Source organism: Thermobia domestica, chromosome 3 (genome assembly GCF_964235325.1).
Source record: "Thermobia domestica chromosome 3, izTheDome1.hap1.1, whole genome shotgun sequence".
NCBI classification, from domain to species: Eukaryota; Metazoa; Arthropoda; class Insecta; order Zygentoma; family Lepismatidae; genus Thermobia; species Thermobia domestica.
Window position 1 is genome coordinate 65866245 of NC_137456.1, and position 60948 is coordinate 65927192.

Below are 60948 nucleotides of genomic sequence, written 5' to 3' on the forward strand. Positions count from 1 at the left end.
AGTACATATTTTCATGGATAGCCAGCCTTAAATTCGCCGTTACCCGTGACGATCGTTAACAGATTGACCCCAATTAAAAAACAAGGTCAAGATAAAATTCAAAAATTCGCTTTCGTTCAAGCTATCATGTGTTGTAACGGACGGACGTCCTAATATTACAATGTTATAAGGTCCACCAGTATGTTCCGAATAAATAAATTACTACATCATGCTGTACAAGTGCTTCAAAGGATAAGAAAGGACACAGATTAAGGAACTCCAGGTGATAAAAAGAATGGTAAATTTATTTATCCTCCTGTTTCCTTGGCCTATCCAAAGGTATGTTATCCGTAGACTAGAACTATACACACACTCTGTGTGAGCTGATATGATCGAACGGCCTATTCTGGTTAGGCTGGAGATCGCAAGACTTTTCTTTCATGGGTTCGAAACTCCTTCAGGGCATAGGTGTTATGATATCAGGGGCGGATGCAGGGGGAGTGATTGGGGCGATTGCCCCCCAGAAGGGGAAACTTTCTTATTTTATACATAAATAAAACCCATCTCAGAGTTTAGAGCTCTTAAAAGTAGCTCTAAGTAGCAGTATTACAACCCCTCCCCCCTCCCAGAAGTCCGTCCTGGATCCGCCCCTGTATAATATTCTCCTTTTCAATAAGTATTTCATTATCAATATTTACCTAGGTATTGGGATTAAGCAATGACACTTAAAAGATTGCACTGTTAGTTCGTCCGTCAGATACTCCACATGATGATAACATTTGAACGAAAGTTTTTTTTTTTTTTTTTTTTTTTTTTGCAATATACAGCTAGAGCCGTTATCTCGCCCGATTTTGTTAATGGAGTCAATCCGTTAACATCTTCACAGTTAACGGTGCTACCTACATCCTGTTTAAAACCCTAGCTTTTATGCAACCTGCATAGTAGCTAAGAAATGTTGGTTGCCTATAACGAAAGGATACCTAATATAGGATACCTAATATAGTTTTTTTTTTTTTTTTATAACTTTACTTACTCCAAAATGCCCCTGCGAATATACTAGACATGGAATTGCATATCTCTTTACTGTCTTTAAACAGGGTTTATTTTTTTTTTATTTTTTTTACATTGTTTCCTTTAACCTAAAGGAGGCCCGGGACATTCAGGCTCTTAGTAGAAACATTAAAATTAATGGATATATCCTCAGGATTTTCCTTGGATTTCAATGGAAAATGTCTGTCACGTGCAAAAAATATTTGATTGTTCAGAAGTCGCCCTGCTATGATCAACTCCCCAAAAACCTCAAAAATGTGCTCAGTAATCCAGTAGCTGCTCCCGTTTTTGGGACAAAAACGGACACTTGGATTTTCATGGGACGTCTATGACGCGTAAATTGGGTTAAATGGGACGTCGGTCATGGGCATCCTGATATCCCTGACTAGCCTCAATTGGACGTTCAAGGGATTGTCTTTGTAGTATATGGGATGGTGAGTGTACGTGATTCCGGAGCGGGAGAGTCAGTTTCGATTCGAATCTGCTTCGGATCTCACGTCCTCGGTGTTCAAAGCGACGTTAAAACTCAAAATCGACAAGCAAAAGTAGAATTCAAACATTCTTACCAATGTCAGTGACTTGTTCCGTCCACCTTAAATATTTTGATTTCACTATCTATATAGTCGGTATCAGTGACGTATGCGGAATTTTCGTTATGAAAACTTACAAACACTCAATCTCAAAGCAAGGATGCTCGTATTTAGGCATTTTACACCCCTAGGTCCAAATTAAATTGTATGTCCATACCCCCTTATTTGTTTGTATTCAGTTATATATAAACAAAAATTAAAAAGTTGACAACAGACGAAACATTGTAGTGTGTCTCAAGGATTTTTTTTTTTTTTTAATGAAGTAAAATCATCTTCGTTAAATTTCTCTCTCATAGAGAGCTTCCTCCCTGTCCCCGAGCCTCTGTGATCCGTGCATAAATACGAACCGCCTTTCAAGACAGGCATTATTATTATTATTATTATTATTATTATTATTATTATTATTATTATTATTATTATTATTATTATTATTATTATTATTATTATTATTATTATTTTATATAGGGCGACGTAATATAGTAAAGGCTCATTTTTCCATATCCTGCTCAAGGTGGGGAGGTTAAAACCCGGAAATCTCCCCTTTCCTACGCTACTGGTCAGTATTCTGTACCTATTGTAAAGTTCAGCGCTCACCTACCCTTTTGTACATCTTACTTTGTCCCTAACATTTTTCTCGAAATTATCTGCGTGTGATGGACGTTCACAAACTTTTACATTCACACAATAGTTAGGGAAATTTATGCATTATAAATAATAATAATAATAATAATAATAATAATAATAATAATAATAATAATAATAATAATAATAATAATAATAATAATAATAATAATAATAATAATAAAGAGAGAACGAAAGTATAAATAATACTAATGAATTGAAGTATTTAAAAGTTTGATTTACTCAGTTGTGTCGATCTAGCCACTTTAGCAGTTCTTTGTTTTGTTGTTTTCATCAGACAAGGTTACGAATTGTCAACTAGGAGAATGATTTCAGGTTTCTCTGACAAGTTAGAGGTGTAGAGGAAGAGGAGGAAGAATTTCCACTGATATACGTAGATTTCAAGTTTTTTATTAGTACATTACTGCTAATACACATACACTCCCCGATCTGACCCGAAAACTATGGTTTCGACACTAATTTCGATATTTTTGATATCTCAAGTTTCACCATTAAAGTGAAATGATAAAAAAACAGGGAAAGAAAGAAATTACTTTGTCGTATCTTCTAATTGACGCCCCTGTTCACAACTAATGCACAGCAGCGAAATTAGGTGGTTAGAAGTCATTAAATTAAGTTTTAACTATTAATAGTGTGTATGCTTACAGTGGTTCACAAGCAGACAAAATACTTTATTTGTATACAGGGCCAGGGGAGTCATTTAGAGGAGGCCGGGAGGGGCATTTCCCCCCCCTGAGTTTGAGATGTATATAGATTTTATCAATAGAATAGTAGTAAATCAGTGAAAAACGCTAAATTTTACTTATATAAAGGGGTCTTGCCCACCCCAAGCAAAATCTGAAGTGACGCTCCTGTACAGGGCCGTCCCGAGGATGGAGTGGTAATTCCAAGCCCCATGCTATACATGGAAAGAGATACGCGCTTCGGAAGTGCACACTTATAGTGGAATATCACTATTTAATGTTCGCCCGGAGTTGGCGAATCACTGCCGCATCGCCTCGCCCCGGAGCTAAGATAAATACAATTATTGCAATTATATGTCACTTTTGTGCAAGGAACGTCCTTTAACAGCATTCTAGTGCTGCCCCCTCTCATTTTGATTTTGCACATCCAAACAAAATTTTTCTCGACGAAATAAAAGGTTGTTACTATAATTTATATGAAGAAGTCTTTTTTTTTTTTTAACTCGCCACGATTATGCTCTGAGGCTGAGAGAGACGATGATGAAATCAACGAAATTAGTGGAATAAAGAAAGAGGAAGGAAACGGGAGAACTCCAAGAAGACCAACGCATACGTTGTTTGTCCACTAGAAAGTCCATCAAAAAAATGAAATCTTTCAGTTTAACGTCCCACGTTTTATGCCCTTTAGGCTAAAGGAAACGAAGATTAAGGCTAGTTTTAGACGGAAGCATTTCTCGTAGCAAAAATCGTATCATCGATATCCTACCGTGTAAAGTAGCAAATGCTATAGCATTTCCCATGCCATGACATATCCTATGGCATTTCTTGTCGATAGAACCTGCTCTATTTCGTAGCATTTCCCCCAGCATTTCTGGTCCGATTGCAGCGCCGCGGTGTGTTAAAAGGAAGCGAAAGATTTTGTGCCAAATATCCATGATCTTTGTTTTGTGTGGGAAATTGAATTGTAGCAAAGAAAAATGAGTTGGAGTAGGGATGCTCTTTGCCCATATATTTCTTTGTGGTATTCGTTTTTTAATATAACCGACGAGAATTGTTGCTACAACCACTATAGCTTTAGCTACCTCACGCTTTAGTTTTGGAGCCATAGTTGCGCTCTTCTCCAGTGATTTGTTTGCTGCGTTACGACAAGACGCTTATCAAAATGCTACCGTGTAAAGCACCACGTACTTTTGATGCCATAGAATATTATACGAGATATTTGGCAGCACATCTGCTACGAGAAATGCTACGATAAATGCTTCCGTCTAAAACTAGCCTAAAGCAAGTGAATAATGATGAAACACTTGATGGAAAGATAAAGTGGGAAGGAAACAGGACTACCCTGAGAAAAACTCGCGGACACGATGTTATCCACCACAAAGTTACTTGGCCGGAATTGAACCAGGAACCTCACGAACCAGAGGTAAGCACTCTACCACTGAGCCATCGTCGACCCAGGGATTCCATGCACTCGAAGTGAGGGCTCTATCACTGAGCCACTACTACCCCCCCCCCTAAAAAGTTGGCGCAAAATAATCATACAGTATTGCATATGAAATTCTTACCTACAAGCACATCATTGGTCCCGTGAATCGACAGGACGACCCTTTTAACATGACACCAAAAGTTTGTTTTGTGAAAATCAAATGAAATGAAATCTTTGAGTTTTACGTCTCACGGTTATGCCAGTTAGGCTAAAGGAGACGGTGATGATGAATAATGAGTGAAATGCTGGAATGAATAAAGTGGAAGGAAACGGGAGAACCCCGAGAAAACCCACGCACACGGTGTTTGTCCACCACAAAGTTCACTTGTCAGGAGCTGGGATTGTACCCGGGAAAAGTTTGTTTTGTATATACAATCGAAATAAGTAAACACCGCTGTGCTTCGACAACGTAAATACTAAATAATGAGTAAGGTATTTTGTAAATTTCTGTATTTTGTAACTTACATAATCTTTTTATCTGCAAAATCTAAACATTGACCCAGAAACTAAAGTTGAAACTCTCTCGTTCAAGTTTGTCCCCCGACAACGCTAACTCTCCTAATGTTCCCATTGGTGAAATTAATCATATCGTTCGTCGATCAACTTTTTTTTTTTTTTTTCTGCTTCGTTATTCAGATTAACTTCAATGGAACTGGCAACGATGAAATGAAGTTTACGAAGCATCAACAATTTTTTCTCCTTTGCCCCCTTGTACTTCTTGCGTTGCGTACGTGTTGCGCGTGCGCATACGATGTTGAAGTTGGGAAGTTGATGTCATATCAGATCGCTAGCCAACCAACTACGTATAATAGCCATAGCCAATACAATATTCCGCTTTCCATACTTCATGTTCAGCGCGAGTCTTCTAAATCCAGTTTTGTGTCTTCGTAACAAGCAAAATCTTGTAGTAGTTTGAGTGAACTGAGGGTGAGAGTATGTTATTTTTTGGCGCTGGTCGCTAACCTCTCACTCAATAAACATTGTAAGGACTTTTTTTGTAGTAAATATTTAGTTGTGGAAGTTAGTGGAAGAAGAATTGTTCCAAAGAGGAAAGTGAAGGCAAGAGTCAATATGTTTTATTCAAGTGGAGAAATTACAAGAGAATCGGTGAGTAGACTTTATTTTTTTTCCTTTTTATACTTCACCTAACTTCTTAAGATTCTTATTTATGTCAGTATGTAGAAATAGTGGGTAAGAGAATGCTTATTGTGGCTATGACTTATCAAACAGTATATATCAGTACATAGAATTTGGTAATCAAAGTACTGTTTCGTTTGGTCAGAAATTTTCAATATCCTAACCCAAAAGTACTGAAATGCGTATTTGCAAACGATATACGTATATACTTTATTTTTAATATTAAAAATTAATACATGTAGATAAATATGCTTATCATAAAATGTAAAGCAATTTAAAACATAGTCAGTTTTCCTTAAACTGCACGTAAGAAAAATATTTTGAGAGAAACGAAAAGCGGGTCAGCGCCATGTTTGTTCCTGTGCGCGCAGTAAAGAGAGAAGTGGATGGATGTCTTTCTACAAAATATCTTGATAATTCTTCTGTAAGTTAATTGTAATCCTTATTGGCTATTGTAAAAGAAGGATATAATAACATATGTGAAGTTTTTAATGGTGTACTTTGTAGGAAATGCGTATTTACGTCAAATTATTTTGTTTGACCTAATCTCTTTTGAGCGTGACAAACTTCTTATCCCACTCCCATCGGTTAGAAAGAAGCAACAGGTGATTAGCCAGCGCGCAACAGATTGCGTTGCAGTTGTTCTTGTGATAAAGAGTAATATCGTTAAGTTTTGTAAAAGACGCGTAATTTTAATTTTTAAATATAAATTATGTGCCTATTAAAATAGTGAGATATGTGTCCTGTACACACACAAGCGCTGTTTCAAATGATTCGTGTGTTAGAGCTGCTCTTTTAAATAACTTTTTTTTTTTTTTTTTGTATTGGAAGAGTTTGGAAAGAGCCAAAATATTAATTACAAGACCTTAATAAGTTGAACAGCGCCGCCGTCCAGCCAACCCTCCATGGGCTAAGCTAGGTCCTTTTTATCTTAGTGTATGGGTTCAGAATTTAAAAAAAAAAAAACAAAAAAAAACGCTTATTTCTACTAAGGTTAGGTTAGGTTAGATTTTGTAACGTTATGTTACGTCTAAGTACTTGCATCATCCTTTTCTCCTGTAAATTTTATGTTTCTTACGTGCTCCTAACCCCTTCTGCTAAACGCAGCCCCACTTGGATTCTTTACAAGTAAAGAACGGAAGTTCGTTTATGTATTTAATTTACACTTTCAGATATAAATATTTTATTATTTTATTAAACCCACTTGTTCAGTTGAAACGTATGGGTTTAAGAAAATGTTTACGATTAATTTCGTTGGTTGATGGAGTACGTTAACAGGTAAACAGCATGTACTGTAGTTCTGTAAATGAAATATAACTTTCGTAGATAAACAAATCTCATTTCACTAGCTTTACCGACAGTTAAGTTACTCAGAAACGCACACACGTACTTTTGGGTATAGATAATTGTATTTCAAAAGAAATCTGTGAAGGTACATTCAACAGAAAATACAATCAAAATGAAGATTCAGTTAAAAAATAGCTGTCAAAATAAATGTGCAAGTACAGACTCGCACATGCGTGTAAGAGACAGTGGTTAATAAAATAGTGTCTCATGTGACACACTTTTTGTGAAGAATGTGATTGCACAATGTGTTTTAACTGTTGCACTTTTTGGTGTTTTTTTTCTTCTTTCTTTTTTTGGGTCATCTTCACCACTGTGTGGAAGCGGTGAGCGATAACCAAAATCTGTAAAATTAACTAATAAATTTTTCGTTCTTTTACTTTTCTCACCAATATATTTGCATTAAGTTAGTAAAATTACATTCAAATGATGGTCAACATGTCGTACAATCCTTGTGAAATTACAACGAATCTTCGACTAATATGCTGCTGTATATTGTTAAATTACAATGAATCTTTGGCTGATACCAGTATGCCTGTATAATTATTATTAAATTATAGATATGCATAAGTGTAATGCACATAATAGTATTTGTATTTAAATATTAAACATTAATAATACAGTCGTATCTTCAACGTTTTAATATGAATTGTATTGCTTATATATTACTGTACGTCGAAATTGCACCATGCTTAGCAATCAGTTGTTGTAGTTTCACCGAAAAGTCATCTAGTGTCGATATAGCAAATACGTAGAAATGTTTTCTAAAACTGTTATACCAGTTTCGTACGCAAAGGCGCGGGGACGGGTCAGGGTTTTATCCCCACTTTGAACAAGATATGAAAAGTAAACATTAACCAGAGTGTAAAATTTCAAAATCAGACGCACTCACCATTCAAAAAATGATGGCCGCCAGTACCTCCCACGGCCTTTGGTTTGACAAAGAAAGAGATTACATCAAGGCATAACATTTTAAAAACAGACAATTAGATTCAGAATAATCACTGTTAAAAAAATATCTTACCTTAAGACTTCACGTGAAAAAGGAGGGACGTATTACAACGTTGTGAAGACTGCACGTTCCATATTTTCTCTCACTCAGTTACAATTATTTTTGTGCAAAATCAAACTGCGCAGCCCTGTGAATTTAGGCAGAAACCATTCCTACTGAACACTGGTCGCTAGCTCTAAATTTCTAATCACCAATGGCGACCTGGCGACCGGAAATTTTGCGCCCTATCATTAACCATATGAAGGTAAATATACAAGAATCTGGAAACATTATGAACATCAAACCTGAACTTCCCTACCCTGGATGAAATTCCGCTGTGTATATTTAATTATTATAACGAACGTAATAATGAAGTGAGTTTCCATTGTTCAGAAAGTATCTTTTCAGAAACATTTAAAATTGAAGGAAACTGTCAATACTAAAATATTGAAGCAGTAGGCAGATCTTCCAGTTACGCATGAAACTAAATCTGTGTTATGCATGCGTTATACAATACTAGCAAAAGTTATCGCATTATTTTCTTTATAGACGCTGGCTCATACAAAAACAGTGAAAAACATCTCTGAACCGAGAAACGAACCCGTGTCTCTGGCTTACCGTACCGATTCATAATTATAACTCTACTCAGTGTACTCCCTATAACAGATAAAATGAGTGACTGTTCAGAGAACTGATGTAATGGCGTACTAGGTAACGCACCATCACGGTAGGTCGGAAACGCAGGTTCGATTCTCGTTCCAGTAGTGATTTTTCTTTTTCTTTTTTTCGCTGTTTGTATATCTTTATGAAACTGTTGATAAAAGAACATGTATAATTAGTACCGTAGTTGTACAGTGGCCAGCTCCCACTCGACCTCTGGCTTCTTTTTGCTAATAATTTCGGAATGGATTGAAATGTGAAAACGATTTTTTTAACCAATGTGTGTGGAGAATTACATTCTTTTGCATGTCAAGAAAACTGAATATAAGTTGACCCAAGTATCTCAAAACTCTTCAAACTTATTCCCCCCCGTTTCGTTTCTATACATGAGAGAAAGAAGATGAACATACAGGGTGGCCCAAAAGTAGGTATACAGTACCGCACTGATCAGCTTATTGCATTTTATATAATTTCTTATTGCTATCCATCAGGTAGACTTAGTGTTTTTACTTACATCTTAAGCTCGGAAGAGAAGAAGCAAATAAACCCATAAACTAGAATGTTATACGTGATCAATGCAGGGGTGTATACCTACTTTTGGGCCACCCTGTATGTTTGTGGCATGCACACATTTTTACGAAACAAGTATACTAGATATAAGTATAAATATTAATTGAAATTAAATTACAATGGGAATTACTCAACCTTTAACATATAATTTTTTTTTTCTTGTAAAGCTGAAACTATTAGGTGATGCAATTTTCATGTGTCTCTATATTTCCTTGATAAAATTTAACTGAATATCCTTTGAGTTAAAGGAGACTGATGATAAATGACAATAAATGTTAATGAAATAGGCTGATGATAAATGACAATAAATGTTAATGAAATAGGCTGATGATAAATGACAATAAATGTTAATGAAATAGGCTGATGATAAATGTTAATGAAATAGGCTGATGATAAATGACAATAAATGTTAATGAAATAGGCTGATGATAAATGACAATAAATGTTAATGAAATAAGGTAATTGGGAGAATGAAAATGGGAGGGAACTTTAGAAGTCAGAAAACCTACGGACAAGTTGTCCATCACAAACTTAACTAGAATCGAACCATGGATCCCTCGTAGCAGAGGTAAGCGCACTTTACCACAAAACTACTGTACTCCCCAATTAAAATGCCAATAACGGTCAAAGTGTATTACCATTATTGCAGCATTAAATAGCTATTAGGAAGCCACAAGCTCAAATCGTGATTTTATTTTCCAAACGCCAAAAACACACGAAAATAAGTTATCTTTGCTATTTATTACGTGATATCTACCATCGTAAAAGTTAGTTCAAATTAGCTTCTAGTTTATACATGAATGAAGTACCAACAATGAATAAAATAGCTGCATTTTACTGTCGCTATTCTACAGAGTGAAAGTTAACGGTGCCAGTCTTGAAAGCTGTAAGAAGGAACGAGGTAACAGTTGCAGAATACTGATATAAGCGAAAGCCATGTGATGATTATCATCACTTAATATAATCAATTAATATGCTTTAATTAGTAAATTATAAATCTAAAAATAATATTAAGTTCTTGTGGAAAAATTCTTAAGAAACATGTTACCGGTACTTGTATATAGTATAATGTAATAGGTGTTGCATTTCTGTTGACCTTGTTTCAATTATTTTATCAGTGAATGATTACTAAAGTGGTACACAGACATGAACTAAAGCCAACATGCAGACAGTATTTCGAGCTCTTTTCTCCGTGCAGCTGTATGGCATAATTAATGTTTTCTGATGCTAAAAGCTTGTATGTTCAGTTTTATCTCGTTGTGACCATAGTAAAATATTTCACCATGAGATATTCATATTGAATGTGTAGTACGTACCTCTAAGAAACCCATCTCTTACCTCCCTTTTTTTTCAGTCCCACGTTACTCCGTGTAGGTTAAACAACAAGTCAGTACTTATAGAGTAATTAGTGGAATGAGAATATAGGAGGAAACGGGCGAACTTCAGAAAAAAAAACTCACGGACACGATATTGTCCACAACCACAAATTCTCATAGCCTGAGATTGAACCGAGATCCGTCGCACCAGAGATAGCTATTGTGAGCCGTGAATATGTTAAGAATACGCTAAGAGCATCGTTGACCACTTCTGTCATATTTTCAGTGATTAACAGGTGTGTTTACTGTAATTTCTGAAATTTCGCATAACGACACGCCACTGGAGTACATAAAATATGTGAAATGTTCGTATAACTTCAAATAAAATAGGGCTATGTAAAATGTTCCTATAACTTTAAGTAAAGCTTGTGAAATGTTCGTATAACTTCTTTTTTAAAAAAAAAGCCCATATTTTTTCCTGGTAGGTTAGTAGTTGACTTTTCAAGTCATTAAGTACTACTTACTTTTTTAATAAGTTCGTTAAATTAGGTTATAAATAGAAGCTTTTAGAATTATTTGCATAAGTAAAGCAGTTAACTGCTTAAAAATAATTACTATAACAACCTTGTTAATGTGAAAAAAAAAGTATAAAATGTGTTGAGATATTTTACACGTTAATTGATGAGAGAAAGATGGATCACAAGATACACACTAATTCCTGAGAGCATCAAGCAGGGTTCTTCATGGAAGGCTGCCTCTTCTCAGCCTAAGCTTATCATTAATTAAGACCAAAATAAGACTTGCTCTCCTTCGCCAACAGCTTTACTTAACAATGTTTAGTAAAGCTATTGAGAACGTGCTGTATACTATAAGTCAATATATAGCAAAAAATTCACGTTCAGAAAAAGAGGTAAAGAATATTTTTTCCCCCATTATTTTTGTTAAACACAGTACTCAGGATTGCTACTAATATTGTTTCAGAAGCGAAATTGAACATATGGTTTGACTTGTGGACATTTTCTTCGTCATTATTATTTGCTTATCCTGCCTCACTTGTAAAAATGTACCAGTAGGCTGATTCAAGTTTCACAACACTTTTGAAGAAAAGAAATGACAGTGTAATTTCAATTATTATACAGAGAAACAGGAAGGACGGATAGGATTGAAAATATCTTCACCAAGTTTTCGTCCAAGTTGGTAATGTTATAACCAGTTTAATTGTGTGTGTGTTTGTGAACATTAAGACATCGAATCTGCAATTTTTTATGTGATTCGGAGGGAGATTTTTTTTAACTGGCCATATATAATTGTACTATCTCGGTATTCGTCTGGTGAAACTCGGAACAAAACTTAAATGAAAAGTCAGGAGGCCACGGTGGCTCAGTGGTAGAGCGCTCACCTCTGGTGCGTGGGGTCCCTGGTTCGATCCCAGCTGGCTGTTGTGGACAAACACCGTGTTCTCCCGTTTCCTCCCACTTTATTCATTCCACCATTTCATTCATTTCTCATCATCACCGGGACGTAAAACAAAAGATTTCATTTCATGAAAAGTCAGATCGATCGTGAGATTCAAATCTGGGAAAGCTATCTGGGTTTCTAGCGAGAATGCAACGAACCTAGCCCAGGGACTAAATGAGACGAGACGAGACAATTTTTCGTGACTTTCATGACATATTTTTCGAATCTAGATAACTTCTAACTCATGTAATTTATTGTAGAGAATAAAAATAATATAAATAGTAAATATTTTAACATCGTAGTGCAACCAGTGAATCCAAATTGAGCTTATGTTTTCTGTCCGATATAGAAAAGTGTTTTTAGGCTTGAATTTGGTAAGGAAAGGGAAAAAATATATTACATGAGTGAATTCTTATTCTGCTTTTGTACCATACACTGTGAAATTAAATTATGGAAACCAGTATTACTTTTTATAAAACTTATTTATTTCTTTCCAACGCTACAGTACATTGCATGATGATATATCATATTCAAACAGCAGTATTTTGATGCAAAACATAGAATCTATTAATTTTTCTCGGGGTTCTTCCGTATTCCCTCCCGTCACTTTGTTTATTATAGTTTACTATTTAGCGTCTTAAGCCTAAAGCGCATAATCATGTAACGTTAAGTACCCAATCAAATGAAATGTGAGTAAATATCACAACACTTCTTTATTATTCACCAGTATTCAGTTTACAGAACCGACTTATATTTTAATAATGAACCTAGACAAGGTGAAAGAAACGTTACTACTTACAAGATTAAGCCCAGAGCCCACCCAAGTAGTAAGGCTATTATGTGCTCTCTCCACCCCCCAGAAAAAGAATTAAACAAGACATGACGTTCTATTTTTGAGCCATGAAAATTGTATTGTTTTGAAAGTTAAATTAAAAACATTGAAGCAATGGCAAGGACAAGGTAAGATGTTGAAACTTTACCGTACTTCACTGCATGTCTTGTGTCTACACACACCGTTCACTACAGTGTTGCCAACCAAAATAATATAAATAATAATATATATTGTAGTGGATCGGCAAGTTACAAGAAGATGGTATAACCGACATCCTAGTCAAAGGATCAAGTACAATGTGCTTTCTAATGTACTGTTCATAAACAATATACAGTAAAATGTGTTGTCAAAACTGGTGGCGTGGTCTTGTAATGCAGGTTTCTTGGCAGGCTGGTATGTTCAGGAAACAGTCTTTAATATGAGGGTTGATCTTGCCTAATGATAGGTGCACCGAATTCAGATGGTTCGGAGCCCATATAAAATAGTAGGTTCCGTTCTTCTTAACCTCGCTCTTGTCCTACGTATGTAAAATATTTTGACGCAATTTGTAATTTCCATGTTATCTTTCACTGAGTTGAGTTGATTTTGAGTTTAACGTCCCCGTCAGCAGCAAGGCTATATGAGACATGGACCTTACTGATTAACGTGGAATCCGAACCACATGAGCTCTCCTCGAGAATGGAACCCGGGTCTCCCACGCCAAAGGTGTGTACGGTAACCGCTTAGCCACGAAGCTCTCATCTTTCACAGAATTGTATACGTACAAAAATTGGACATCGCCAGGTGAGCTTTGTGATGGACAAATTATACATATTTTGTGTGGGTTTTTTCGGGGTTCTCTAGTTTCCTCCCATCTTCATTCCAAAATTTCATTCGTTATCGTAATCGCACGCAGTCTTCCGTAGCCTCGGTAGGACGTTACACTAAAGAAGTGAAATAAAACTGGATATTTTCATTTTTAAACATGACTAATTCAGTTCAAAAATTAAATGTTATCAATGATTTTTAAAAAAAAATATTAAGAACGAGCCATTGTCATACTGTTAGTGAATAGTAGTTTATGTTTCGATTCTGTAAAAACTAAATCTGTTGGCAACACTGCTTTTCTGGAATTGTTCTGCTGACCTCCTTTGTATGTAGTGGGGAAGTAACTGGGCTTTTGGTTTGGTTTGTCGTTGACCTTCTGACGTCAATAGTATAAAAAAATGCCTACCAAGAAGATAGGTAGAGTTGTGGGGAGGGAGTAAAAGAATGCCGTGATGTGTCTCCTTCCTTCCATCAGTCGACCCCAAAAGTGAAAGTCTAGACGTGAATAGGATTGATGGTGGAAGTCTCCCTATATATATTGTATATTTAATTATATCAGGATCAGCATTTTTTTTTTTTCTTTTCTTTCCGCAGGGGGTTGCGTTGTTCACGAGTGGGAAGTATATTTAATGTATTATGTGAGATCTTTCGAGGTTGGGAAAATCCCTTTCCGCTCGTTGAGTGACGCATATTATGCGTCATAAATTTGAGGAAGTGAGTCGTTAAAAAATGAAGAAATATGAAAAAATGCTTTCAGGTTGAAGCTAAACGATGTTATCTCTTGTGTTGTGCATTTGAAACTTTCCCTTCAACTTTTTTTTTTTTTTTAACTTTAAAAAAAGTTAAGGGATGTAATCTAGAGTATCATTATTTATTTATCTTTGTTTCTTTGAAAAGAAAAACAACTTGGTTCTATCATGTGGAAATAAAAGTTCAGAAAGGAGTGATGTAATACCTTTTTGGAATAATCAGCGGCGGATCTTTGGGGAAGTTACCATATTATCATCGTAGGTATTCTGCCATTATTGACGTGTCACTTGCCGCAAGTGAGGAATCTTCCTAGTTCCACTGTATTTGTGCTAACCTCTTCGTCTTCACGTACTATTTTTCTATTTTAATAATGTCCATTAATTGTAATCTTGTTTGCCTCTTCCCTTTCTTTCCTGCCACCATATCTTCTAGCACGTTCCTCATGATACAGTTCCTTCTTAGCCAATGTCCCAGCCAGTTTATCTACCTCTTCTTTTGATAGAGAATCAAAATTTTATAGTTCCAAGAATTATCTTATGTACACTCATGTCCAAAATGACTGTCGCGTATCTATAACTGTCTTCTTGTAAGAATATAATTTGATAGTGATTTTGCAGGGTACTTTTAATACTGATACTATGTATGTAATCCGGAAATGTATATTTGTGGTAAATTTCATAATAAAAGAATTATAAATACGAAAATTAGAGTGAGTAAAACATAATGTTGCTAAATGCGCAAGAAAGTTTTATTTTCGTTTTATTGTTCTTATTTACTGATCTTTTGACATGAAATTTGCCTCATACATGTTTGCCGATTATACACATACTACCATTAGAAGAAATGCCCGGCGAATTCTTTATCAAATTATATTCCTGTCAAATTATAGACATGCGACAAGAATTTTGGACATGGGTGTACGTCTGTAGTTCTTGTATACAGCTTTCTGAAACAAAGAAACTGTCTTTCCTTAACTCGTAGCGGCAAAATTTAATTTAAATTATTATCGACGTAACTTCTCTCAAGAGCTGCCACTGGGAATAACTAAAATTGTATTTAATTGTAAATACACTGTTAATGTGGTTATTTTCAATCTATGATTGGCTCTTGCTGGCCTGATAGCACACGTTTAGTTAAGTGATATTTAATATCAGTGCGACATCCCTTTAATAGTATTATTTATGACTTTCTTGATCTGTAGTTCGCCCTTTGTTTATTGGGTTAACTCCCACAGTTGTCTCACAACGAAAATCGTGTGTTCCCAACAGAAAAGCCAATACTCAATTTCAGTGATTAAGCGTGAGCCCGCTTTGGATTATGCGCACCAAGAGTGCGTAAAGTAAAATTACGTATACTTATACGGACATAACGCGCTAACCATTCGCGCTAAAGTTTGCAGAGTGTAATTTTACATTTTGGGGAGAGATGAAGAATGGCATTTCCCTCCGAACAATCATTCGATATTCTATTGGTCGTATAAAGGATATTTTCAATCTTTGAAGCTTCGTAGTAAATTTATCGTAATATTTACTTTCAAGTGATACGCGTTGATAGTTTAAATACTGCTCTCGTCTTTGGTGCAAGCGGTCCCGGGTTCGATTTCCGGTGGGGACACTCGTCGAAAAAGTTTAAAAGCTTTTTCAGGCCAGCCATTCCGAGTGAGTTTTTCCTGCGTTTTCCTCATTCACATCAAGCAAACGCCGGGATGGTACCTAACATAAAGGTCCCAGGCCGCTTCATTCCTTCCCTTTCCTCGGATAATGTGAGCACCGAAAGAAGTCATCCCTCATACGTGACGGGATAATATGGCTGTAGATGCCGAAAGCCCAGAATTCTATTTCTTAATCCTAATTTTGCAAATAAATGTTCTTTTCATAATGCACATCTAATCCAATAAATAATTATGTACGTCGTGTATTATGAAAACTGTTAATCTCATGTTAAAAGAAGTGGTAGAAACTGGGGAGAGAAACTAATTTTTAGAGGAACATGTGCAGGCAGTGACTATTCATGTTTCAGAAATCAGCTTTATTATTTATTTATGAATAGCATGTGTCTTCTTTCTTTCTTTAAATGCGAATGCACTAGTAATTGGTAATAATAACTATTAGTACTGTAAACATGATTTGTTAAGTACTGTAACTGCCAATTTTGTTTTTGAATCCAGAAGATCTAATTCAACGAATAACTTTTTTTTTTTTTTTTTTTTTTTAGAGGGTTGCGCATAAGAAATTTATTATTTTGGGTATAGAAGATCAGTGTACATTCAGTGTTGCAAGCAACAAGTAGGAGGTGGGGGAGTTGCAAGGATGTTGTTGATGTGCAACAAAAATGACAGTGAGTGGTATAGTTGATTTTTTTTCCCCTTAGTATAGAGACGAACCGGTTTGCAGGTTGTTGACTTCACACAACTGAACTTACTCTCACCCAACATACGACAGGTTTCCGATTGGATATTTAAAAAAAAAAAAAAAAAAAAAAAAAAAAAATTGTAGAACCTCCATGGAGGAGATATTTGCAACGAAGGAGGCTTTTGCTGTTAAAGAGAGATGATGGAAGAATACGGCGAAGATCGCGTGATGCCTCGAAGGGCGTGGTTAACAACTTGTGTTTGGCCTCTTCTGATTGGTTGGTCATGGTTGTCATCAGAAAAGGCTCCATTTTGCAAGAGATAAATGGCGCCCCTTTGATCTTTTGCGAATCATTTTTAAAAAAATGATCTACTCTAAAGCGTGAAATATTTAGCTGGGAAGCTAGAGAAACGTGATACATATCTATTGATGAATCGATAAGTAAATTGGTATTAAAGCTATTCATTTTTTAAAAGTGTAGTAGTTTGTGTTTAATTGCTTTACAATTGGTCGTGTGTATAATATTGTGTTTGATTTGTTCACCTAAATAATTTATTTCCATGTAAATTTAAGAGAGGCCAATGCCTTATTCTTGAAATATAATTACTTATTATACTAATAGTCTGTGGAGACTGGTACGTCAGTGATGTGGGCATTTACTTGGTTATTACTGTTTCTCGTAAATGTTAACTATTTTAGGTAGTATTTTAAGGTAGTGAAAATTGTGTAGTAAATTTTTAGTTTATATAGCTGTAAAGGGAACGGGTAATTACTGAATTTGAAATAATTGGGGAATAAAGTGTGGAAGGAAATGGGAGAACCCCGAGAAAACCTACAGACACGTTATTGTCTACCACCAGTGATACCAACCTTAAACATTATAAAATCCCATCTTGGGAGGCAGAAATTCCTACTTTGCTCTTGAATTTCCCACGTTATACCAATCACAAAATTAATAAAAATAACAAGAGTTGTATACCACACATTTTCTTCAATATACGAGTACACTACCCCTAAATTTCGATTTTTTACGTTTATCAAATAGTTGATAAATAATTGTTTCCTCAATTGAAAGAGAGAGTTGGAAATGTTGGCGAAAACAAATACATTTTATCATGGGGATGTAGTATTTACGTTATTCCTTTGTGTCATCATATTGTAAGAGCGTAAGGATACTCGAAGAACTTTATTCTCCGGTGTTTTGTGTAGAACGTTTTCGAACTTAGTTGTTTCTCATTTTGCATTTTACTTTTTCTTAGCAGAGCACGATTTACATTTCTTGGTGCTTATTTTTAAAGAATCATGAGTTACCTCTGCACTACCATGCATTTTCTTGTAACAAAATTTGTCACTTAACATTGATTTCAGCAATATTGAGGAGTCGTTGGTCTACATTCCATCCATAGAGAATTTTCTTGCTGTCAATGAAAAATCCCATATTTGCTCGCAGTCGCGACGAAAATTCGCTTTATTCCATTTCGAGAAATTAATAATAAAAAGTCCCACAAAATTGGATTTTCCCATAAACGCATCAATGTCTACCACAAAACTCAAGTGGTCTGTAATCGAGTCATTGATTCCGCATACCAATGGTAAACGATCTACCACTTCTTCGTAATTCTTCCCAATCACGAGATTTATCTCCATCGTCTTCTAAACAAACTTATTTACTTTTGTGCTTGATCCACTACGACAGGGACACGAACGCAGGACATTTAAAAATGCCCGTGTTCTTCGGAGGGATTCTACCTCCCCCCCTTTTCCCAATGGGTTTCGCCTCACGGCCGTCAGCATAACGCGTCACATCGCTCAATTACATTACACCGGATACCATTGAGCCATTTGTCGCCCCCCCCTTCCCCACGTTAATACTTGGATTTTTGATTGTTGGTGTTACTGTATTTTTCCTATCATTTAAATGGTAAAAAGTAGCACGAAGGTATCACACATGTATAGTAAAAGAAAAAAACTTACGGAGTCTGATCTTCGTTGGTCACTTCTAGTACTTGAGTTGCATCCTCAAAACCCGCGTTCGTACTCTGTAATCCAACACACACCCTCTTCAGGAAAATATGTTTATTTAGATTTTCCACACGACGTATATAGTCGCGCCTTTCATCGTATCCGGGTATTAAATTTCCCAACGCCTTTAAGCTATCGACAGCCCGAACAACGCTAGTCAATCTCGGAATAGGCAATAAGTATGGGTATAGCGGACAGTGCCCCAAAAAAAGCAACAACTGTAGTATACATATTTTTTTCTTTGACTATATATATATATGTATGTATGTGTGTATTTAAAAGAAATGTTCTGTGCCCTAAACATGTACACCACAGGAGAATATTGCCACTTATACATCAAAAGGTCAGTAGGGTTAAACTCGAAAGTGCATACCAATTATTCAGTAAGGTGACGTTTCTTTATAACCCAACCTGTTTTATGAGCTGATGTTGAAGTTAGTTAATGCAACAACGAGGGGCAGCGAACATTAAAAGATGGCGTTGCAAATTTTAAAATTAATCCTTATGGTCATTTTTACGTGTGGAATAATAATTAGAAAGAGAGAAATATCGAACTCGCATTTGTTTGTGGCTAACTTAGAATATAAACGAAACGTTAAAAAAGTTTGTGATCTCCTACTACTGTCAACGTTACTGGTTTTATAGTACAGTCTTCAGTTAACCCATTTAGGTAAAGTAGATTTTTAAAGATATATATGGCGAATGTTTATTGTATATTTGACAAGGTGACCCCGTTAATCGTCTGTTAGAAATTGATGTCTGTAAGGTGCAGTTTTCTTTTTAATTTCTAGGTTTCAAGATTCCTAAACCGGTACTTTTTTATTTTATTTTATTTTATTTTATTTTTTTTTTAATGAGAGTGACTGTAATATAAAGGGTATAATCGTAGCTGGATTAGGAAAGACTCATTCATAAGAAAAAAAATATATTATGGTCTAAGTGCAGGATATTTCAAATACAAAGATCCTTGCTTAATGCAGTCAAAGCTATGCAAGGAACTTCATTGAATCTATTTCGCTAAAGGCTTCGGTGTTTGAAAAATTTTAGTTGTTTTATTAATTCCTCATATGTTCATGTATAATAGTAATTCATTTAGAAACTGCAGATGTAACAAAAGTCTTTAGTTTATGGCAGTATAAGAACAGATAGATTGAGACATGTAAAAAGGATTGCAAAATGCGTTTGTCTGGTACAATTGTAACTTGAAACTTTTTTTTTCAGCTTCACCGGAAATGCGTCCGAGTTCGTTATGCAGTTTTGTTATGCATACGCATATGCACACACATGTTTTAATGCGTTTCTCTTCTTTTCTTATCATCCACAGATGCCGCAGACAGTACCATCTGCAGGATTTAGCCCTCAGACAGACTACAGTTCCTTCGCAGATAGTTTTGATCTGTCCTTGTTGCCAGACAGTGAAGTTCCGTCACCATCCAATATCCAGATGGCACTTTATGATACAAGTTCACCGCCTATGTTTCATTCGTCACCGCCTCATGATAGTCCATATTATGACTTGAAAGTAACAGCAACAACAATCAATCAAAATTCAGTACCTTCACCATATGGTAAATCATCATCATCAGTTACCACATCTCCATATCCCGCTCTCAGCATTACACCACCTACTCCAATCAAGGAGGAGCATTCAATGATCAGCAGGCAGTGTCTTGGTTACCAAACGCCATCACCTTCCAGCATGTCTGTGTCATCACCAGGTTCAGCGTATCAATGCCCGTCACCACTTTTTCAAGTCAAACAAGAGAAGCAACAGTACGAGAAAACGGTAAACCTTCACGAAATCCTTCAGGAATCACACTTTTTGCAAGAGACTGTCAAAAGAGAAATGTCTGGCAACACGAGTTCCAGTACTACTACTACTACAACAACAACTACAGAGCCACAAAACAATCCTTTGATATGTGGAAGTACAACAATGCCAACAATCCAACAGAACCACCACCATCAACAACAATCACAGCAGTCAGCATCAACGCAGCATGTCGACAGGAAGCCGTGTACTGCTGCCAATTCTAATAATACTAACAAAACTAAGGACCATCAGCTCTTGAGGGAGGTCTTGAGTGACACGAGTTTTCGAGAAAAGTACAATCTCAAGCCGATCAACTTTGATATCACGACTGGTTTCGTGACACCTTGTATTAAAGACGAAGTATCAGATCAAGATGCGTTGAATTCTTGTCAGGAGTTGACGAGGGAGAAGATTGAGCCCGTTCTGTCGCTTGCCATTGAACACATGAGGAAGGAAGTGGACAACACATGCAATGTGCTGGGAATCTCTCGGGGTGAGTAGCAGATTTTTGTTCTGTTGCCTAGTGTAGCTTCGTGAATCTAAGTTCAGTACTTTGCATGGGTATGTAGGATTATGTGGTACTGTTTGCAACAGAAGAAAGTAACATATTTATGGGAAAAAAGCTATTTTCTTTTGTTGCTGACAGTAATATGCCTTCTCTCTTTTAAAATTTTTATGCATTAGTACTTAACAAGTGTAGTACAAACTTGGATCTTCTTGTATAACTAGTAATAACGTATTGGGGTTGCGAATTCTTACTTAGGCCTAAGTGCATGTTATCTTGACAGTGTTTTCAGCTGTACCAGAAGAATATTAGACACCACCCTATAATTGCAGGAACATGTCGCATCCCAGCATGGGAATAGTTTACGAATGCTGCAGCCTTCTGGAATTCTCAGTATTTGTGTGAAGAAGGGGGGGTCCATTAAAGAACCATTCGGGTTGAAGGATTCATGTATTTTTTTTTAAATTTTAATGCACCAGTGCTATACCCCAGGTATCTGTAATAGTCTTGTAATACAATATAAGTATTCTTACAGGCGAGATAGTGTGGTAGGGAAGAGCCTACTCTGTGCTGCGCAATCTTACATCTCTCCAATGTACCGAAAGAGCCCACTTAATAATTGTTTAGTGTAGCAAACGAATACTTCTAAGCTTTAACTACTATCCAATTTTGTGACTAATTAAAATAAGAAAAACTGCAGTTATTATTCGTTTTCGGATTGGCATAGGTTATAATTGTATTAGCCGTAAAAAGAAAATACACATCAGTGTTTAGATATCCTTGTACGAAAGTATATAACACCAAAAATGTGTGTTCAAACTTCAGCGGTTGTCGTGCAAAACAGAAGACCTTTGGGTGAAAATCAAGAAAACAAGCAGTGGAGTGGAGGAGAGGAGTATTTGCAAAATATATTCTGTTCATGAAAGAAAGAAAAAAAAAGTCAAGGTTGTTTAGTAATTACCCTGAAACTTGCCCGACCATGCGTACTTGTGCATCATGTGGAACGCATTAAAATCTCGTTGAGATTTGTAGTTGACATATCAGCTTCAACTAACAACAGCGTAAATTTCAGGTTGCCAAACAACTTGATTTTTTTTTTTTTTTTTTTTTTTAAAGTTTGTTCTTTCTTTGTTAAAATGTGAGACACACATCAGCCATTTAAATGCTTATTGCCTAGAACAAGGTTATTTTTATCATGTAGAAATTTTGTACCGCCCATAAAGTGTAAGTTCTTGTTTGGACTTGGCTGCTCACTAGCATTGTATAATTCATTGGTAATTTAATCAACAACTTATTGCTAATTTAAACATTGCTTTAAAATAGCAAGCACAGAACAAAGTTTACATAAATGATTAACATATTTTTGGACTAATTAAACGTTCTCACGATTTTAATATTTACCAAGAAAATTATAAATTCCGTTTCAAATCAACCACATTTGTGCTCATGTAAGAGGAGTGTTGTTTAAGTACTGAAGCAATAGGGCGTGAAGTGTACATTGTTTTAATCCAAAGAGCTGAGATGGTATCGTCTTCTATATAGACTATCAATCGTAAGAAAAACTCGATAAAAATGCTTATCTTACCGGTACTAAGAGAATTACGGGAGCTAACTCTCATTTCGTACTTTCACGTTTACTTGTTAATATTAAAAGAATGAGTATTCTGCGGGTTTAAGTTTCCTAATGGTGTTCTTATTTTAATTTCGTTTGCATTGTTATGTTCTTGGAGCCAATCCAATAATTACAGGAACATGATAACCGTTCGTAGCTATCTTTATAGTACAAAAAAAGAACTAAGAACACGCTTCAGTTCATAAATTCTTATTATTTTACGGTTAATGGGAGACTGAGACTGTATTCTGAAGATAAAATGTATGTTACTACTATTTTTATATTGTGCTTATATTATAAACTTATTTTCTTAGTAAGACTTTACAAAGTGGTTGTTGGCAGGAATAGGTAATTAGAAGTACATTTTACGGTAGTTTTCATGTGACAAAGCACTTATGTCAATCTGACTGTCGTTAAGTGAATAGTGCCACTTTATTAAAGTGCTGATTAAAATTTTTAGTGTACGCGTAAAACAAGTAACAGTAACCGGTCTTTTAGTAGCTTCTTCGTACATACTCGTTTGACAGGGTGCGAAAAAAAAAAAAAAAAGATGAGTTTTGGGGTCTTGATGGAAACGAAACAACTTGCAGAGTAGATTTCTATCCTCGGTGTAACACTGCAACTTTTCATGATTGTAAAGAGCGTTTTGGTATGTTGAAGAAACTGATAGTTTACGGTTTTGAACTAGAGACACTACCTTTGAAATATATATAGGATGAAGTAATATTTTTATTTGTTTTAAATTGATATTTTATTAGTTCTTTGTAAAAAGGAGAAATTGGTCTACGTCATCGAGTTTATAAGCTTTATCTTCTTTTTGTTTTCTTATTCCACTATTGTCATTCACATATATGTAGCATCTGTTTTTCTTTTATCCTATAACGTACAACCGCTTTCGGACATTAAACTTAGTTCTGTTTAGTTAGAGTTGTAAAGATACATTTAACTAAAATCGTGGCCAATCCCATCTTCATTAGATCCCATTTCTTACAGTCTCGGTACCGAAAAGAACGTGTTAATCATCATCAGTCAATCAAGCATAGAAACATTTTGTCAGCAGAGACCCACAGTTAGCAGCAAACGTTAAAGAAAGTATACCATATAAATTATATATATCACCACTATCTAGCGTAGTCTATACTAACAAAATGTAAAGATCTTTCTGAAGTTAACGTTTTGCTACGTTATGTGGAAATTCACGAAATTAAGAGGGCGAGAGGTTAATTTAATTTTGGATTGTAAACACATCTAAGTTGCTTTCTGTCAAGAACTGTATCATGAATATAGATAGCTGAATCGAGTTGGCGAGCACTAAAATAATGTTAAATGATGGCCATATACCGTACTTATAAATTTAATAACTCACTGGAGCAGTACTTCACCATGTTCCCATCGATGTCACTGACCACGAATTCATACATTTTGTTTATAGCAGTATGAAGGATTGTTCAAGGAATAATATTGTATACTTAAAGAACTCCTAATTGAAGAACTGATGTAAATAGTATGTACGTGACGAACTAATATATATATTTGCCATATTTGAAGTAGGACAGAGCTTCGAGGAAAATATTAACATGCTCTGTTTCCTTCCTTTTATGTTTGAAAGAAGAAAAACAGATATTAAATCGCAGGTTGCGTGTGTGCGTGCGCCTATCGGGGTCTTTTTTGATGTGCGTGCTTTGTATTGGCGCATGTGTTGCTAACAGATTGGATTACGAGTATTATATATAGTCCAATCATAAGGACTGAAAACCTATCTGGATCAGTTGTTTTTTTTTTTCTTCTTCTTCTTTCTTTCTTTCTTGAATAAATACGTGTAAGAAAATCATGTATTGTAGCTCAAATTGTATTATACTCAACCAGAGGATTTGAAAGTGTACATCGCAATTGCATCTTTATTTACTTTTTTAATTACGTAAATTAACCATGTCGGATTTAAATCATCCGCATTTCTGGTCATTTCGTGATATTCTATGAATTCTGTAAGAACTGTATTCATTATACACAATATATGTATGTAGTGTATTGCTTTAAATTCATATTTTCAGTTGAGTAAGTTCTCTATACTATTATTTTGACTTGAACGTGACATATGAACTTGCCAACGCGGTTGGCCATGATGGTTACAAATGAAGATGGCAAAGTATCACAAATGTTGTGCGCGTAAATCCTACGCTCCAAACACAGCGTACGTGACGAGATATTTAAAATAATTTAAATGCGTATATTTTCTCTAGTATTTGAGCAAATTGTGTCAAGTAAACGAGTCCAGGTTACCATGAAAAACGTGAAATTTTCAACCACATTTGAATGAGCTGCCTGCAGTTTCGAAATTCGGTACGTTAGTAACGTTTCGTATTTCACGCAGTTAAATTGTTTCTTTTGCAGAGATCGCATTATACCACTGAATTTATCAAAATTTTATTAGACTAGAATTCTATATTGGGTAATTTCTCATATAAATGAGATAATTTATCTGTCATGCTAAATGAATGATTTCCACATTGCAATGAAAAACTCCCTCGCAGGAATAGTGTGTGTAACTTGCCATCGAAAAATGCTGAAGGTCATAGTTGGAATAGAATTTTATACACATCAAAAGCAAATGATTGGTACAGAGTTTATCAGTGCCTTCGTTATATACAGCGGAGATGAAAAAAAAAAGTTTTATTTCATTTTATCCTCTGTGTTTGAAACCATAACCTTGCACAAATCAGGATTCTACCTTCTACGGACAAATAAAATAAATAAATAAACCTGAAGAGAAAGATTTTATTTAAAAGATTGAAAATAAAACTCCGACAATAAAGATTAATTTCAACAACAGTTTCAAGGCATACTTGGTTCTTCATCACTGTAACTGATTTAAATTTCGCTGCTTGAATTGATTTCGTATTATGCGAAGACGATGTGAGTATGCCGTGAAACTGTTTTTGAAACTAGACTTAATTAATATTTTAGGTAGTCTATTTGAATCCGACCATGGAAATTAAAGTAGAATATGGAGACATGTCAATATTAGATAATTACAGCGTACAGTTACCAGCAAATATACCTCTCTACACACGCCCTGCAGGGGTGCCCACAAGGGGGGGCTATGACGCAAACTGCGTCATTGAAATATTTGGGGGGGGTAAAAATCTATATAAATATGTTTGAGGGGGTGTAAAAATTAATCGAAAAGATTTTTTTCATGGAAGGACACCTATGGATAGACAGTTGGGGGGGGGTGCGTCATGGACATAAGGGTGGGTGGGCACCACTGCCCTGTATGTTCTTTTGCCAATAACATCTTAATGAGTCAACTATGATGGTGATAGAATGATATAGCTTTCTTCAGAGTACTACAAAATTACTATTCAGTTGGCGTATTTGTTTAAAAATTGTCGATCGAAAAGGACGTAGTGTGTGTGTGTGTGTGTGTACCTTCCTTTTTTTTTTTTTTTTTATGATCACTGTGTACAGTGTACATGAAAGCTGGAACCACTGAATATCTAACAGTCAGTTTTATGGAACAGCTTCAGTATGAATTATAATTCTAAAATTTACATTACATAGATCATGCAGACATAAAGGATAAATGAATTAGGATACAAAATGTTCTATACAAAGTTAACACTTTGTTTCCAGCATCGAGGATATACATGTGAGACGTGAACCTATAGCAGCATTTCCCAACCTTTTTCAACTTGCGGCACACTACGGGTGATACTTGGATTCTCGCGGCACACTTATAAATAATATTTGTAAATATAAAACACAGTGGTATTTTTTCTGTGATTATTGATCTCCTTCTTACAAAGAAGAAAGCTCTATCGCTGGTTTTTCCCTGTGGTAAATCATTATGCTTATTTTTCATTCTAATTTAAAAATAGAAAACGATTGCAATGAAGTATTGGACTCAAGTTTTTAAAAATAAGCTTTCTTTTTAAAACCTATATCCAACCATTTACTAAGAAGAAAGATCACTAAATAACGAACGAAGAAACAAATCTCTTTTACTGTTAAAACACAAATGTAGGTAATTTGTCGAAAGGATTGAATGTTATTTTAAATTTTCAAGTTACAAAATAGTCTGCAACAATAAAGAAGCAATAATGGTCATAACAATGACAATAATTTTTTCAACATTAGAAATGTACAGAAGAGTAGCACGATATGAAACTTAAAATTGTAGATTCATAGTAGAGGTTCATAGTAATGTGAAATACAAATACACTTTTTCCCTACGCTTTACAATTTGATTGCTATAAAATTAATAATTTTGTTTCGATTCCTCGCGGCACACCAGCGGTTCATTGACGGCACACTAGTGTGCCGCGGCACACCGGTTGGGAAACGCTGACCTATAGTATAACGGTGGATCCGTACAACGAATCTCCCACTTGGAATCGAACCGAAGTCACATAAGGCAACTATATATATATATAGGCGTGAGCTAGTATTTTCAAAGTTTTACGCGTGGGGGAGGATTTAATAAATTGCGTGTTCAAATAATTGTCGTGTTGGAAGTCAGTTTTAATGAAAAATAGGTAAAAAAAAAAAGTTTTCTCAAATATATACACATATTAAAATCTTGTAGCGTGCTACTATTTTTTTTAAATGGAAATAATAACCTTGATGAAGGAGAATTGTGCTGAGACATGATACTTGGCAACGCACTCCGATTTACGATGTGACGTCTTCTCAAAAATAAAGTACTCATCATGCATGTTACATTCACACACATGTATATTTTCACGTGCACGCATATAAAAGGTATGTTGATGATGTCTTCTTAGTTCCACCTGGTTTCACGTCGACAATAGAGAAATAGGTATATAGTATTTATTTTTCAAAAAAAAAAAAAAAAAAAAAAGTAATTCCCACTTCCTGTCACAAAGAATATATGAAAAATGTATTACCTAGTAAAATATTCTGCTACTGAATTTAAGTTCAGAAATTGTCATAAATTTGTTGTAGCGAGGTTTCACGAAGGTCGTTCCACAATATATGATATGATAGTTGCGTATATATCTAAAAATTTTCACTGTGTAATATACATACATTACACAATATTCTCGTTTCTTACGATACGTAGTAAACTTCCGTGGGTATTTTAATTTCCATTTTTAATGCCCTACTTGTTTTCTTAAATCTTGTATCCTAGGAACGGATTTGAAAAAAAAACAAAAAAAAAAAAAAAAAACATGGTAAATTATGTAGAATAAATAGTTTCCATTAAAAAAATAGCTTTCTCAGGTGCTCCTAAGGATTCTTCACACGCATTTTTTAATTATAAACTTTATTATGTAAAATGCAGTTTAATTTGCTTACAAATCACTGGATCTTCAGTCGTGTGTTATGAATATATTTGTTTCAAAATAATAACAGTTGTTCCGCCGCAGTGAGTTCTTAAATATATTCAGTTTTACCCAGTTATCCCAATTATTTCTGTCACAGATGGAGATAGCATCAAAGCAAACTTTACTTTTAAGTAGGGTTACCATATCTTACGTTTTTCCCGTAACTTTTATTTTATTTATTTATTTATTTAATTAATTTTGGAAGGGGGGGCACGTTTTATAACGAATGTCATCATTGTCGTCGTCATCGTCATCTCAGATCAGCAATGTGTCGTTTGGTTTGATGCATCTTTTCCACCCTTCTTTATCTTGGGTCAGACTTTTTATTTCTTTGTAACTTTTGTTCCCTATATCTTGTATTTTTTTGATCGTTACATTTCCGTCGTGGCTTTCCTGTTAAGTATTTTTTTCTTCTGAATATCACATGTCACTAACAGTCTTCCTTTATTTTCCTCTGAAAAATATGAATACTCTAATTTGAACTCGTCGAAAACAATGTGTTAATTTTACTTGCATCAAACATTCATGGAACATACTTTGTAAATGTACTATACATACTTAGATCTCTCTTTCTCTTCGTTGTGGAATGATTTAGAAAGAAAGAAAAAACTTTGTTTGAAGTTGCAAATCTTGTTTGATCTGGAATAGCTATTAACGGCAGAGAAGCAGAGATGGCCTTCGACTGTCTAGATCTTTTTTTTTTTTTTCCCTCATCTGTCTCAGAGGAAAACAAGAATAAAGAATTGCCACATTCCGTCCGTTGCTAACGGAGAAAAATCGGAAAATTTTATTTTTCGTACATACATTTAAAATTAAATTTTGTTGTAAAAGAATATTCTGTAGTGTCTTTTTTCATAGTCCCATTTCTCTTGTATAAAACTGTAGGAGCTGTGTGCACTATAATTAATAACCACACAATGTGAAATTGCTACATACATTTCTAAGGATTTAAAAAAAAAAAAAAAAGTAAAAAAGAGAACGTATTGCTCTTAATAAGCTTCAAATTGGTATAGATCGTTCAAGAAATAATATTAAACGTCAGAGTTTCAAAGTTAGCTGGTAGGCAGGTAAGAAACATTCCCTACAATCCTAGCATTTAATTTTATTGTAACCACTGTAAACTATTGAACTTTTGTTAGCTTAAATCATGAAGAAATCTGGTTTCTAATTGAACACTACCCGTATATCGAAATTAAGTGAATATTTTTATAATAGATTGAGAAAAATAATATTAGCGTTCTTCCTATGGTTTTTGACGACAGCAGGTTTTTTTTTTTTTTTTTTAAATACCTAAAGTCAGGCGACAATATTGTGAAGAATGGCAATGAAAACCTATGTGCTGACGACAAATCAGCCAACTCAGTTCTTTTCAGATGTGTCGAAACTCACAAATTGGGCTCTGGCTCAACAGTTGAGCGCGAGCCCTATAAGTGGATACTGAACTAGAGTCCCAGTGAGGTTAGTAAACGCGAACCTAATATGGTTAGTGAACGCAAAGGATAAGCGCATGTGAGCCCCATTGAAGACAGAGAACCCGAGTCTAGTGAACGTGAACAGGGGCCAATATGAGCTGTATTGATGATACTGAGCCCGAGTTCTAAGTGAACGCGAACTTAATGAGATTAGTGAGCGCAAACCAAGTGGCATTAATGGACGTGAACGTAAGCAAGTGTGAGCCTCCATTAAAGATAGTGAGCTCAAACCCTTAGCGAGCGCGAACACAGGGAAGTTAGTGAATGCGCGATCGACAGAGCATGAGCTTTATTGAAGATAGCGAGCTCGAGCGAGTGCGAAACTAAGATAGCCTAGGTCTGTGAGAGCAAGATAATGTAGTCATCTGTTTTAATTGTTTGTTTTGTGTTATTTCGCTCTTTGTAGTTTAGACACTGAGAATTAATATAAACGAGATGTTTCCATTTAAGTGTTACCGTGCATAAGTCTATGAAAAGGGAGAATATACTTAAACACACACACATCAATCATGTGCGCTTTCTCAAGATGTTTGTATATGAGCTGTAATTATTCGTCGATGAGCATTTTGTATGAATACCGACAATGCCGTTAGGACTTTCACCATTGTTTGCATTTCAGGTGACGTCAGAGATTCCATTAGGATACTTTTTGTAACAGTCTTGACTTGGAGTGAAATATGTGTGTAGCAGTTAATAGTGTCTAATCCTCTACAATTTATTATAGAAAATTTAATACACGTTTGATTTAAAAAATGTTTCGGAGAAAAGATTAGATCTAATGTAGACTTACATGACCAGGTTTTGTTAGTTTTAAACTTATAATGGAGGAATATAGAAGTAAATTAAATGGATCAGTGCTCGAAAAAAGTTTTAAAAAGGAAAAATTATCCTTCTTGTTGAAGCAGCTGTTGTGAGATTTCACAGTCGAATCAATAAACGAATTAATCGCGTGAAATTGAAAGAACTAAGGTATCATCATTTGAATATCAAGGAAATGACAAAAAAAGGCTGATAAAGTAGCGAAAAGATAAACAGAAAATTATGTTGGAAAGTATGCCTAATGAAAAAGTTCGAAAAAGTACCAAAATTCAACTCGAAGATACGTAATAATTTGGGAATCACTCCAGAATAAGATTTGGTATATAAGTGGGGAAGAAAGGAGGCATTAAAAAAAATGAAAGAAGAAGAAAGGAGTATGAATTATTTGTGAAGCCAAGGAAGGTTGAAAAGTATAGTCACAATATAAGCGGAAACTAGTAATTGGAAACCAGTGTAGAATAAAGGAGTGAATCGAAGTATAGAAATGTGACAAATCATTATTAAAATTTTAGTGTAAGGATTATGTATATGTATTTAAGGATGAAGAATTATCTGATAAATTAAAAGAAGGTACAATGTGTGTGCATTGTTATGTAGTCCACATGTCATACTCGTGGCTCCACCTGCAACGGCGCCACAGTTTCAGGGTTAAGCTGTGGACGTCCTTCAAATTTGGGTGTGGTCACTAGCTCTTGTGGAATGTAGATCGAACTGCATAACAACTAGATGTATAGCGAATTAAGAGCAGATTGTATACTGGAAGTACATGCATACAAGATAAAATTTCGTTTTGAATAATAAGTTCAAAGTATAGCTGAGATGAGCTAGATTAAATTTTCAGATACATTATATATTCCCTCACGTGTCTACTGTTTAATTTTAACCAACGATGTGAGTTTTCAAAATTTAAAGCAATGCTTTTGTTTGAATCATTTACGTGTATTTATATATATAAAGTTTTGAGTTTTTAGGTTTTACGTCAAGCCCCGAACCACGTCCGAGATTGTTTGAATCTGGTGCAGTTGATGAGTGTACATGCAAGTCATGTAGGATTAACCCTCGCAATGTAGGTTAGGCCGTTCCCCACAATACTATTTCGCTTTCAAGGGGCTCGATTTAAAAAAAGATCAATGATTAGTACCAAGATTTGGTACTTAAAGACGGTGATTCCCAACCTTTTTTGACTGACGACTTACTTTATTAGGCCCACGACTTTGCGACACACTTCTTTGACTTTTCATTTCATTAAGAGGCCTAATCACTGCAAAATTAAAATACCGCTAATTTTACAGTAATTATGTAATATCTTCAAATAGATAAAAAAAAATCGAAATGTGGAATAAGAGCGCACTAGACAATATTTTCTTTGAGGTACCGTTTTCACGAGTCACCTAGTAGCTTTCCGTTTGCAGTCGTTTAAAAACATAAAAATAAATGCCGATTTTTTAAATGACTGGAAATCGAAAGCAGGTAAGTGAGTCGTGATAAAAAGAATATTGTCCAGCGAGCTCTTGTTCCACTTATCTTTTATCTATTTGAAGATATAATTACTGTAAAATTAGTGGTATTTTAATTTCGCTGTGATGGGACCTCTTTAATATACATTATAATAGTGTAAGTTAATAAATTTCTACGAAGTAGTAAATCTGTGTAATACTGAGTACTGTTGCTGCCGCTGAAGGTTTTTGGTAATCAGAATTGATTTTAATTAAATATTTGTTAACTACATTATTTTTTTAAGTTCTAAAATTTTGCTACACTCTGTGTAGAACTGTACAACACATCAGTTAACAACCACTCCTTTAAAAAGATATACGTATATGGATGTCAGTTTTTCATAGGCTATGTAAAGAAAGATAGAAACGTAGGAGCATAATTCGTTATTTTAGTCCGTCTTTTTAAGATATATTTAAAGAGTATTCCAATGCTAGTTGCGTTATTAAAAAAAAAAACTATATCGTTTATGTATATTTAAAATAATTTACACGAATTACATATTAAGTAAAAGGTATACCCGCACGATAGAGATTGCTACAATTAAACTTGAAATTTATTTTTCATTTCATTGCCGTATGTATATTCTCGTAATATTTGCAGTAGATATAAATTGCCAGGAAAAACAGAAACGGACAGTTGGCAATGGAGCTTTTTTAAAATAATGGCATGAATGTTCTAAGAGAGACAGACGTGACAAAAAAAAAAAAAAAAAAAATGTATGCAAATGTAAAGAATTGAATTTGTTTGGCGGTCAATGTCTTTTAGCTCTTCAAGTCTAGCTGAAAGCCTCATTTGATTCTTTATCTTCGTCTTCGAGAGTTCATTCTGGTCAAATGGTTAGAGTGGGTCAAATGGTCTGACCCACGTGGCACATAGACAGCAGAAATAAGATTGAAATGTGCAACTTAAAAGAACCAACTACAGTGCATGGTAATGAGTCGTGACCGTATTTGGTTGCTGTAAATGTAACATTGCTGTGTTAGAGGCGTGGTTGCATCACCACTGAAAGATGCCGCGTTCTTTTAGGATATAGAAGAGTTAGTTTGTGGTGTTACTAGGCTGCTATCTGTGGCGAAGAACCAAGTAGATCTTCTCGTATTAAAATTAAAAAAAAAAAAAAAACGCGTGGGTGTTCCGTAGAGACGACCTTGCTAACTGAATACAGACAGAGAATTTCAAGGAGATAATACGGATTAAGAATTCATGACGGAGATAAAGATTATGGAGGGTTTTCCGTACTTTGATGACATAAAGGGTGTGTGTGTGTGTTTCGTATGTAACATAGGCGGACGACATATCTATTAATTACAAAAGAACACGGTTCTTGGCTGTCAAGAGCGGAAGCTAGAACTGTAAAAATTTGAAGCTTGAAAAACTCATTATTGCTTATGACAGTAATATCATTCCAAGTTTTACGATGGCGAAAAATGTTTTATGTGTTATGCTTTAGTTACGCTCTATGAGAACTTACGCACACATATAATATATATATATATATGTTCTACTTAAAAGTTTTTTTTTCTTTCTTTTGTTAATTGTTCTCTTTGGTGGAAGAGTGGGTTTTCCCCATGCGTTACGTTTCTTTGCCAGCTTGTCCAGATCACGGGAGGTCGGGCATTTGAAGGTGACTTCACGGAAGAGATTATAGAGACTGGTTTCGTTTTCATCTGTCCTTTCGTAGTATTTATTTATTTGTGTTATGTTAATTTCTTTTTCGTAATATACTTCATCAGCATCGCAGAATACTGCTATGTTTTCCGTAGGCTAATACACAAATAAAAGTGGATTCTAATCGTTTGCTCAGTAGTAGGGAACATACTAGTCGCAGCACTTGCTGCGTCATGTTAAGTTTTTTGGTTAAATGGGGTATGTGAGGGAAATAATAAGAAACGTATGAATTCACTGTCTTACTAACTAAAGTGGTACGTCCCGAAAAACAATTACTTAAGATCACAATTCTCATCAGAAACGTTTCGGCAAAAGAGTATTACCATCCTCAGCACTTATCCTCTCAGACAACTAATGTTGCTAGACGAATTATTACATCACTTGATTAACGTACTACTCTGTATACAATAACTTAACGTGCTTCCGTTATTAATGTTTCAAAGAAATTCACCTTGTACCTCAGTAGCTTCTATTTCTACAAGACGCAGGTTAGTGCACAAGAATAGAAGCTATACAGGTATGTACAAGAATATCATTGATACATTACTACTGGAAATGCAAAAGTTCCTGTATACAGAAAAGGTACTGTTGGAATTTTTCAACAATAATGTAATTTGCCTAACAACGTTAGTTTTGTGAAAGGTTCCGTGCTAAGGATGGCACGTGCATGGTGAAATGTGCTCCTGGTAAGTACAACTTTAGTTAGTAATATGCATCCTGTCAAATCATTTAGCAATCCCGTCTTAACTTTTATGTCGCCTTGCTTTGTGTGACCATAAATTTCTTACGAATTTGGTACTACGTGAATTATAATTCGTTAGTAATTTTATTTATTTATTTTAACGAAAAAGGGATATTTTTTTAAAACTATGTACAAGAAATATAATATGACCTTAAAATCAGTTTCCTTTTCAACCAAGTAACGGAGCGTTGCTAAGCGGTTAGCGTATGTGTCTTTGGCGTGGGAGACCCGGGTTCGATTCCTGGCAGGAGCTCATGTGGTTCGGATCCACGTTAATCAGTAGGTCCACATCTCATATCCTCGCTGTTGAAACTAACTCAACCAAGTAACGATAACTCCTTTCCCATATTAATCACTTGTGTCCAGTGTACAGCCGTAAGTGTGCGTGTTCACTATTTCTATTATCATTTCTATTGGTAAAAAAATGTGAAGAGCTTCTTGCAGTCCTTATCATTGTTGATGTAATGAACAAAATTAACAATTTCTGCCGTGCATTTAGATATGAGGAAAATTAATATTATACATAATAATAAGTAGCTATCATAAAAGTATTCTTGAGTTATAAGAAAGTTATTTAACAATAACAAATTTGAAGAATCATTGTTTAATATTTCGTTCCTTTCCTTGTGGTTTTTCCAGATCCCGCGCAGTGGACGATAGATGACGTAAAAGCCTGGCTTTTGTGGACTCTGAGACAGTACAACTTGCCCATGATCTCAATGGAGTACTTCAATATCGACGGAGTCGCCTTGTCATCGCTCACCGAGGAAGACTTTCACCAGAGGGCTCCACAGGTGGGTAACATTTATCTAGTCACATGTTCTTGAACTTTAAGAGCAAGGCCTTTTGACTTGCAAACGAAGTAGAGCGCTTTCTTTGATTTTTCTTTTTTCTTTTTAACACATCATGAGTTAGCTTGTTTTTCGCTGTAAGCGAAGAGAATAGTGTAACCCAAGCTGGTTCTATCGGCTTCTTTAACTTAAGAAGATTCAGTTTTGTTTCTTACTATGCCCTACTTTCAAACAGTATGTTCATTTATACGATCAGTCTTCTTCTACAAGTAAAAGTTATCTGTGCTGAACATATAAAGATAGTAACTACCTTTTTATTCAAGATTCCTTACATTAAACTTTGCGGGCAAAATATTAGAAAGTGAACTCTTTAATATTGAAACTGGAAGAAAAAACAGTTTTAAAAAATTAAAATTTAAGAAACCACGGGGGATCTGTTTTTGCATTTCTCTTTATAAAATATCGTCACATTCTATAAAAAGCATGGAACAATCAGACGATTTTTATTTGGTGATGTATGATCAGCGATCGTCTGCTGCTTTCGTTATGTTTGCTTTCAGAAACGATTTGGGGTATCATTTATATATTTTTCCCCGTACACTTCTTACTTCTATAAAATTGTAGACATGTCATTGTTCGATCACCGCATGCTGTTACATAAAATTACCGAACTGATGGTGATTTCTTTAAGGATAAAAATAATTGATTTTTTCCCCCTTTCTTCCAGTGTGGAGAAATCTTGTATGCTCAGCTTGAAATTTGGAAGGTCGCTTGCCTGGAAGAGACTCATCTGGATATGAGTGGACTTCTCCAGTGGAATAACACGAGTAGCCCTAGTGCAGACATTTCCGATGGTGAGTTTACCAAAGTACCTTCTTGTATTTTAGTGTACTTTTGTTGAAAGAGATTATATACAAATCTGTGGAGAAGGGAAATAAGTTCTTGGAATAATGGAAAATAAGCCATCACAAGTTACTCGCGCCTTGATAAAAAATGTATTGAGAAAATTTTAATTAGCTATTAAACCTTTAGTGGCATAAAGTTACCACTCTGAGGCTGTACTCTTAGAAGTACATTACTATACAAAGAAGTCGTAAATGGTACACACAAATAAATAAGTAAATAAATAAAAGAATGTGGAAAATTTGAAGCTTCCGTAGCAAATTTCTACGGTGAAAAATGGCTCACTACTCAATGCGTTGGAAAAACCACAAGGGGAGTAAACTATTGTATAATTGTATAACTTAAAAATGTTACAAAATTAAAGAAACGAAAGTTTATAAATAATTTTCATTGAAAATATTTATTTAATTTCAAAGTTGTTTTAAATTTTATTTATTTATTATTTATTTTGAGCGGTAGAAGATTACGGTAGCAGCGTGGCAGTAAATGATGGGAAAAGAGAGATTTTTTAAAGCGTCTTCTATGATGCAAAAATGCGTTATATCGAATCGCAAAGGGCCACGGAGAGATAACATTTTGTCGGTTTGTTTGCATGTTTATACACTCTGTAAGTGTGTAACACTGATATTGTGGAAACATCCAGAGAATTTCTCAGTATTTTGGGATGATCACTTAAGATAAACTTAGGTTTCTTTATATATGTATATGAGAGATATAAATGCAGACTCATCGGATAGTTTTGAGATGAAAAGACATTTTTAAAGATCCACCCTGTTTCTGATCGTCACGTAGTTTCACACAACAAGAACGTTTTTGGCTTTGGTTTGGGCGGTGGGATAATTATCAATTCACTTGGGTGATGATGTAACCGCAGTGGGTGTGGTGTCTTTGAAAAAACTGTCCCTGTTGCACTCCACCCTGTTGGAACATAGTAATTCCATTGTTTCCAAACACAATGTTTTTGTTCGCAGTTTTGCGAGTGTTCTGTTTTTTGTCATTTTTTCTCTCGTTATATATTCGTCGGAAAAATAAAAATGTGAAAAGGAGATGTAGTAAGGTAATTGCTTTCAGAGAAATGTAAGATTCTCTTTTAGCATTTGTCAGTGGGATTTAATCGTAAATAGCTAATCGACTTGTAACTTGCAAGAATTTTTAGAGGACAACTTAAAATTAGAAGGGTTTGTAAGAGAGAGGACATATTTAATATCAAGTTCAGGTAGTATATATAGATATCGGGTTTGGCTATTTACAGGGCCAATGAAAAAGTTATGTAATGTGTGGTCCTTGTCTGTGGGTTGGTAAAATTAATTCCAAACTTAAATACAATGTTTTCTTACTCATAATTGATGGGAGAATTAATAGATCTAAGAAAATGTATTGGAAGGAGCGACGTAGATTGTACTAGTTTTACGGTGAGTGTTGAGAAGTTACGTAGAAATTCCGTGTAATGAGATTTTTATTCTCTCTAAATAGTTTTGGTGGTTAAATTATGCCAGGGTCATGAGAGCTAAAGTTTTCCTTGAATTATTGAATATTTGACTAATAAACTTTCAACTTTTTAAACATTTTCCTGTACTTTTCTTTCCTTTAATGACTACGTATATTCCTCGGAATATGTTTTGCAGATTAGTATGTTGATGAAATTTTTTTCGGATGACTACAGCATTATCTGTGTATGTAAATATTGTGACCTTGCTCCTAATACGATAAGTAGATTTTTTTTTTTTAAGTTTGAATTCATCTTGTAAACATAATGTATTCTCATATGCACCTTTACAAGATACTTTACAAGATCATCCTAAATATTGAGACAGAAAATCCCATCAGATGACATCATATTTAGCTCCATCTTGAGTATTATTGCTGATTTGGAATAAATGAAAATACAAATACAATATAAAAAAATTAGTATATTTCTTCGTTAGAAATACAAGAACATTTTGATATTATTATCATAACAGACGCATGTTACAATGAGATGACCAAAAAGAAACAAGTCATCGCAACAAATACAGTACCAATATACTTAATTTCAAAGTTTAATATGAAGGCAAGGACAAATTGAAACGCATTAATTTAAAAAGGAGGATAAGAATTGAATAGACGTGCCTCTTTGATTGTTAATTACTTTTTGTCCATAAGTTTATTAACCTTAATTCTTTAAACCAAAAGAGGCTGGTTAAAGCATTTGGAAAGTGTCGGTTTCAAAATGCGTTCGAAGAACTTAATATAAGGTATATTATATTTTCTCCTTCATTCGTACGTAATTTCAATCAAGACAGAGTTACTATCATAGTGTTCCTCTGCACAGGATTGCCTCTCTGATAGGAGTGGCTAGCATAAGTTTTTAGCTAAATCGTATAAAAGCTTCTATAGCGCTGTTAGGTGGACCGCAATGTTGTGTAGTTTCTTGAAGTGTCTGCCCGTAAATCAAACATGTTAGCCGTGTCGTTCGTTGACTTTACTGGAAGTTCAACATTCTCCGCCCAGAAAGACACACACACACAGATCAAGCAGAAGTGAAGCAATAATCTGCTCTAACTCTCAACTTCTTTCCTTGCAACACAATGGAAAACGCTAAAGAAATAATATGGGGTAAAGAAAAGTGACAAAGTAATTGATGTGGCACGTTTTAGAATAAATAAATACGGCATATCGCTAGGGTTTGCTTTATTGTATTGAAGATGGAGTTCAGGCAGTCTGCAGCCCTGAATCGTAGGATCGTCCGTACGTTCGTAGTCTCTTCTTCTCCAAGACCATAACTTGGTTGAGACCTACTTTTGAAGGTCACCTTTTTTAGATACTACGTCATAGCCTATTACTACTCGCATGTCAAGTCACTGGCGACGAATCGTGGAGATTTTTGCGTGGCCTTTGGAGCGAGGCTAGCAGAAAGAAGGGACTACTTTGCGGTGTTGTCAACTGGCTATTTATCCTACCAGATGGAGGAACTGAAGATTTCTTTTTTTAAATTTATTGTGAATAAAAAAAAAGTTCAATAATAGCGTTACATTTTCGTAATTTAATCGTTGTTTGTGATATTTTAGAAATATGATTGTGACAGGGTGTCCGCTCGTAGCTTTTTTTCTTTCTTCGTAAATGCTGAATGTACAGCCAGGAAAGGGCCAGCACCAAATTATTAAAATAAGTCGTTTATTTCCAAATCTTTCTTATTGTTCCCATTTAATTGGTAGCCAGCACACCATTGTTGATTCCCCGGTATGAATCACAATGTCTTTTGAGGCGAGCTGTGTGGATTTAGCAGTGGCGTACGTAATTTCTTCAAGGGGAGGGATTCAAGCACCTAACTCATATTTCAGGACATGAGCCATTTTTGTATATACCTTAATATGGTTTTTATATATCACCTTATTTAAGGGAGTTAAAAACCCAGAACACCACTTTTCGCACACGTCTGGAGTTAAAGGGCGTAGAACTTTGGTCTAGAAAGCCAGAGTAATGGTGATAGGAACCGATATACTGACCACACGTAATTCACAATTAAAAATCTAATCGGCAATAACTCCTTGTGAGCTGTAGTTACACACAGTCCTTTGTCTCTTATCATGGCCCCCGAAAATGTGTAGCGTTACTTTATGGGAAGCAGTATTCCAGCATCTGTATCTAGATTATCATTTGAGGAATAATAGTAGTAAAACATGTTCAAAATTACGACATAAATAAACGCTGAAGTCGGAATTAACTAGCAATTCGAAATAATTACTCTCTCAGGATTTAAGATGATCTATTTTTATTTTTATGAATACTAAAGAATTTCATAATTTGCTACAATATTTATTTTCGGCAAAATGACAAAGTAATCGGCCTGCATGAAAAAGAAAGATACAGTTAAATAGTAAAGGAAAGCTGAATTTTGATAAAATTCTGTTGAGTTTTGTAAAGGCTACATAATTTTTTAAAAGAATCTTCAGCTTAATCCATGGTCTCGTGCATAACCACACACAAAGTAAACAAGTACGAATACGTTTTTCTTCCTATGGTCTTTACGTGACTACAGCAGACAGGTTTATTTTTTTATTGGCTGCAGTTTAAGAATGACCTTCAGAGCTCTCACGAAAAGATGAAATTGCAGAATTGTCGTGTAGTTACCGAGAAATATTTTCGTTCTCGATTGAATTTTCGTTTAGAAACAACAAGTGGATAGATTGATCATAGGTGGCTTCGACTTGACAATTTATAATCTTGTCAGACTATTGAATATTTATAAGGCATTGTTATTGGTATTGGATTTTTTTTTTTTTTTTTTAACTTTCATTTCATTAAGCCAAAATAGAACATGAATATACTCCAGGGTTTCCGTGAATAATTTCAGTTTTTCAAATTTAAAATTGAATATTCCAGTTAGTGAAGTTCTCATCGTAATTTTCAAGTGAAGTGGAAACAACAGGTCAATTAGAAAATACCAAGTCTAAAGTTCAATGCTTCGTCTGTCTTGTCGCTGTACAAATAAGAGAAAAATGAATTCTTTATAATTTTACTTTTACTTTCATGTATTAAGTTTTCGATTTTTGATTCAATTTCTTTTCTTTCATTCCCCTTTCCTGTCGGTTACTATAATGGTAGAGGATCTGTACAAAGCACATAACCAGTGCAATTCGTATGTTATATACTTAGTACTCGTAAGAACAAAACAGTGCTGAAATTAGTTGTGGAAATACATCATGTTTTACACAATCCATTATACCATACCCTTTGGCCCTAAAGGTGTGTGGAAATTAAAAGAATTTCGCGAGCACGCACATTGTGTTTACGTATCACAAATTGTACATGGTACAGTGAGGGATGAACTTACTAATTACGGTCTTAAAAATCATAGCTCTGGAGGAAAAAAAACTGGTTGACCAATTAAATTAGTATATTGCAGTCTAACGTTGAACACAGATCCTAAGTTCTATACTCAAGAATTATATCACTAGGCACGTAATCCCAGATATTGATAATTAAAGTAACATGTATTACAGAGGTGCGATATTAAGTAATTTTAGTAGGCGGATGTTTGTACAAAAATAGCAACCAAGCAAAGGGAAATAATATGTAAGCACTTAGCAAAATACCGTGGAGAATAGGTATGGCAACACTGCCATCATGGACCCTCCACAGAGACCGTGACTTGTTCATAGGGAAAAATCTTCGTTGTACCAACCAAACTATCTTGTGGAGGTGAGAGGAGGAAATATTTCTTCGCTTGACAACGCAAAAGAAGGCATTGTTGTCAACACGTGGGCGGTGGGAGAGAATGGATCGTCTGTTAAAATATATATATATATATATATATATATATATATATATTCCTGTTTAATTATCTTTCGTTTCTTGTAAGCTGGTACAGGAATCGGACATTTCTTCGTTCAGGCAGTGATTTTTTTTTTTTTTTTAATATAATAAAGGAAGTGATGTGATTGGTAACAGCAATAAGAATATTCCAATTATTTAACAATGAGTGTCCATGATGGCGACTGTTCGCTTTGTAAAACGGGCTCTGAATATGATTCTACAGAATTGTCAGTAATTTTGAAGATCGAGAATTGCGGTTGGGAACCTCACGTATACGAGAAGTGAATAATTAATTATATTTTCATCACACACACGTACAAATTTACTAGTACAAGTTAGAAAAATTTTCCTCCGTTAGCGTCAAGAAGACGTTGTTGACAAAGAAATAAAAATAGCAAAGAAATGATAAGTTAGACGGATAAAAAGTATTGCTTACGTATGCGGAATATGCTTAAAAATGCGTGACTGCTCTCAATCTACGTATATACAGTATATAAAAAAGAAAGTGACTATGTTTATAACTTAACAATTGAACCATCCGACCGATCTCGATCAAATTTTCAACATAGATGAGGTTCGAGCCTGGGATTTTTTTTTAATTATTTCACCTTTAGAGGTGCAACTTAAGGGAAAGGGAGGGGATATATTTAAAAAATGATTGAAAATGACCGATATTAGTGTCGAATCCATAGTTCTGGGGATCGCTGATATGAACAGTAACACTTCCGATGCCGTTTAAATCCAAATTCAGCCCCGCAACTGGGGGGGGGGAGGAAGGAGATACTTAAAAATGATAGAAAATGACCGATATTAGTGTCGAAATCCATAGTTTTCGGGGCCGCTGAGATGAACAGTGACACTTCCGATGCCGTTTAAATCCAAATTCAGCCCCGCAGCTTGGAGGGAGGGCGGAGATATTTAAAAATGATCGAAAATGACAAGATATTAGTGTCGATCCGTAGTTTTCGGGACCGCTGAGATAAACAGTGACACTTCCGATGCTGTTTAAATACAAATTCAGCTCCGCAACTTGGGGGAAGGGGAGTAAGTTTTATTTTGCTAGTACGTTTGATAAACGCTAAAAAGTGACGTAACACTTCAACATTTCTAAAAAGTATTTTGTATATTATGGGGGGAAAACATATAGTAGTGAATTACTTTTCGAGCATTTTTAAAAATGTATATTGTAAAAAAAAAATCGTGAAGAATAGTGAATTTGTCTTTGAGTATTCATATCTTTTTTTTTTCTATAAAGCGTCCTGCAAAATAAAGTAAGAGAAGAAAGATGGCACCACCGTCTTGTTTCCCAATCTCCCTTGAGCTATTCGTTTGTTTACCTACTCGAGGAAGGGTTCTGAGATCAGAATATTCAAATGAAAAGAAGAGTTCCGTGACTACACAATAAAAGTAATAGAATGACTGATGCCTACTAAATTCTTCAGCGAATCTATACTGTCTGAGGTAGTTATCTTTTAGGTGGGGTAGGGGTGAAGATTTCTTTTGTTCGGTTTCTGTGTTTGTTTCTCATCTTCCGTTTCAGTATTATTATTATTATTATTATTATTATTATTATTATTATTATTATTATTATTATTATTATTATTATTATTCATTGTTCGAAGATTTACTTTGTTAAAGAAATAATCTATCAGAAAGCATTGTACAGATCAGTTTTGTCAGATCATTGTTATAGTAGTTGTTGCTAGGGTAGAGAAAAGCATGTGTTTAGACAACAAAGAATAAAATGTAAACATGTCTAGAGGTAAAAATGTTATTGAAGGAAAGAAAAATTTGAGGAAATATTTTATCGCTTAATCTTAACAACAGCAGTGGACAAATGTTTGGGAAGCTGTTGTTCTTCCTTGTAGCCGTTTTTCGTGATTTTTCTATCTGGGTCAGCAAAACATTCCCAAACAGTACAACTATTCAGAAATTGAATTATCTTAACTTTTTTCATGGAACTATTCAGTGGTGAAATTTTACGGTGAGATAAGTAATAGGGAAAAAAATAGATATGGTTTGTGACTAATTTTGAACAGTTATAATGCAGTTCTTACAGTAAGTAAGTAAGTAAGAAAAAAAAAAAAAAAAACTAAGGCTTAGAAAAATTTAATATTTCTTCGTCCATACATATGAAAATAGCATTCGTTTGTTTTATTGGGATAGTACTCCGTTTTTTTTTGTAGTAATTAGGATTTCCAGCAGGTGTCGTTTCAGTTTACATAATTCTTCAACGCTCTTTTTGCTTGGCGTCGTCTCGTCCGTGATTTTCATTTAATCTCCATTACATTATGAATAAAATGAAATACGAGTGAGTTCAGCATAACCATGGGACGTCAAACTGAAAACTTCATTTATTTTTTTTTCGTTTCACAGTTGTGAAACTAACTTCTAAAATGTGCGAATTCAGTATTGAAACAGATCTATAACTTCCAGTCGCAGTAGAGGAATACTGTGAGATGAATCTTGTAAAGTAATAAATTTCTACCATTTCCGGTCTTAGTAGAGATATACAGGAGAATATTGAATCCCAAAACGATGAATCGGTTCCACGCAGAAGAATATTGAATCTTAAGACGATGACTCGGTTTCACACAAGAGAATATTGAATCTTAAGACGATGAATCGATTCCACACAGGAGAATATTGAATCTTAAGACGATGAATCGGTTTCACACAAGAGAATATTGAATCTTAAGACGATGAATCGGTTCCACACAGAAGACTATTGAATCTTAAGACGACGAATCGGTTCCACACAGGAGACTATTGAATCTTAAGACGACGAATCGGTTCCACACAGGAGCATATTGAATCTTAAGACAATGAATCGGTTCCACACGGGAGAATATTGAATCTTAAGACGATGAATCGATTCCACAAACCATTTGTCGTTATCTTTTACGGTTGACAGTGAATGTTGAAACCCGAAACGGTTGATTTGTACACTTCTGGTTTTAATAGACGGTGAACGCAAGTGGAATCTATTTTTGGAACGCTGAATCGATTCTTGATCTCTCTTACCATTTGTGCTCTTGACAGTTGTTGACAGACGGATGGACGGATATAGCCGTTCGATAAGACTTCTGACACTTATGCATAGCGTTGTTTGGAAATCTAAAAAAAATTAAACCCTTTTGACCAAGAATGATTATATGAAATAACTATTGAGTAAAAATACGAGAGAAAACGCAAACAGGTCTTGGACCGAACCAGGAACCTCTCGCACCAAAGGTCAACCCTCTTGGATCTTCAGTTACAGCATGTTTACACGTGGTAGATTTAAGAAAACCTACATTACACTATAGAAGTAGTCTTTACGTATACAAGGAATTGGACATTATAAGATTTTTTTCTTTTTTTAATTGGGTGTAACATAATTTTCAGGACAGATTATAAGGGATATCAACCTATAGTTTAACATGCGCACTCATTATATACAAAGGACAAAGAAAACACGTGTGTTAAGAAACTGCGGTCCTTTATGAAACAGTATGCGGATGGGTATTGGTGCTGTTTGGAGGATGAAACAGTTTGAAAAGGTTAAACTTTTTATTTTAACTGTGTTTCAGTTAGTGAAGTATCTCGCGTCGTAACCGAAGTTATAGTGCGCGATTCACTTTTTGAACCATAAATATATTGCCCGACTGCTGACTGCTGTAGCTAAAGATACTGCAGTCGTTACAATAAATAGACTGACGGTTACTGACGGCGCAAATGGATACTTCTTACCCTTGTAGTACGTAATATTATGAACAGTAAAAGGAAGTGCGAATAGACAGAATTTTGTAACTGACCAATGACAGCATAAGCAATTACACCGAGTGACAGTTCCTTGGTAAAGGTAATTACTGTTATTTGAAGGTAGTGCAGTGTGGTATCGACATTACGTAACGCTTTGCAATTGCTGCAAGTTATGCTTGTTTTTCGTGTTTGTAGCAGTGAGAATATATGATAAACAATTCTTCAAAATACAGGAATTTCGCTGTAAAAAGAAACTTTATATGTTTTCAGGTATTGACGGAAACCCATTTTTAAAGTGTACTTAAATGTACTGATAGTATTTATTTTCATTTGTTAACTCGAGATTTCGCCATCAGGTTAATTATTTCTTGTTGCGAATTCTGAAAATTTTCAGTATATTTAATTTAATATATAGGAGAGAGAAATTCAGTTAAGTTTATCGTACTTTTTTAAGTTAAATTAAAAATGTTTAACTTAACAACCTTCGTTGATACACTATAGGCAAAGAAGTCAGCAGTGACGGTTTTTGAGGGAAGGCACATTGGTGAAATGTTATCGTTACACGCTAAGAAATAAAACTTCAAAAGGCTTTATATAAGAAAAATCGTTAGCTTATAGTGATAAAATATAAGTTTTTACCAACGTGACTTCCTTCAAGAGTAGTCACTAGAAGACATTTATTTGTTAGTAAATGAAAGGAGTAAGGGGAAACGGGAAAATTCCGAGAAAAAACATAGAGAAGATGCTGTATATCATCAACTCGTATGACAGTCAAATTAGGAACTCCCCACACTAGAAGTACGTGCTATGCCACTGAACTACTGTGTCCTTCCTTTTACCCCTACTCCATCGTTTTAGGTCAATAATTGCCAGTTGTACCGTTATCTTTTATGATACAACAAGAACCCACATGTAATCGTTGAACAGTTCGCTATTTTATTCTCATCTTGCTTTAAAATTGCTTTGCATTATAACAATGTCTACTTACTTTTTCCTCGTTGGAAGAATTTTACAGAATAAATTAAACATGTTACTTGTACCTGTTGTTTCCCATGTAAGCGACCTACTTTGATTTCACTGAAAATAGAAAGTATTTGGGAAGGAAACATACTCAGATATTTGTCTATTTTTGGAGTACGACATAAACAAAGTATTATGAAATACCATGTTCTCGTCTATTCTATAGACATTCTTTTTATTTGTTTATTTATTTATTTTTAAAGTAAACGTATTGTGATTCGAAATTTCCCTTACAACCAGATATAATTCAGATACACGACGTTTATTACAAATTCTGCTAAAATATTTTCATAATTCTTAAAAAAAAAAAAAAAAAAAAAGGAATATTTTCCATTATTCCTTGAAAAATATTTACTCCATTTGCCCATACGAGACAGGTGTACTAAAAGTAGAATGTAGATTGTTAAAATTATTTTATTATTGAAACAACTTTAGAATATAAGAAATATTTGTGTTTAAGTGTTATGAGAAACCGTAGTGAAACTTTTATTTAGTTTAATTTTTAGGTTAGTTATATCAAATGAACTTTTTCAATATATAATTTGTTAAGCTCAATTTTTACATGTCTGGATGATCTCATTGTCAAGTAATGTGGAAGTATTTGTTAGTTTTACATGAACACTATTTATGTATATGCTCCGTCCCTGTATAATAGAGTCTCATGCCATTCTTCTTTATTTACCTAGTTGTTTGTAGTAGATTTAATAGCTGAGAAGTTATACCTATCAATGAAAATAAATGTTTAAAATTAATATTACAGTACCGAAAAAACTACATTGATGGTTTTCGTTTTGCAGAGATAAGGCCATAATTTCCCTGTCTTCAAATTCAAAATCAAAAACGCCCTTCACCAAGCTTATCCCCACCTTTTTCTATTTTGAGGCCGCGGTGGCTCAGTGATAGAGCGTTCACCTCTGATGCATGGGGACCTTGGTTCGATCCCAGCTCGCGCCAAGTGAGCTTTGTGGTGGACAAACCGTGTACATAGATTTTCTCGGAGTTCTTCCGTTTCCTTCCACTTTCTTCATTTCACCATTTCATTTATTTCTTATGATCACAGTCTCCTGTAGCCCAGCCGGCATAACGTGGGACGTAAAACTTAAAGATTTCATTTCATTTTTCTATTTTAGTGAATAACTTTACAAGACAATGAAGGACAACCTTTCTCATATTGTATAAATTTAGGTGCCTACCAATTGTGACGTCATAAACTACGCACTCAAATTTCTAGTCTATCAGAATAGGCTTGGGAACCGTTTATACTCACGACCTGCCTTACTTCGTATATTTTCGATGTAGTTTATTGTCTTTTTAAGTTCCTGAAATTCAAAATAGGAATAGGAATATTTTCGATGTACTTTATTGTCTTTTTAAGGGCTTTGCAAAAGGTCTTAATATTCGTGTAGGGGATTCTTCCCGATGTCTTACTCACTAATCCTATTTATCTTGATATATATATCATTCTAAATGTTATATTTTTTTCTTATCTTTCCAGACGAGGAAGAAGAAACTGAGAAAACTGGAAACAGTAGTGGTAGAAGCGGCTCACACATCCATTTGTGGCAGTTCTTGAAAGAATTGCTTTCGCAGCCGCAGCTGTATGGCTCCTGTATTCGGTGGCTGGACCGCCAGAAGGGAGTCTTTAAAATCGAAGATTCAGTCCGAGTAGCCAGGCTTTGGGGCAAGAGGAAGAATAGGCCAGCAATGAACTACGATAAGTTGTCCAGGTCCATTAGACAATATTACAAGAAGGGCATCATGAAGAAGACAGAACGATCTCAGAGGCTGGTATACCAGTTCTGTCATCCATACTGTTTGTAATGAGTTCTGAAAGAAAAAAACGGGGGGAGGGGAAATCTCAGAAGCATTCACGAGAATAAAATACCAGATTCGAGCTGTAGCCGTGCTATTAATGGCTATAGCTCGACTCGTGGTATTAAAAAAAAAAAAAATCTCATGAACGCTACTGCAGGCAGAACTCATTATAGGGAGGATGGATTCTCTCTCCAGTAGCAGGTCTACACAGAGGAGTAGGAAAATTCATGTCAAGTAGGGGTGTTAACATACTACTAACTATACCATCTCTCCTCCCTTGCTATTGCAGTTAGCAAAGCAAGAGGAGTGAGCTTTAATTAAAAAAAATATATCTTCTGTCGAGTCATCTTCAATAAGTCAGTGTGACTCTCCCTTCACACTGAACGTTATTGTAGAGAACTTCAGACAGGAGAACAGTGTATGCCAAGTGGCAATCTTATATATTTTTCGTATATAAATATATGTATTTTGTACAGTTTATTATTGAAGTTATGACAATTTATTGCAAGGGCTGGCCCCTTTAGTTTGTAAGAAAAATATCATTATTCTGTATGCATCTTTGTATTTACTTGTTTATATATGTAATTTATTAGTATGTAATGTTTAATGATAACACTTGTTTCCAGCCACAAGATTGGGAAGGTAATTTCCTGCTTGTTGGCTTGGATAAATATTTTCTTTCGTTATAGTTTTTTTTTAAAAAAAGTATATTATATGGTTTAAGTAATTTGCCAATTAGTATGCATCGTGTTCTTTAATACTTCTCTCCTCTGTGTGTTAAGGCTTTTGATGCTCGACGCGCGTGCGTTTTGATGCTTGAGTCTTTTCACGTGGTTGAGGGAGGGTGATGAACACTGAAGCAGAACATTGGTGATTTTTGGTCCCATATATCTATGATATATATTGTTCGGTACGTTCTATGAACAACATTGTATTCAGTTGTCCAGCATTTTCTCATGTGAGAGTGCTGACTATACAAATGTAGATTTAGGCTTAAGTATATATACTTGTATATCGATATAGAAATATATTTTAGTGGTAGGTAAATTTACTAACACCAAAATTTGTATGAAATATATTCATAAGTACTTATGTTTGTTTTCAATTGTTGCGGTTCACACTTGTCATTGACATGCTCTTTACTTGGCAGATAATGAGAGTACTTAATTGTTCTTTTCTTTAACAAGTTACACTTTGGTTTTCGTTTGTTCTTAGAGGTTTCAGGAAAAGCTTGAATATTAAAACAGCAATATGCGTAGTACTCTCTTTAATTGTTACGCACCTTAAAGTGACCTTAAACGTTTGTTCTGTTAAGTACATTTGTATGGTAGAAACCTTGGAGGGATATGAGCTCATCTCTACAAGGATTCTAAATAAGGGTTGAATTGTGTATTTGGTCATTCTAATTTCGGTTTTTAAGGTCAGTTTACCCACCGATTGCTATTCAAGCTTAATTTTCGTCCTCGATAACCTTTTCTTCTTCTTTTTTTTATTCGGCACAGCATGCTTCAAAATCTTAGGGTATTATTATGGGCAATATTTTATTGGTTGCATATTTTGGTTCCTCCTTATTTCATGAAATATGATATCATATCATGAACATACACTGGTATTTGGAGAAATTATCTTCCTCCATTCCGGTTTTTGGGGTTCATTTCTTTTGGAAGGAAAGGTCTTCTTAACATTGTTTTTTTTAAAAAAAAAATTAAAAAATACGTTGCGCAATAAAACGCTGTTACTTAGTAACCTAATTGTATTTGCATATTCTCTTGAAGTGGAAATACAAATAGGTTTTCAACTGGTTTTTGTTTTAATATTGTATCAAACATCACACAAACAGCTCTTTACAATGACAATCGGTTGATAATGTTAGTTGCATGCTAAGAATTGGATATATATTAATGTGAAAATTTATTCTTTGATGTATTGGTAACTCTTTCTGTCTCAAAAATGTTCAACAATTATTATTGCTTAACTCTTTAGAACTTGAATAAATTGGCTAAACCTCTAAAAAAATAGTTTTATTTTACTTGAAGCTGAGTATAGTAGCTACGTATATACTGTTTATACGAATGTATGTTTTAATTTTTTTTTTTTTTTTTTAATCCCTAGACTGTGGACATTCAAGTTATCACAGTTCTGTCTCTGTGCATAGCTGCTGGCTGCTCAAAGTCATATGGTTTTGATATCGTCATATGCAACTGCAGACACTCAATTTTGGAAAACTAGAGCCATGACTACCACAGTAATGAGAGTGTTATGGTTTGGACAGTACTGTACTAATCCATAGAAAGAAAAAAAATAGAAGCCATAGTATAAGATGGAGACAGTTTTTGAAAAAAGCATTTCACACTAGTTTTTCTGATTATTTCTCGAACTTCATCAGTAATGATGTATAAGGTAATAGGCCCCAATCCTAACTTAAAAAAAAAAAAAAAAAAAAGGAAATCTGGTATCGCTGTACTGTACGATAAATACTGAAAGCTTATTTTCTGGGTAGTAAAATAGGGTAGTGTGGGACTCAAGCTTTGTCAAGTTGAGAATATGTTAAATGCTCGATAGTCATCGATAGGTTTGCTGAGGCTCGTACGCTTCTTATCTTGGAAACGAATTCATTCCACGAAGCAGGGCCGGATCTAGGAAAGGGGGGGGGGTCAATTCGGGGCATTTGCCCTGGGGCGCAGCTGGCTGAGAGTATGTAGGGGGACGCCATTTCGATGCACAACTGGGAGGAAGGGGGCAGAGATACGTCTTTGCCCCGGGCGCAATATTTTGTAGATCCGGCCCTGCCACGAAGCCACTAATGTCCAACACAATTTGTTCCATAGTATTACTTCCTTACCATTGCGCCATCAATTTTGGACATTAGTTATTTATTGGGAATGGGGTAGTGAAGTCTTAATGGTTCGATTCTTATAGGAAAATACACGTCATATTATGTTTGATTAGTTTTGCGAAAAGGTCAATTTACTTTATTATTATTCTAACCAGAAGCAGGTGACTACGTAATCCTGAAAAAGAAAGAGCACTGAGCTGAGTCCTTCTCGTATATAGATGCTTCTGGATGATTTTCCCTCAGATCCCACAGTAACCTTAAGCTACCAGTTCTCTCCGTATTATTATTCAGTGGTATTCCATGTCCCCATCAATTGATTGCTGTTGTGGATTTGGAATAAGGGTCTTTACCACGACGTCCGCATATATTTTAGTTGGAAATGTATTGATATAAGACCGCACAGGATTGAACATCTGGAGAATATGTAATGAACACATCTCTTTTGAGTGAAATAATCACGGTAACCGCTGTAAAAAAATGTAAGAACATAAAGTTAATATGCACTGTGAAAACACGCTACAATGTAAAGTATGATCTGTAAACCAAATTACACCTACGCATATATTGTATATCCTAAAAAAGATCTTCGCTACACTAACGTGCAGAAGTGTATGCAGATATGTTTGTACATACGAAGAGGTCCATTTTTAACATCTTTTATACAAAGCATTTAAAAAATGGTGTTACTTTTACTGCACAAAAGATTTCCGGGCACACTGTATGAACCTTGAAGATCGTAATTTATTGTTAGATCTACAGGCATCTCTGAGGAGGGGCAAAGAGACGCATAGGAAGAAATAGTAGTAGTATTGCATTGTGTTTTCGTATGAAACATGTCTTCGTATTATCCTGCTATCTTCTGAATACTGTGATATGGTGGAAGTAAAACAAGAGAAGAAAAAAAAAAGATTACAAGTAATGAAAAGTATTAAAGAATCTACACAATTGCTGTGTCAAAAACTAAGAGGTTACTTAAGTTACCGAATGAATTTTTTGTATGGGAACTTATTGTTTTCTAGCAAATTATCTACTAACATGATAGAAAATGACTATGAACGCCAGTGGTAAGGAAGACAAAAGTTGACGAATCACAGTCTTGTAGAAATTTAAGTGAAATCACACTGAAAAATAGAGCCAGGAAGGAAAGTAGGACACAAGAAGTTAGATTCTAGAAAGATTAAAGATAGGGAAGTAAAGATATATTTGTTCGAAATTTCAAAGACAAGTGTGTGAGGTTGGGGAGGGGAAGTAGACACAGGGACTAACTAGTTGTCTGAGCAAATACAACTTAAAAGCATGAGTTATTGAAGCAACTTCGGAAAACTTGAGAAATAAAAGTAAGGTATAAGAAAGTCAAACCCAAATTAAGAAGGGAAATCGATCGATTGATTTCTTTTTTAGTTTAGCGTCCCTTTCAGCAGCGAGGCTATATGAGACGTGGACTTACACAGTTTAACTTGGAATCCAAACCACATGAGCTCCCGCCGGGAATCGAACCCCGATTTCCCACGCCAAAGGCGCGAACTCTAACCGCTTAGGCACGAGGGAGCTCAGAAGAAATATCGACACAGATAAGATGTGGCAAGAGGAATTCAAAGGTTTGGAGAAATTTGAATAGTCTACATGGAGATAAGTTCAATGGAAATAGGAAAAGTAGCAACGGGAAACTGTTACAACAACATACAAACTCAAGATGGAAATGAGTTTTTAACGATCGAAATTCAGCTGGAGGCAGACGGAAAGGATATATTGATGAATTATATGACAGAAAGAATAAACTGTAGTTTGAACATTAAAAAAGAAAATGAAGTAATCGAGAATGGCAAAATAAAAAAAAAAGGTAAGATTCAAGAACATATAGCGAAGTAAAGAATATAGAAGTAGATAGTGTACTTATTGTGATTTTAGAAAATATAGGCGAAGAAGAAGAGAAAGAAATACTCGGAATCAAATGACGAGAGAGTCGCCATAAGACTTCTTATAGAAAGCTAAAAAATAATATAAAATATGTGGTGACAAAAACAAGATTTCACGGATCTGGCTCAAAGTTGGTATATAAGAAGGCAATGATAGGTGGTACTACTCTTAACATGGTACATCCTAAACATACTCTGAAACACATAATACTTGTCTTACTAAAACGTGGGGTAACCAGACTATGTCGGATGGTCGCTGTAGACTATATTTGTCCAGGAAAAGTACGAGGGTGGGCTGATAAGTTCTCGGTCCGACTCAGGACTTGAGCTGCAGGCATGAAAGTGTGAGGCTATTCAACACAGTCACCTCGAAGGTCAACACACGTGACACTTCGATGCTACAACTTCTCCAACCCCTCCAAAAAAAAAAAAAGATTTCTCAAGGTCTGCAAAAAAACTGTTCCGCAGCTGGTATCACCTCTTCATCACTGTGAAATGTCTGTCCTTTCAGTGCTGTTTTGAGTTTTGGAAACAGATAATAATCAAAAGGGGCAAGATCTGGCGAGTAAGGTGGGTGGTCAATGCACTGAAACCCTAGGTCCCTCAGAAAATCCATTGTTCTGCCAGCCTTGTGGACGGGAGTGTTGTCCTGCAAGAACAAGACACCTCGTGTCAACTTTCCCCGGCGCTTTTCTTTAATAGCGTCCTTTACCATAGCCAACAGACTGCAGTAGTACTCTGCAGTTATGGTTTGGCCCTTTGGAAGGTAGTTTGAGAGCAAAACACCATCCTTATCCCAGAATATTGAGGCAAGCACCTTCTCTGCGGACTTTTGTGCTTTGAATTTTTTGGGGCCTTGGAGATCCTGAGTGGCGCCACTCGCATGACTGCTGTTTGGATTCCGGATCAAAGTAATGCAACCACGTTTCATCCTGGGTAACAAGCCGATTCAAAAAATCGTCCTTGGAGTTCGCAAAATGCCGTAAAATCACCTGCGATGATCTCACACGTTCGCGTTTCTGATCCGCGTTCAAACATTTCGGAATCCATTTCGCAGAAAGCTTGCGCATATCCAAGTGATCATGGATTATTGACCCAACACGTTCTTTGGATATATGCACTTTGTCAGCTATCTCCTGAAGCGAAATCCGTCTGTTGCTCAAAATTAGGTCATGAATCTGGTCCACTTTCCGGAGTTGACACTGACACTGGCCTGAAACACCTGTCACCATTTTCTGTTGAAAATTCACCACGCTTGAAGTTCGTACACCACTTCTACACAGTGGAGTATGAAGGGCACTGTCCACCCAATGTGTCTAGCATGCAACATGTATTTCCTTGGGCGACTTCTGTTGCAGGAAGAACTTCATTACATCTCGCAACTTTTCTTTGGTGAATTTGACATCTGGCTCCGCCATGGTTCATTCAATTACCTATAAAATAAAAACCGTTCATGGTAGAATCGTGAAATTTGATACTGAAACATAAAAGATCAACATTTCACATGACATCAGTTACATCAGGGTAGTACATTCGGAAGGGGGTCGGGCCGAGAACTTATCAACCGACCCTCGTAATTATCGAAGCTGGATTATCACTTGCATTTCCACCATGCCCCATACGTGCAGATAAGGCTTGGGTTTACAGCGTAGCAGGCTAAAGTAGAAGGCGTATACCGGATAGAACACGCTGGGGACGCGTGATATGCTGCTGGAAGATAGGGTCCCTGAATGTGTGTAGATAACTCGGAGGACAGAATCGGCATCGCAAATCAATGATGAACTAACCATACTCCTCTAAAAGAAGATCAGAGACGAACGGGATTATGTTGCTTATTTTCCCCCTCTTATCGAATACCAGAAAGTCAAATGAGATGAAATCTTTGAGCTTTACGTCCCACGGTTTTGCCGGTTAGGCTAAAGGAGACGGTGATGATGAGTAATGAATGAAATGGTGGAATGAAGAAAGTGGGAGGAAACGAGAGAACCGCGAGAACACCCACGCACACGGTGTTTGTCCACCACAAAGGTCACTTGGCGGGGACGGATCGAACCCGGGACCCCTAGCACCAGAGGTGAACGCTCTTACCACTGATCCACCGCGGCCCTCACCAGAAAGTCAAGTGTGAGTTCTATATGACGAATGAGAATACGTTAAATTTTTCCGCTGACCTGCAAGTTTACACACACGCACAGGACCATCACTTTGCTTAAGACAGGAATATTCTCTTTGCTGAATACCACCACCCACCGTTCGCCTTGTAACTGTAATATGTTCCAATAGAAACAATCATGCGAAAGGATCGCAGGATGGTAGATCAATCTCCAATCGACGGTTTCGTGTTCGTGCGCTCACTGTATTTAGTGTTCGGGAAACCGTGGTGATTCTGATTGCACTGGTTGTTGACGTCCTGCCAATTCGGCTATGGAAACCCTCTTTCTCTTATTGTGTTCAATATCGATGAACTACCGACACGACGTAACATGTGACCGGTAATTGAACGGAGCGACCATCCAACCTCTCACTGTCTCAATAAACGACCACAGTCAGAAACACTTAATTGTATATACAATAGAAGTTTGTTGACGCCGTCCTGGAGTTATGATCCATATTTAACTACGCTTGTCTTGACTGAAGACCATACTGATAGCAACATGCCCTTTACAGACTCTATGATCAGCCTGCCGTTTACTGTAGCAGGTGTGCTGGTATCATCAAACTAAGATAATCATGCATTTTACAGACACATTCTGTGGAGTGATTTAGTTGGAATTGGGCTATGTATTGTATGCTGGCATTGTTGAGTGATGCAAAATGCTTTCCTAACTTGATCTTAGTTCTACATTACACACAGTAAAAATTTATCTACATTACACACACGAAAGAAGTTGTACTGGAGAGAGACATAGCACAAAGATGCAATTAGGTTTCATCAAATTAAGCAGGTGAAAACATTTTAGACAGAGGAAAGGAAGTGTATTATTATTCGTTGATTTAGAAAAGGCTTTTGACTACGTGAACTAATTATTTGACAGAAGCTTGAGATGAAATGAAAGAAAGGTGAGACGAGGAAGAAATTTACGTATGAAACAACCACTAAAAGTTGGAAATAAAAGAAATGATATAAGGTTGTGAAGTTAGAAGTTTTGACAAAAAAAAAAAAAAAAAGAAAAGCCTTTCAGTAACATTATTTACTATCTAGAAGAGTAGCGAATATGATTCTGATTAGGGAACAAGTTAATTTGATAGAAATTTTTAAAAATTAACATATATGTTTCCCAAATGATATGGCTGTTGTTGCGGAATCTGAATCGAAAATTAGTATGATATCAGAAAAGGCACAGAAGACTTGTGAACATAACTTGAGATGAAAATAAATATGAAAAAAGATTAAAGCAATTGTGGTTAGTATGATCTATGCTCTGACAATTATAAAAGTCTGAGCAATGAAGGAAAATACGTGATTATTATTATTATTATTATTATTATTAATAAAATATGGAATGTAAACGATAAACAGAAAGAAATGGCGGAATATCTTTTAAGATCAACGTGGTGATAATGATGAGAAACGCATCACGTGACTCACTGAATGAGGAGTTACAAGATGGAGTAGTTTTGGATTGTGCAGAGCAGAAACGTAGTAGCTATGTGATTTCAATGGCTGATGCCGGAGCAAATTCGTTTTCCTTATTTGAGGAGATTGAGTGAAACGTTGTCAAAAGAAAATATCGCATTCATTTAAATCTAATCCGCTTGCAAATTTCTCAGCAATCAATTCGGATTCACCGGGCAGTCTTGCTTTAAAAAAATCTTGGTCACCTACCTTGATTTAAAAGGCTATATATATTCCGTCAACTATATGAATTCTGATACTTTAGCTCCAAATAAGTATCTCGATCGGCCAAAGGAAATTACGTTTGATTGATCTAATTTCGACTGTAAAGTGTACAGGGATTCTGAAAAAAAAAAAAAAAAAAAAAAAGATGGGCGGGCATTTTTTGTTCGAAAACAGAAAAGTTCTCTTGGCGAGTATAATACACACACTGAGCATTCGTTTTCTCATATGAATGTGAAATATAGAATCTAGGAGGAAAAGGAACTACTATAAAAGATAAGTAAATATTAAATGGGTGACTAACAAGTAAGTTATCGAATGAAAAAGTGTTGACAATGGTAAGGAAGAGGTAGTTACACTGAAAACTAATTCGAAACCAAGGAATAGCATGACTGGACCAGAGATGAAGTGGGTTGTGGGTCAAAATTTGTGAGTAGGTCGTGGGTCAACAGAACGTGAACGAGCAGTCTTGCTTTAAAAAAAAAAAAATCTTGATAACTTACCTTGATTTAAAAGGCTAGGATTCATCAACCATATGAATTCTGATACTTTAGCTCCAAATAAGTATCTTGGTCGACCAAAGGAAATCTATGTTTGTTTGATCTAATTCCGACTGTAAACCCGCCGCAAGAACTCTTCGAACCTCATATGAAAGCTGTCGTATTAGGAGATCTATCACTTTGTAATCTTGTATCTAGTGTTGTTTTGTTTCGAACGCAGATTAAATCTGTATGGACGTATCTGGCAATAATGTATTAATGCTTATAAGCGAGTTCATATTTTGTATTGTTGGTTAACACACGAAGGGTGACTTTAATGCTATAGTGTGTATTATATATATATATATATATATATATATATATATATATATATATATATATATATATATATATATATATAGTTTTTGTATGGTGCATTTTGTGTTTGATAATTTAGTACTGTATTTGTGATTAGCATTTGTGATATGCCACGGAAGTACTATAACAGTGCGGAAAAACCCAGCATCATCGCATGGCGAACTGAAAACGTCCCCATAAAAACGGTATGCAGACCTACAGGTCGTACAAAATCAACCGTAATGAAGGTTCTGGCCGCAGCCAAAGCACTGCCTCTGACTGTGGTTCAAAAGAACAAATTCGGTAGTGGGAGGCCAAGAAAAACAACGATATCAACAGACACTCTCCTAATGAGAGAAATAAAGAAGAACCCGCTGACAGCTGCTGAACTTAAAGAAATGCACCCGAGTCTGTTGGAAAATGTTAATGTTCGTATAATTCAGCACCGTTTGCAAAAACACCTGGATTTACCGTGTCGCACTGCTGCTAAGAAGCCTCTACTCACCGACCGCATGAGGAAACAACATTTTGTTTTCGCAAAGAAATAAGCTCATTGGACATCAACACAGTTTAGGAGAGTCATGTTTTCCGACGAAAGCACATTACAACTGTTTCGAATGGGAGCTGTTAAGGTTTGACGTCCATCATCCTCAGGTCGATACGACCCAAAGTACGGTTCCGACCGTTAGGCACTTCCAGTCTGTAATGATTTGGTGGTGGTTTTCAGGTGAAAAGGGTAGAGGAGGTTTATATTTTTTACCACAAAAAGTGACGATGAACGCAGATCGTGTACCAACGTTCCTCAAGGCCATTTAGAGGATATGCTCCATATCCAAGACTGTGTTTTTTTCATTCATGATAACGCTCCTTGTCACAAGGCTAAAAGGGTAAAGAATGTTCTTGAGGTGCAACATATCAAGGTGTTAGAATGGCCTGGTAATAGCCTCGATCTAATTCCAATCGAAAATTGTTGTCATCGTATGAAGAAGCTTGGGACAGAAGAAGCTTTAGAACCTACAAACAAAATTGATGAAAATGTGGTGTAATACAAACAAGAACTTAAATTATTTCCGAAGCCTTAGTGATTCCATGCCCAAGCGCATTCAAATGGTTCTCAAAAGTAAAGGCAACATGACTCCGTACTAATGTATGCATTTCCTATTGTGATACATTAATAGTAGCTCTTCACATAAATTTTATGTATTTAATGTGTTTTTGCTATGAGATCCGAAGAGTTTTTGCAGCGGGTGTAAGTTAACGACTGTACGTGATTTCAATGGCTGATGCCGGAGCAAATTCGTTTTCATTATTTGATGGGATTGAGTGAAACGTTGTCAAAAGAAAATACTACATGCACTTGAATCTAATCCGCTTGCAAATTTCTAAGCAATCCCAGTATGATCCACTCTGCTCAGTGCATTGTAGACTACATCTGAACACTGGTGAATTTGTATACGCTTTATGGGGCGTTTACACTTAGTCGATTTGCGTTAGATTCAGTTGAATTGACGTCACTTTCAACTTAATCGACCGTGTAAACGGGACTTCAATTTAATCGCTTGTTGATCGAAGGCGACTAATCGACTGGCAACTGAATTGAAAGACGTTCTATTTTCTTCTGCTATAACACCGCAAATTGTACCAATTACTGCTTGCTTGGACATCTTTAAAATTGCCAGTCGATTTCGAATCGACCAGAGGAGAGCGAGTCGACAAGCAGCATTCAATTTCGGTTGAAACAATTGAACACATCCATCGATCTGATTCGGTCTAGTTGCTTCGATTTAGTCGCAAATGCAACGAGTCGATTTAGCCGTGCGACTAAATCGACTCGCTGCATTTGCCACTAAATCGAAGCAAGTAGGGCCGAATCAGATCGATGGATGTGTTCAATTATTTCAACCACAGAAAATAGAACGTCTTTCAATTCAGTTGCCAGTCGATTAGTCGCCTTCGATCAACAAGCGATTAAATTGAAGTCCCGTTTACACGGTCGATTAAGTTGAAAGTGACGTCAATTCAACTGAATCGAACGCAAATCGACTAAGTGTAAACGCCCCAAAAGTCTCCATTTTTCTTTCTTTTTCATTTGTTTCTATTTACTTATCTGACATGAGTATATTTAAGTGAAAAAAGAACTTCGAGCACTTTTGGATATTGATATTTGTAATTATAATAATATTACTTGGTTTACGAGACAGCCTGCGTGTTCTACAGTTTTTTTTCTTTAGTTTGGCCTACTTTACCTAGATTTGAAACTTTCAAATCTCATTCTATTTTCCCCTGAAAAGTATCTGAATTCAACAAGGAAATAATTATATTATAATTAAATTGAAATTAATCGTAATATAGCTCACCACAAACACTTTACCATTTAATATCGTAAAAGTCATATCCACCGGTATTGTAACAGAATGGTGCTTGAGCGATTGACCGTAGAAATTCAAACTCCGATTAGTGATTCACAGCCTTGTTTTATTACAAGTGTAAACCCTTTAGCAGTCTTGGAAAGTAACGTAACACAAGTAACGCGTTACTTTTTAAGTAACGTTTCCTAGTAACACTTTACATTTTCTCCAAAGTAACTGTAACGGTAACGCGTTACAATTTTTTAAGTAACGTACCTTGTTTGCGTTACTTTTTTCGCGTTACATTTCGGATGAGGAACTACTGTATAATATATGTATTTTTTTTTCAGAAACAAATGTTCGTTTTCTGTAAGTAAATTTCTCAGAATGGAGCAATGAAGCATGAACCATGTCAGCGAACGATAGTCACCGACACACACAGAAACATAAAATCTTAGTGCCACTTGCTGTTTTTGAAGATGAATACAGCCTCAGGAAAATCACGTGTACTGATTGCAAGCTCCTAGAAGATTTTGTCATAGATTTTGAGTTTTTTTTTTTTTTTTTTTTTTTAGTAGTAGTAGTAGTAGTTAAATTTTTAGATAGCCTGAAACAGCACACACACAACCATTTGCGATCAAGCTCTTGTCCAAATGTTAATAACTCGTTTATGCATTCTCTTAATAACATTATATTAGTGCTTTCTTCAATATTTCATTCTTGTATAGTGCTATTCTGTTTATACTTATGGAGACTTTAGAAGTTGCAATTTCTTTGGGGAAAAAATGTCTCAATTGCAACAAAGCAAGAAAAAAGATAAGATTTCATTTTCTCAAGAGATTGAATAAAGAAATGTATATTGAGTGTAGGTGAAGTAGGAGGTGTAATGTGTTGTTTGGTTATCGTGACAATGATATAGTGCTTTCTTATGATATAAGTATTACTCGTCTGATTTTTCTCTGCATGCGGTGAAGTTGGGAACTAACTTCCTTGTTTACAAGTGGCACGAGCAATATGGCACGGTTGCCAGAAGTACTAGTTCCTTGAGATTTCTTTTATGATCAGATTGTCGAGAAAATCAAAAGGCTATGAACAGAATCAAATTTGCGTGAGAGTAGTGTGTACATATTTCAACTCGTTTTGCGAGAAATATGCACTGTAACTATTTGATATGAAATCAAACATTAAAATATCTAGATGGTTGCCTGGCCTAAAGATGTCCTGGCAACCCTGTAAAAGAATACAGAAAACTATTCCTGCCTTCCCTCCCACCACCCCCTTAGCCCAGTACCAAAACAAACACAACAGCAACGCCACTACAAAACAAATGCACAGACTCGTGCGACGGGTAATACTCTTTCAACTAAAATAAGTAGGTTTTAAATTAGCGAAACGTCGAAACTTGGATGTAAAAAATATTGTAGACCTTAAACTGTTTTACAGTATATGATTATTCTTATAA

General features: G+C 35.5%; 1 protein-coding gene across 1 annotated transcript; it reads left to right on the forward strand.

Moving 5' to 3' along the window:
- Positions 1–5320: 5320 nt before the first annotated feature.
- LOC145680462 (uncharacterized) lies at positions 5321–49728 on the forward strand. Its single transcript, XM_081751024.1, has 5 exons — positions 5321–5537; positions 19993–20974; positions 34784–34938; positions 35663–35789; positions 47393–49728. Exons 1-5 carry the CDS (start codon positions 5502–5504, stop codon positions 47716–47718), a joined length of 1626 nt encoding a protein of 541 aa, XP_081607150.1. The 5' UTR covers positions 5321–5501; the 3' UTR covers positions 47719–49728.
- The last annotated feature ends 11220 nt before the right edge of the window (positions 49729–60948 follow it).

Bases quoted from the DNA above. Each gene is read 5' to 3' on its own strand.
- LOC145680462 (XM_081751024.1), top strand. From the start codon at position 5,502: ATGTTTTATTCAAGTGGAGAAATTACAAGAGAATCG. The intron at 20,975-34,783 runs GTGAGTAGCAGA...TGGTTTTTCCAG, and splicing joins TGTGCTGGGAATCTCTCGGG to ATCCCGCGCAGTGGACGATA. The intron at 34,939-35,662 runs GTGGGTAACATT...CCTTTCTTCCAG, and splicing joins TTCACCAGAGGGCTCCACAG to TGTGGAGAAATCTTGTATGC.